At 43.1% G+C, this 72089-nt stretch overlaps 1 protein-coding gene across 1 annotated transcript; it reads left to right on the top strand.

Moving 5' to 3' along the window:
- Nucleotides 1-23839: 23839 nt before the first annotated feature.
- Nucleotides 23840-45355, top strand: LOC102284069 (aldo-keto reductase family 1 member B10). The gene is made up of 10 exons (XM_005902901.2): nt 23840-23905; nt 25486-25653; nt 29378-29494; nt 30492-30569; nt 38232-38354; nt 38628-38734; nt 39108-39189; nt 39992-40075; nt 41258-41322; nt 45313-45355. The coding sequence occupies exons 1-10, from the start codon at nt 23840-23842 to the stop codon at nt 45353-45355; spliced, it is 933 nt and encodes a 310-aa protein (XP_005902963.1).
- The last annotated feature ends 26734 nt before the right edge of the window (nt 45356-72089 follow it).

Genomic DNA, 72089 nt, shown 5'->3' on the forward strand with positions numbered 1-72089 from the left:
AAAACAAATCAAGTGCCTATGTCCTGTGTTGACTAAAAGCAAAATGCAGCATGTATAAGTAGTGAGTTAAACTTTATCCACAGGCCTTACTGAAGACTGTGGCCTGGGAAACAATGTCAGATACCTCTGAGAAACTGCTCCAAGAGGTAAAAGAGGAGCCAGGATGTCTCTGAACTTTTTTTGCTTGGAAAAAAATGTAGTCAAGCATCAAGAGATTACTGCTAATCATAAGGAACAAACATGTCAAGTTAATGATTTTAGTGCCTTTCTCTGCGTGGGGAAATGCAAGACTCTGGGGTCATTTGACATTTCTCCTTAGATATGTATCTTAACTATCTAGGAGCCATCCTGAATTCCCCGAAGGTGACTGTAGGGGCTAATGGTTTCATCTTTAAAGCACTGGAATGGCAGGCAACATTTTTTTCTTTACCCCTGGGACAGGAAAGAACTTAGAATCTTTGAGGAATGGCAAGGAACTCCAGTATTCTTGTCTGGAAAATCCCATGGACAGAGGAGCCTGGTGGGCTACAGTCCACAGGGTAGCAAAGAGTCAGAGAGGACTGAGCGACTTCACTTTCACTTTGACTTTCACTTTGAAGGAAGGCTGCAAGTGTGACACATGATAAGCCAAGGGAGTCACAAAATGAAGGGAAAAAAAGGTAGAAAAAGGACAAAGTGCAGAGGCCTTGAAGGTTCTAATGCAAGCCTGTGTTTCCCTGTGAGTGCAGTGGGAACTCCATGATATGATCCATTTTCATTGTTAAAAAGGTACAGTGAAGAGAGTGGTTTGCAGCAGCGGTTCTCATACTTGAGCACGCATCAGTACCACCTAGGTAAAATATAAATCGCTGGGCCCCACCTCCAGGGTGTCTGAATCAGTAGGTTTGGGGCAAGGCTTGAGACTGTGCCTTAAAACAAGTTCTAGGTGCTGAAATGGAGCAGGACTCTATGTCCTTGCCCCCGCATATCCTCGGCCTTCCGTTTGTCTATGGAAAACTTCAGCCAAAGAATAAGTTTAATCAGAGAAGTGAGAACGTGAAGAAACAAAGGAAAATAGTCAAAGGAGACTAAATAATGACAGTCCAGTCATTAAGCATAATCAAGGACCTTTTGTTCCTTTTTCAAGGGCTAGAGATAATATTCTGAGCCATATCCTGTGAGCTGTGTTATAGAGACTGAAACCCCTACCAGGATGAGAAGTTAATTACATGATGACCAGACTAAAGCCAAGACATAAGCTGCCACAATTCTGAGAACTGGCTTCAAGAAATGAAAACAAACCGACCCTGGAACTGAAGATTAACTGTTGTTGTTCAGTCACTCAGTCGTGTCCAACTCTTTGCAACCCCATGGACTGCAGCATGCTAGGCTTCCCTTTCCTTCACTATCTCCTAGAGTTTGCTCAAACTCAAGTCCATTGAGTTGGTGATGCCATCCAACTATCTCGTCCTCTGTTGTCCCCTTCTGAAGATTAACTGTGCTTAAAACAATCAAGATGACCTGATGCTGGTTAGACCACTGATGACCAGTTTCAAAATGATTGTCAGAGCTGATTATGTTGTTTCTGCATGTAGTTCCTCCTTCAGCCTATAAAAGCTCTTACCCAACTGATTGTCACTGGGAGAGTCAGCCTTTGGACAGACACCTGGCCCCCTCACACTCCCCACTGCGGTTGCTGTCGTTCAAAATAAAGCAAACTTTTCTTTCCACCAACATGGCCTCTGTATCGGCTTTTGAATGGTGAGCATCCAGATGTGGGTTGGATAAGAGGGATATTGTTGCAGTGAAATAAGAAAAAATTTTATTTTTCTCTTTTGCCTTTTGAGTCCTTCTGTACTTTAATTGTTCCTAATCTGTAGTCTGCATTGGTAACTAAGTTTTCTTCTTTTCTGTTAGTCTTCTGAAAGACTAGAGAAATTCCAGATGTTCAAGCTGCATTTAGAAAAGGGAAAGGAACCAGAGACCAAATTGCCAACATCCGTTTGATCATCAAAAAAAGCGAGTTCCAGAAAAACAACTGCTTCTGCTTTATTGGCTATGCCAAAGTCTTTGTGTGGATCACAATAAACTGTGGAAAATTCTTCAAGAGATGGGAAATACTGGACCACCTGACCTGCCTCCTGAGAAATCTGTATGCAGGTCAAGAAGCAATAGTTAGAACTGGACATGGAACAACAGACTGGTTCCAAATAGGAAAAGGAGTACATCAAAGCTGTATATTATCACCCTGCTTATTTAACTTTTATGCAGAATACATCATGTGAAATGGTGGGCTGGGTGAAGCAATAAGATGGAATCAAGATTGCTGGGAGAAATATCAATAAATTCAGATACGCAGATGACACCACCTTTATGGTAGAAAGCAAAGAACTAAAGAGCCTCTTGATGAAAGTGAAAGAGGAGAGTGAAAAAGTTGGCTTAAAACTCAACATTCAGAAAACTAGGATCATGGCATCTGGTCCCATCACTTCATGGCAAATAGATGGAAAAACAGTGGAAACAGTGACAGACTTTATTTTTGGGGGCTCCAAAAATCACTGAAGATGGTGATTGCAGCCATGAAATTAAAAGATGCTTGCTCCTTGGAAGAAAAGTTATGACCAACTAGAGAGCATATTAAAAAGCAGAGACATTATTTTGTCAACGAAGGTCTGTCTAGTCAAAGCTATGTTTTTTTCTAGTAGTCATGTATAGATGTGAAAGTTGGACTATAATGAAAGCTGAGCACTGAAGAATCGATGCTTTTGAACTGTGATGTTGGAGAAGACTCTTGAAAGTCCCTTGGACTGCAAGGACATCCAACCAGTTCATCCTAAAGGAAATCAGTCCTGAATATTCATTGGAAGGACTGATGCTGAAGCTGAAACTCCAATATTTTGGCCACCTGAAGTGAAGAACTAACTCATTGGAAAAGACTCTTATGCTGGGGAAGACTGAAGGCAGGAGGAAAGGGGGATGACAGAGGATGAGATGGTTGAATGGCATCACTGACTCAATGGACAGGAGTCTGAGCAAGCTCTGGGAGTTTGGTGATGGACAGGGAAGCCTGGCATGCTGCAGTCCATGGGGTTGCAAAGCGACGGACATGACTGAGTGACTGAACTGACTAACTGAACTTGTTATGTAAACTATATCCTGCACCTATGCATCTGTCACCCTCTAACTCTGCATGAGCCACACTCTGCATCTATTATCTTCTAACTGTATGCAAGTCACATCCTGATGCTTAACTTTACAGAGCTCTTTCCTCAAACCACCATTTGTAGTTTGTTTTTCCTTTTTTTTGCATTACAGAAAGAAAGTTGCAATGCAACCACAAAGGACAATGGATCCAACTACCAGACTGCCAGACACAAATTACTGGGCTAACTGACGCCAGTCTATTGAATGTTTTGAAACAATGCAAAAAGAAAGAAGAATACAGGATCCTTACACCTTGGCTCTTTATCTCCAACCCCTGAGTGTGAGCCCTAACTATATGATCCCCTTGATTCCCCAAGGAGGGGAGATAAAATGCTTGAGGCAGGAGGCTACTGCGCTCTCTCTGCTGGCTTGAGGATTAAGGCTATCTTCCTACTTCCTCCAAACTCTTATCTCTGTATTCTCTTATTCAATGCTGGTAGGCAGAGAAAGCCAAAATTTTGGTAGCAGCACCATGGGCTGAATTGTGTCCCTGGCAAATTCACCTGTTGAAGTCGTAACCCTCAATGTGGTGATATCTGGATGAGGAGTTTTATGGAGGTAATTAGGTTTCAGTGAGGTTGTGAAGGTGGGGGTCCCCATGAGGGGATTAGTCTCCAAACTACAGCACAATTGCACTCATCTCACACGCTACTAAAGTAATGCTCAAAATTCTCCAAGCCAGGCTTCAGCAATATGTGAACCATGAACTTCCTGATGTTCAAGCTGGTTTTAGAAAAGGCAGAGGAACCAGAGATCAAATTGCCAATATCTGCTGGATCATCAAAAAAGCAAGAGTTCCAGAAAAACATCTATTTCTGCTTTCTTGACTATGCAAAAGCCTTTGACTGTGTGGATCACAATAAACTGTGGAAAATTCTGAAAGAGATGGGAATACCAGACCACCTGATCTGCCTCTTGAGAAATCTGTATGCAGGTCAGGAAGCAACAGTTAGAACTGGACATGGAACAACAGACTGGTTCCAAATAGGAAAAGGAGTATGTCAAGGCTGTATATTGTCACCCTGTTTATTTAACTTCTATGCATCATACGAAACGCTGGGCTGGAAGAAACACAAGCTGGAATCAAGATTGTCGGGAGAAATATCAATAACCTCAGATATGCAGATGACACCACCCTTATGGCAGAAAGTGAAGAGGAACTCAAAAGCCTCTTGATGAAAGTGAAAGTGGAGAGTGAAAAAGTTGGCTTAAAGCTCAACATTCAGAAAACGAAGATCATGGCATCCGGTCCCATCACTTCATGGGAAATAGATGGGGAAACAGTGGAAACGGTGTCAGCCTTTTTTTTTCTGGGCTCCAAAATCACTGCAGATGGTGATTGCAGCCATGAAATGAAAAGAGGCTTACTCCTTGGAAGGAAAGTTATGACCAACCTAGATAGCATATTCAAAAGCAGAGACATTACTTTGCCAACAAAGGTCCGTCTAGTCAAGGCTATGGTTTTTCCTGTGGTCATGTATGGATGTGAGAGTTGGACTGTGAAGAAGGCTGAGCACTGAAGAATTGATGCTTTTGAACTGTGGTGTTGGAGAAGACTCTTGAGAGTCCCTTGGACTGCAAGGAGATCCAACCAGTCCATCCTAAAGGAGATCAGTCCTGGGTGTTCATTGGAAGGACTGATGCTAAAGCTGAAACTCCAGTACTTTGGCCACCTCACGCGAAGAGTTGACTCATTGGAAAAGACTCTGATGCTGGGAGGGATTGGGGGCAGGAGGAGAAGGGGACGCCAGAGGATGAGATGGCTGGATGGCATCACTGACTCGATGGACGTGAGCCTGGGTTAACTCCAGGAGTTGGTGATGAACAGGGAGGCCTGGCGTGCTGCGATTCATGGGGTCGCAAAGAGTCAAACACGACTGAGCAACTGATCTGATCTGATCTGAAGGAGAGACTTCACTTTCTGTGCTATGTAAGGACACAGGTAGGATGCAGCTGTCTACAATCCAGGAAGCAAGCTCTTATCAGAACCCAACCATGTGGGCACCTTGATCTTGCGCTTCCAATCTCTTGAATTATGAGAAGTAAATTTCTGTTGTTTGAGCCACCCAGGCTGTGGTACTTTGTTATGGCAGCCAAGTTAAGATATTAGGTGATGCTGATACCGGGCTGGGGTCACTTGGCAGGGAACCGCTGCTCAGAGAGAGACAAGAATAGGTCTATGGAGACAAGTTAGAAGTTATTTCAGGGATCTGGGTGAACATGGACACCAAGGTACGGCTTCAGTGGAAAGGAAAGTGAGAGGGAATCAGTCAACTGATCTGTGAAAAGCATTTACCGTCATATAAGCAAGAAGAGTTAATGTAGTTCTCCACTAAATTTTTTCTAAAGATTGCAAAGAAGTTATCTCAAATTTGTTTCAACATTATTCTATTTTTCTTTTAAGTATTTTAAAGTCACAAATAAAAATGTTCAGCAGAGAGTCAGACGTGAATGAGTGACTGAGCATACCCACACAAAGTGGTGAAACTGAGAACTGAATGTTTTCTCTGACTTAGGTCATACATGGGCATCATTAGGGCTTCCCAGGTGGTGCTGGTGGTAAAGAACCTACCTGCCAATGCATAAGTCATAAGAAAGGTAGGTTTGATCCCTGGGTCAAGAAGATCCCCTGGAGGATGGCCTGGCAATCCACTCCAGTATTCTTGCTTGGAGAATCCCATGGGCAGAGGAGCTTGGCAGGCTATGGTCCATAGTGTTGCAAAGAGTTGCAGACGACTGAAGTGACAGCACACACATGCACACACACACACACACACACACACATACAGGAAACCTTAGAAAAATGTACAATCCCACTGTGGTGTTGGAGAAGACTCTTGAGAGCCCCTTGGACTGCAAAGAGATCCAACCAGTCCATCCTAAAAGAAATCAGTCTTGAATATTCATTGGAAGGACTGATGCTGAATCTGAAACTCCAATACTTTGGCCACCTCATGTGAAGAACTGACTCATTGGAAAAGACCCTGATGCTGGGAAAGATTGAAGGCGGGAGGAGAAGGGGACAACAGAGGATGGGATGGTTGGATGGCATCACCAGCTCAATGGACATGAGTTTGAGTAAACTCTGGGAGTTGGTGATGGATAGGGATGCCTGGTGTGCTGTAGTCCATGGGGTCACAAAGAGTCAGATACGACCGAGCAAGTGAACTGAACTGATAATCCTCATGTCAGCATAGGATGTCCCTTCTTTTTGTCCATGTTAAAAACACCTAATTAGGCCTTCATCCATGAATAAAAACACCTTGTGGACCTTGTGGGATCCAGGACTATACACCAAGGGACCCAAGAGGACTCTTGCCTACCTGTGCATCTATTAATAGGCAGACAGACTTCAGAAAAGGCTGTGGGACCAGAAGAGCCAGCAAACCTGCCCCAAACCCTCTTGGCTGTGGCCAGGGAAGATGTGGAGAGTGTTAACTTGGGCAAATAGCCAGTGTTGGAAGAGAATTCTGGCCTTCTGAAAAAAAAGATTCAGAAAGCTGTTAGAAAAAAAAAAAAAAAACACAAACACATGAGTTTGCACACAGTGGAGAAAATAAGAGGAACTCTGCCAGTGCTGCCCCTTCTTCACACTGACACAGAGGGGCTGAGCTGTTCCACGGACACCTTGCCCAAGGGGAAAGGGAAGTGAGTCTCTGGCTGAGTACAGAACACAGCTGGAGAAACCCATTTCTCTCCAGCAGTGTCCCTAGCACTGAGACAGGACTTTCGTGATGGGTGGGTGGGAGGAGATCAGGAAAGAGGCAGATTAAAAATACCAAAGGACAGTAAAGGGATGCAGTTCCTGCGGACTGAGCTCAGGACTCCCAACAGGAAGCTCGCCCACAAGCCACTGGGAGGACCTCACCTGAGGGTCTCCCCACCAGCCTGCAGGCACCCCAAGTGCCCCAGGACTAAAGGCACATCACCCCGCTCTCTTTAGCTGGCTTGCCTCTGAGGGCAGTGGCAAGAGAGTCTGGTAAAATCAGTGCAATCAGAAAAACAGACCAGGATCTGTGGATGAGGGAGAAGCCACAAACTTGAGCTATAGCTCCACCTTCTGGAAAACAAGAGATTCCAGCAGTCAGCCGAAGGAGTTGAAAGAACTAGAGACAACCTAAAAGCTTGAGAATTCGGCAATAAAAGAAAGACGTGTGGAGCAGGTAGACCTATACAAAGGCAGAGGGGAAAGCCCAGATATAATAGGACCAATAAAAAAATACACCCCGTCAGAAGGCAACTAGTAATCTTTTGAGAAGACTGCTACTTCAAATGCAAAAGCATCAATGCAAAGCTATAAGGAACACAGAGAATCAAGGAAATGGCACCAAAAATTAACAATAATCCTCCAATAACTGAGCTCAGAGGCATAAGCCCTTCTGATCTAGCTGCTGAAGAATTAAAAATGGCTGTTCTGACAAAGTCAATGAGCTACAAGAAACAGACAACTCAAAGATATCAGGGAAAAAAGTAAACAAAGTGAGAAATTTAACTAAGAAATATAAAGCATAAAAAAGAACCAAGCAGAATTTCTGGAGCTGAAGAATTCAAGAATGAAATGAAAAATGCAATAGAGAAAATCTGTACCAGAGTAGATCAAAGGGAAAACAGAACAAGTTACCTAGAGGACAGGAACTTTGAAATAACCCAATCAGAGGGAAACAAAGAAGGGTGGAAGAAAAAGAGCAAAGAAGTCATACATGATCTATGGGATGCAAGGAAACATACAGATATTAGAATAAACAGGTTTCCAGGAGAAGAAGAGAAAGAGGAGGCAGGAAGATTGTATCAAGAAATAAGAACTCAGGTGATGAAAATGCTCTGGAATTAGTGGTGATGTTGTGGCTCAGATGGTAAAGCATCTGTCTACAATGTGGGAGACCTGGGTTCCAGCCCTGGGTTGGGAAGATCCCCTGGAGAAGGAAATGGCAATCCACTCCAGTACTATTGCCTGGAAAATCCCATGGACAGAGAAGCCTGGTAGGCTACAGTCTATGGGGTCGAAAAGAGTCGGATACGACTGAGCGACTTCACTTCACTTTCACTTTTGCAATTACTTAGTCATTAAACACTGTGCACTTTAAAAGGGAGGAAAAAAAAGAAATAATAGCTGAGAACTTCCTGACCCTGAGGAGAGATTTGGACATCTGTATTCATAATGCTATTATACCTTATCTCAATGCAAAATGACCTTCTCTCAGACATATCCTAGTGGTCAACAGTAAAGAATCTGCCTGCAGTGCAGGAGACACAGAAGACTCAAGTTCAATCCCTGGGTCGGGAAGATCCCCTGGAGAAGGAAATGGCAACCCACTCCATTATTCCTGCAGGGAAAAATCCCATGGACAAAGGAGCTTCGTGGGCTGCAGTCCATGAGGTTGCAGAGAGTCGGACATGACTGAGCAACTGAGCATTCACTCACGCAAGATATATTATAATGAATCTATCAAAAATAAAAGATAAAGACACCATGGCTGCCATCAGGAAGACAGGACACAAGGCAAGGATGTGGAAGGAAGAGAACTCTGACACATTGTTGATGGGAATGTAAACTGGTTATCCAAATAGAAAATGGTCTGAAGGTGTCTCAAAAATTAAAAATAGAACTATCGTATGATTCAGGAATCTCACTTCTAGGCATATAGCCAAAGAAAATGGAAACAGGATCTCAAGAATATATCTGTACTTGCATGTTTATTGCAGCAGTATTCATAATAGCCAACATATATAAATAACCGAAATATATGTCAACAGATGGATGGATAAAGATGTGCTATGTACATGCAATGGAGTAGTATTCAGCTTTTAAAAGAAGGAAATCCTGCCATTTGTGACAACATGGATGGATCTTTAGGGCATTAGGCTAAGTGAAAAGACAGAGAAAGACAAATACTTCATGGCATCACTTACACATGGAATCTACAAGAAAAGTCAGACTCATAGAAACAGAAGAGAATGATGGTTGCCAGGGAAATAGGGAGAAGTTATTAAAAGGGTACAAAATTTCAGTTATAAGGTGCATAAGTCTGAAGATCATTGTGTAATATGGCAGCAATAGTTAACTGTATTGTATGCTTAAAATTTTCCGAGAGAATAGAACCTAAATGTTCTTTCTTTCTCATACACACACACATGTACACATACAAAGGGCAAATATGTGAAATGAGGAATGTGTTCACTAACTCAAAGTGGGGGGGACCACTTTCACAATGTGTACATATATCAAATCATGTTGTGCACTTTAAATATCTTAGAATTGTGTTTGTCCATTATACCTCAATAAAGCTGAAATATAATAAGTAAAAACCTATTGGGCTGTGTTGTGCTTAGTAGCTCAGTCTTGTCCGACTCTTTGTAACCCCATGGACTGTACCATCAGGCTCCTCTGTCCATGGAGATTCTCCAGGCAAGAAAACTGGAGTGCACTGCTGTGCCCTCCTCCAGGGGATCTTCCCAACCCAGGGATCGAACCCAGGTTTCCTGCATTGCAGGCAGATTCTTTACCGTCTGAGCCACTGGGGAAGCCTTCTACTGAGAAAAAAGATTAGGGCAACTGAAACTTAAGTTTCATGACAAATCTACCTTTGTGGGCATGGCTCTGTAGCTCTGCACCATCTGGTTTCCATATACTTCTCTGGCTTCATCCTTAGCTCTGTTCTTGGATCATCCACTCTGTTCTGTGTCTCACCATTTTGGGAATTGTTCTTTTCCTCCTTGTTCCCATCAGATACATGAGTTGCTGCTTCCTCTCCCTCTTGGATATATTGATGTGGGAATATTGGACAGGTGAAAAATGATCGCTGCCTGTCACTTATTCTTCTGTAAAGTATTGGATTGGCCAAAAAGTTCATTTGGGATTTTCACGTTACTGAAAACTCAAATGAAATTTTTTGGCTAACCCGATCATTTTCTCTTAACTTTTATCTTACACAAAGTAAAACATTGTACATACATATTCCTCAGACCAAATGAAAGAGAAATTCAGCTTCTTAAAGTATAAAACCAAGAAGCGGGAAGGTACCTAATCAAAGCTCTTACTAAACCTCCTGGGGTTGATTAAACGCAGCCACAAATTCTTCGTAACAACTCTCATCAAGAAGTAGAGTTTGTTTTCCCACATCTTGACTCAGTGTTGGCCCTGTGACTTGCTTTGACTAATAGAATGTGGTGGAATTAATACTGCAGACGTTCTAAGAATAGGTCGTAAAATGCCTCGGTCTGGAAACCTGGCGAGGATGACGGACAGGCATGTGGAGAGGGGTCTCGGCTGTCATAGCTGGCAGCCACCTCAGTCAAATGAAGCTGGAGGTGTGAGCCCAGCTGACACCATGTGGAGCAGAAACAAGTTCGCTGAGGAATTGCAGCCCGAGTTGCCAACCCATAGACTCATGAGCAAATAAATGGTGGTTGTTATGACAAGCTCATTCACACAGAAACAGCTGATACACCTTTCTAATCCCAGTTATCCAATAAAGATCTTTTTCCTTCTCATTGGATCATCGGTTAAGTGGTTCTAGAAGAAACATTGTGAAGGCTAAGTGAGACACATTTCAGTATTCTGTGAGTCACAAAGAACTTACTAATTCAACAATACTTGCACTGCCATGGCATCAGTATGTGCTGGGACAATAAGATGGCCCTGTGCGATTCATGAGACTTTCTACTATGACCTAGTGGCCACAGTTATGAGACAGGCGTATGTTACCTGTTATTGAAGTAGACCATTTAACAAACATTATTGGAGTCTGAAGATTTTCTATTCATAGGTGCAAATGCCATGTCAGTTGGCCTCAATAAGTTATATCATAATCCACAGTCTAGAGGTTAATGTTCACTTCAAGAGTCAATCAGAGGATTTCCCTGGGAGCGGCTAAGACTTTGCACTCCCAATGCAGCGGGCTCAGCTTCAATGGGAACTAGATCCCCCATGCTGCAAGTGAAGATTCTGCACGCCACAACGAGGATCAAGGATCCCTCATGCGGCAACTACAACCTGGCACAGCCAAATAAAAATAAATAATTAAAAAAAAAAAGTCAATCAAAGCCAACTCACAAACAAGTGAGACCACAAAGACAGAAACCCCACTACCTGCAGGCTGAAATCTATGCTGTGCCATGCCACGAGACTCTGTCATGTCCTCTGTATTGCAGACTACCCAGCTAGTCACAACCGACTTGAACAAGATCAGGATCTGGCCATCTTGCAACTAAACCTAGAATTGCAACCCTCATTACTGAGTCACTGCTGCTCCCCTCTCCTTTTCTAGACCCCATTCACAGTGGAAACAATTACGAGGTAAGAGAGTCCCTTTATCCTCTTCCTTTCTTTCTTTTCCTCTCTCCCTCCCACCTCGCCGTTCCTCCCCATGTCTCTCCTCTAGCTGAGATCCTTTTACACAAAAGAAGTGCACCTTTCCAACTTTCACATGTGCTGACTTTGTTACCTCACCGTGAACAAACAGAAACTTCTATTGCACTTGTGATCTAGGGCTCTGAAACTTAATTCGGGGCTATTAGCAGGCACTTGATCAAATAGTTTAGTTTCTGCTAATAGACCTAAAGCTACCCTCAAAATGAACCCTATTAACGAAAAAAAAAAGTCACACAAAAAAGGATGAGGCTGTCCCATCTCAAAATGAGCTATGTGCAGGGCCCAGAGGTCCATGAAACCCAGTAGGCATGGGGTCTAGGGTCTATGATATTTTTTACGGACCTGCAAGGATGTTTTAATTTTCGTATCTTTAAAACTCAGAAGAAAAATATGTAATATAATAATGTGCATGTGTGCTCATTCAGTCCTGTTGGACTCTTTAGCGACGCCACGGACTGTAGCCCACAAGACTCCTCTGTCCATGGAATTTTCCAGGCAAGAATACTGGAGTGGACTTCCATTTCCTCCTCCAGGGGTTCTTCCTGACAGGGATGGAACCTGCATCTCCTGCATTGGCAGGCAGATTCTTTACCACTGTGCCACCTGCTGTTGCTGCTGCTGCTGCTAAGTTGCTTCAGTCGTGTCCAACTCTGTATGACCCCATAGACGGCAGCCCACCAGGCTCCCCCCATCCCTGGGATTCTCCAGGCAAGAACACTGGCGTGGGCTGCCATTTCCTTCTCCAATGCATGAAAGTGAAAAGTGAAAGTGAAGTCGCTCAGTCGTGTCGAACTCTTCATGACCCCATGGACTGCAGCCTACTAGGCTCCTCCGCCCATGGGATTTTCTGGTAAGCCCCTAATACAATAAACTGCGTAAAATAATACATCAGTTCAGTTCAGTTCAATCACTTAGTTGTGTCCGACTCTTTGCGATTCCATGGACTGCAGCATGCCAGTCCTCCCTGTCCATCACCAACTCCTGGAGTTTACTCAAACTCATATCCATTGAGTCAGTGATGCTATCCAACTATATCAGCCATCCCCTTCTCCTCCTGCCCTCAATCTTTCCTAGCATCAGGGTCTTTTCAAATGAGTCAGTTCTCCGCATAGGTGGCCAAAGTATTGGAGTTTCAGCTTCAACATCAATCTTTCCAATGAACACCCAGGACTGATTTCCTTTAGGATGGACTGGTTGGATCTCCTTGCAGTCCAAGGGACTCTCAAGAGTCTTCTCCAACACCACAGTTCAAAAGCATCAATTCTTTGGTGCTCAGCTTTCTTTATAGTTCAACTCTCACATCCATATATGACTACTAGAAAAAAACATAGCTTTGACTAGACAGACTTTCATTGACAAAATAATGTCTCTGCTTTTTAATATGCTCTCTAGTTGGTCATAACTTTTCTTCCAAGGAGCAAGCATCTTTTAATTTCATGACTGCAGTCACCATCTGCAGTGATTTTGGAGCCCCCAAATAAAGTCTGTCAGTGTTTCCACTGTTTTCCCATCTATTTGCCATGAAGTGATGGGACCAGATGCCATGATCCTAGTTTTCTGAATGTTGAGTTTTAAGCCAACTTTTTCACTCTCCTCTTTCACTTTCATCAAGAGGCTCTTTAGTTCTTTGCTTTCTGCCATAAAGGTGGTGTCATCTGCATATCTGAATTATTGATATTTCTCCCAGCAATCTTGATTCCATCTTATTGCTTCACCCAGCCCACCATTTCACATGATGTACTCTTCATAAAAGTTAAATAAGCAGGGTGATAATATACAGCTTTGATGTACTCCTTTTCCTATTTGGAACCAGTCTGTTGTTCCATGTCCAGTTCTAACTATTGCTTCTTGACCTGCATACAGATTTCTCAGGAGGCAGGTCAGGTGGTCCAGTATTTCCCATCTCTTGAAGAATTTTCCAGTTTGTTGTGATCCACCCAGTCAAAGGCTTTTGACATACTCAATAAAGCAGAAGTAGATGTTTTTCTGGAACTCTCTTGGTTTTTCGATGATCCTATGGGTGTTGGCAATTTGATCTCTGGTTCCTCTGCCTTTTCTAAATCCAGCTTGAACATCTGGAAGTTCACAGTTCACGTATTGCTGAAGCCTGGCTTGGAGAATTTTGAGCATTACTTTACTAGCGTGTGAGATGAGTGCAATTGTGCGGCAGTTTGAGCATTTTTTGGCATTGCCTTTCTTTGGGATTGGAATGAAAACTGACCTTTTCCAGTCATGTGGCCACTGCTGAGTTTTCCAAATTTGCTGTCATATGGAGTGCAGCACTTTCACGGCATCATCTTTCAGGATTTGAAATAGCTCAACTGGAATTCCATCACCTCCACTAGCTTTGTTTGTAGTGATACATCCTAAGGCCCGCTTGACTTCGAATTCCAGGATGTCTGGCTCTAGGTGAGTGATCACACCATCGTGATTATCTGAGTCATGAAGAGCTTTTTTCTATAGTTCTTCTGTGTATTCTTGTGGACTTCCCAGGTGGTACTAGTGGTAAAGAACCTATCTGCCAATGCAGGAGATGAAAGAGATGCAGGTTTAATCCATGGATTGGGAAGATCCCCTGGGGGAGGAAATGGTAACCCATTCAAGTATTATTGTCTGGGGAATCCAATGGACAGAGGAACCTGCCAGGCTACAGTCCATAGGTTCAAAAAGAGTCAGATATCACTGTCGTGACTTAACAACCAGGCACAATATGTATAATATAATGCAATATATATAATCATAAATTCATCCTTTATACCAGCTTACTCATAAAATATACTTTAAAATATTTTTATGGGTTCACAAATGTCATAACAAGGCCCTTGCTGTGTGGGGGTGAAATATAACACCCAGTGAACTTGGCTGTGAGCCTGTTCCATGGCTGGGGCTCAGCTGGAAATGAGCTAAGAGCTTTAAACCGAGCTGGGATGTTAAGAAACGAAGGGGCCTAGGGCCTAGTTTCAGAAGAAGCTTGGGCAACCAGCCTACTGGAAAAAAAAGTAAAAAGCAAGTTAGAAGCAGCGTGAACAGGAGCAGAATGAGGCTGGTGGTGGGGTATGGGGTGGGAAGCTAGAGTATTTTGTGTTTGGGATAAGAAACTGGGCCCTGAGGAACAAAGGCATATGTGTGTACTAAGTCACTTCAGTCATGTCTGACTCTTTGCGACCCTATGGACTGTAGCTCGTCAGGCTCCTCTCTCCATGGGATTCTCCAGGCAAGAATACTGGAGTGGGTTGGAACTATGGCATTAGGTACCAATTACATGGGGAACTGCCTATGGATGCTGTGTTCCTGGAGACAGGGCCCAGGTAAGACAGAAGAGTCCTGTTCTCAGGGTGTGGGGACACCAGAGCGGGGACCCCACTCTGGCTGGGCAGAGACTAAACAGGCCTGGAAAGCACTTCTGTTACTTGTGTTTAACAAAAAAAAGAAAAAGAAAAGAAAAGAAACTAAACAAAACAGGAAATCATTCCTGTTCTCCTGGTGGAAAACTGGTGTGTCTTTATCTGTCACAGATAAGAATGCTATGGCCTTGACTTAGATCCATCTCATGAATCCCATTTGATGTGAATAAAGGAAACATATTCTATCACCCCCAGGGATAAGCAATCTAACCAAAGAGTGCTTTCACGAGTTACAGAAGTATATAAATGTCTTTAAACTATCCCTATGGAATGAGGTTCGTGACATTGTACAGGAGACAGGGATCAAGACCATTCCCATAGAAAAGAAATGTAAAAAAGCAAAATGGCTGTCTGGGGAGGCCTTACAAATAGCTGTGAAAAGAAGAGAAGTGAAAAGCAAAGGAGAAAAGGAAAGATATAAACATCTGAATGCAGAGTTCCAAAGAATAGCAAGAAGAGATAAGAAAGCCTTCTTCAGCGATCAATGCAAAGAAATAGAGGAAAACAACAGAATGGGAAAGACCAGGGATCTCTTCAAGAAAATCAGAGATACCAAAGGAACATTTAATGCAAAGATGGGCTCGATAAAGGACAGAAATGGTATGGACCTAACAGAAGCAGAAGATATTAAGAAGAGGTGGCAAGAATACACAGAAGAACTATAGAAAAAAGCTCTTCATGACTCAGATAATCACGATGGTGTGATCACTCACCTAGAGCCAGACATCCTGGAATTCGAAGTCAAGCGGGCCTTAGGAAATATCACTACAAACAAAGCTAGTGGAGGTGATGGAATTCCAGTTGAGCTATTTCAAATCCTGAAAGATGATGCCGTGAAAGTGCTGCACTCCATATGACAGCAAATTTGGAAGACTCAGCAGTGGCCACATGACTGGAAAAGGTCAGTTTTCATTCCGATCCCCAAAAAAGGCAATGCCAAAGAAAGCTCAAACTGCCACACAATTGCACTCATCTCACACGCTAGTAAAGTAATGCTCAAAATTTTCCAAGCCAGGCTTCAGCAATACGTGAACTGTGAACTTCCAGATGTTCAAGCTGGATTTAGAAAAGGCAGAGGAACCAGAGATCAAATGGCCAACATCTGCTGGATCATAGAAAAAGCAAGAGAGTTCCAGAAAAACATCTATTTCTGCTTTATTGACTATGCCAAAGCCTTTGATTGTGTGGATCACAATAAACTGTGGAAAATTCTGAAAAAGACGGGAATACCAGACCACCTGATCTGCCTCTTGAGAAATTTGTATGCAGGTCAGGAAGCAACAGTTAGAACTGGACATGGAACAACAGACTGGTTCCAAATAGGAAAAGGAGTACGTCAAGGCTGTATATTATCACCCTGTTTATTTAACTTATATGCAGAGTACATCATGAGAAACGCTGGACTGGAAGAAACACAAGCTGGAACCAAGATTGCCGGGAGAAATATCAATAACCTCAGATATGCAGATGACACCACCCTTATGGCAGAAAGTGAAGAGGAACTCAAAAGCCTCTTGATGAAAGTGAAAGTGGAGAGTGAAAAAGTTGGCTTAAAGCTCAACATTCAGAAAACTAAGCTCATGGCATCCGGTCCCACCACTTCATGGGAAATATATGGGGAAACAGTGGAAACAGTGTCAGACTTTATTTTTGGGGGCTCCAAAATCACTGCAGATGGTGATTGCAGCCATGAAATGAAAAGACGCTTACTCCTTGGAAGGAAAGTTATGATCAACCTAGATAGCATATTCAAAAGCAGAGACATTACTTTGCCAGCAAAGGTTTGTCTAGTCAAGGCTATGGTTTTTCCTGTGGTCATGTATGGATGTGAGAGTTGGACTGTGAAGAAGGCTGAGCCCCGAAGAATTGATGCTTTTGAATTGTGGTGTTGGAGAAGACTCTTGAGAGTCCCTTGGACTGCAAGGAGATCCAACCAGTCCATTCTGAAGGAGATCAGCCCTGGGATTTCTTTGAAAGGAATGATGCTAAAGCTGAAACTCCAGTAATTTGGCCACCTCATTCGAAGAGTTGACTCATTGGAATAAACTCTGATGCTGGGAGGGATTGGGGGCAGGAGGAGAAGGGGACGCCAGAGGATGAAATGGCTGGATGGCATCACTGACTCGATGGATGTGAGTCTGAGTGAACTCCAGGAGTTGGTGATGGACAGGGAGGCCTGGCGTGCTGCGATTCATGGGGTTGCAAAGAGTCAGACATGACTGAGCGACTGATCTGATCTGATCTGACCTGATTCTTGTAGCAAGCTTTCAAAATTAACGATGCCTGAGAGAAGTAGTACTTATCTATAAATCCTCCCTGAAGGCAATTAAAGTCATCATTCCCTTTAGTTGTTGTATGTTCATCAGTTTCAAAAGATCTTGGATGGAGAAATATATTACCGAGTCTGGATTGACTTCTTTGCAGCATGGCATAATGCATTGGTTCTTCAACTTAGGTGTATGTAAGAACCACTTGGATGGTGGTTGTTAAAATAGTAGACTCCCAAGGACCACATCCCCGCTCCCCATTTTAGTTCACTGGATGCTGTTATCTGCATTTTTAACAAAGAAATCTGAGTTGGTTTAGGTGCCAGTGATGGTATTATGAGAAACATCTTCATAGTGCTGCAGGTATACTCTCTAATGGAAAGAAGAGTGTCTCCGCCTTGGGAACACCTTGAGGACCTCCCTAGGGAACTTTTTACAATGCCACTGTTTTACCCTCAGGCTTAGCAGTTCAACTCCCATGTAAATACCCACCAAAAATGTGAACATATAATCACCAGTACATACATACAAGACTGTTAATATCATCATTAGTTCATAATATCCCCAAACTGGAAAGATCCTAATGTTTATCAATAGTTGAACAAAATGTCATAGAGTGGAATACTACACCACAATAGGAATAAACAGACCACAGCTTCATTCAGCAACACAGATGAACTTTACAAGCATACTTTTCAGTGAAAGGGACGAGGCACAAAAGAATATGCAATGTATGAAAAAAGTAAAGTCGCTCAGGTGTGTCTGACTCTTTGTGACCCCATGGGCTTTTAGCCTGCAATGTATGCATGCTTGCTAAGTTGCTTCAGTCATGTCCGACTCTTTGTGACCCCATGGAGTGTAGCCCACCAGGCTCCTCTGTCCGTGGGATTCTCCAGGCAAGAATACTGGAGTGGGTAGCCATTCTCTTATCCAGGGGATCTTCCTAACCCAGGGACGAAACACGGGTCTCCTGTATCGCAGGTGGCTTCTTTACCATCTGAGCCACCAGGGAAGCCCACACAATTAGTTCAGAACCAGGCACAACTGCTCCGTGGTGTCAGAAGTCAGGAGAAAGGTCATCCTTGAGGATCTGGAGAGTGACTGCAAGAAGGTGTGAGGGAGTTTCTGTGTCTGTAGTGTTGTTTCTTGTTCTGGTGTGTTTACATGGGTGTGTTCACTGTGTGAAACTCACCAGCCTCTGCTCAGGTTCAGAGCACTTGTCTTGAGGGGCATGTTAAACTGTGACCAAATAACTGCGTGCTAAGTCTCTTCAGTCGTGTCCAACTCTGGACGACCCTATGGACCTGAGCCCACCAGGCTCCCCTGTCCATGAGATTCTCCAGGTGAGAATACTGGAGTGGGTCGTCATTTCCTCCTCCAGGGGATCTTCCTGACCCCAGTGATCGAACCCCATTTTCTTACATCTCCTGCATTGGCAGGCAGGTTCTTTCCCACTAGCCCCACCTGGGAAGCCCCACACTTAAGACTAAAAATTAAGTTCAGTTGGTGTCTGGGTTCTCCTGGAGCCAAGCTAAATCTGAACTTGAGTGAGTGTGGGTGTGTATAGGTGGGTGGTTCTGAGTGTCAGTGGTTATAAGTTCCCCAGGTGATGCTAGTGTACAGGCAAGGTTAAGAACCACTGCTCAAGGAAAAGCCTAATCTGGGTCTATGTGTGACCTTTAAGGTGACCAATGTTCCTGCAGATAATTTGACCTGAATAATTTACCTAATCTCCTTGAAGCTCTTTCTCTACCATAGGAGGATGATAATGATGTCCACTCAGTAAAGTTACCTGGGATGAGAAATGGGAAAATAGCCCACAAGTGCTTGGCCTCGTGGCAACAGCATCCTTCCTTTCCCTCTCTCCTTTTCCAGGGTGTTTCCTCTTCTACCTGATCTCTCCCTTGCCTGACAGACTGTCTCAGGGAATCCTATACTCCTGAGCTGTCCTTCTCCTTGAGAAGGAAGGGTCTCTTTACCTGGATAAAGATGGAGATTGTAAGCAGAATGCACAGCGCAGAGCACTGTGTGGAGACTATGGACTAAATGCTCATAACACAACACTGTTTGTATAAACTCCAAACGCAGGCAGATTTCACATCAGTATCATGAAAGCAATTCACCAAAATGTTAGCATATGGCCTCAGCATGAGGAACAGAAATAAAACAGGGTGAAGACATAAATCCATGGGCTTCCCAGGTGGCTCAGATGGTAAATTATCTGCCTGCAATGTGGGAGACCTGGGTTCGATCCCTGGGTCAGGAAGATCCCCTGAAGAAGTGAATAGCAACCCACTCCAGTATTCTTGCCTGGGGAATCCCATGGACAGAGGAGCCTGGTGGGCTACAGTCCCTGGGGTTGCAAAGAGTCAGATACAATTAAGCGACTAACACTTGGCATTTTATCAATACTCAAACATTGGGTGAAGCAATGATGTTCATATGCCATGGATGGAGTCAGTTCATGTGTCTGACCACTCCCCAAGTACATGAATGAAAAACATAGACATTGATATCTAGAAACATGTATTTTTATGGAAACAAAGACAAAACCCCATCTGACTTCCTTCTACACTCCAGGGACCCCTGAACCTGAGGACCCTTTCTCGTGATAACATGGTTTTATGGGTAGCAGAAATGAAACTTGAGAGCTTTTGCCTGTTTTGGCAATCTTGCCTCAAAATATGTTTTCTTTTATGCCCTAGATGACTCATATTTCCTTAATTTACATAGCTGAATACATGCTTGATCAGTCTGGACGTCTGGGTTTGCTGGTCATGGATCACTGTGACTCATCAATCCACACAAACTATGAGAAAATAAATGTTTGTTGTTTTAAACTGTTATTTTGGGAATAACTTATCATGCCGCAGTAGGTAACCACTGCACCAGAGAACGGCCTTCTCATGCTCATGGACGCACCCTGTTGGCCATTGTCTGCCATGTGCTGGCACCACCACCCCTTCCAATGAGTGTGTAAGACCTACAGATACTGGCATCATATGTCAGCCACCTCCACTGGTTGTCAGTGTCCCCAAGAATCCCCACTGCCATCCCCTACCAGATGCTACAGCCTCTCTCCTGCTCTGGTGTTTGCTTATGTTTAGTTGCTAAGTCATATTCGACTCTTTTGCGACCCCGTGGACTGTAGCCTGCCAGGCTCCTCTGTCACACTGGCTTTGGCTTTAGAGCCCAATAACCAGTATTCATATCCTAGCTCTACCATTTACCTTGAACAAACTACTGAACATCTCAATGTGTCAGTTCCTCTGTTATGAAATGGATAGTAATAGTATCTACCTCATGAGGCTACTTGAAGAATAAATGAGAAAATGTGTTAACACATGCACTATTATGTATTGCACATGGCTACTAGTAGTAATAATAATAATAGTAAATCAGAATCAGAATTACCTCTCTTCTCATCTGACAGTGAAGGTTTTTTGTTTGTTTTAAGCTGAGTAAGACTTGTGGCTGGATCATTCTTCCTGTGAGATAAATTCTGAACCAGATATTCCTCAGTTCATCATGGGACTAAAGCTTGCTTTTATTTGTAAGTGAGACTGAAATTAATTTTTGATGGCATGAATGAAAAAATGGACTGCAAGCAACTGCTTCTGGCTGATGATATCCACTTCTGAAAATGTTCTGTGTTACACTTTCAGCTTACACGGCCTTTCTTTTTTGCCGGTCTTTACTTTTAGTTTCTTGTATTTCAGGATTAAAATCCACTAATTTAGGATTCCTTCTCTGTAGGTATCAGCAGGGTTTAGAACAGACTTGCAAAATCCAGCAGTGTGGGAAAAGTACCTGGTGTGAATCACCATCTATACATTGACTTTCCCTGAAATGGGATTCGTATATCTGGTCCTTAGGTGTGATCATCCATCCTTTTGTATAGTTATCTGAGATAGCCTTATTCCCATCGAATCCTTAGTTATACAGCCCACTCTACAACCTCCATCCAGCTCTCCTGAATATCATATGCATGACGAACTTGTGTTCATCACAACTTTCACAGTCTCTGACTTGAGACGTTCAGGGGCTCACTGATTCCTTCTGAAACCTTACCCTGTAATGTACACACTCAAGGATCATAAGGTAGAAGCAAGACAATTAACAGAGACCTCCCCCTAAGCTTGTCTCACAGAGCACCAGGGAAATGAGGTACGGAAACACTTACTAACTAACAGCACTTTCCACTGGCACATTGAGGGACTAAAATGCTCGATCGTGAACTTTGTACATCGTTCGCCAAAAATCTACCATGTATAACATGTGGAACTATCCTGATACTGCACATGCCACCTGTGAAGAGACGTGAAGGACAGTCATCCCGTGCACGAAATTCCTGAAACTTCTCCTTCATTTCCACCAAATATTTAAGAGCCGCCTCCCCATCTTGCTCCCTACTTCCACAATAAATACCCAACACAAAAGCCCATCAGGGAGACAGATCTGAGCTTTGCTTCCTGTCTCCTTGCTTGGCTGCCCTGCAGTAAAGCCTTTCTCCTTCTGCAAAAGACCTTTGCCTCTTTTGGTCTTGTGCAGGGCAATGGTCTCACTTGTTTGGTTTCACTTCCTTTCAGCCAGCTTTGCCAGTGGACGTGAGTAATCAGGCTGCTCTCCCAGCCCCTGGGGCTCATGGGACACTCTGAGACTACATTTAGCCACTCATCCGGACACCTCCTGTGGTCATGAAGACCCTACAGTTTTGGGAACCAAGAGATCCCATCCTAGACTTGATGCCTTCTCCACAGCCTCACCCTGGGAAATGAGGCACAGTTCTCCTCCACTTTGGGGCATCCAAACTCAACTGGGTATCCATAGATATGCTCCAAAATATTAACAATAATCATTTCTAAATGTGGGACTATGTGTGGGTTTTATTTTCTTAATCTATCCTGTGTTCTCTACTGATTTTTCTTTTTATATTTTATAAAGAATATAATATTAAAAAAAAACGAAAGTTGCAAATAATTACTGAAACATCACAAACGGTGGAGTGTGTTATTGTATAAATGGTGTTGCAAAAATACCCGTCAATTTTGGGACTTTCCTGGCGGTCCAGTGGTTAAGAACCTGCCTGCCGGTGCAGGGGGACACAAATTCAATCCCGGGTCCAGGAAGATCCCGCATGCGGCAGAACAACTAAGCCCTTGACCCACAACTACTGAAGCCCGAGTGCTCTAGAGTCCATGTGCCACAGCTACTGAAGCCTGAGTGCCTAGAGCTCATGCTCCCCAGCAAGAGGAGTCCCTGCTCACCGCAACTAGACTAAGCCTACCCACAGCAATGAAGACCCAGCGTAGTCAAAAATTAATTAATTAATTTAAAAAATCACTATTAAAAAAATTCGATTTTGAACCACATTTCACATGGTAAACAAAAACAGATTTCCTTTGACTACATACTCCCCTTTCTGGAGAAAAGCACAGAGACCTCAGATTAGTTGGAACCAGAAGGCTGGGGATGTTGACTTCTGATTACCTCACCACCAACCAATCAGAAGACTGTCCATGAGCTGAGCCCACACACCCCATAACCCTCTCCTAAGCATGTGGTCTCTTCCTCTTTTCCCTCTGTTATCTCAGAGCAAAACCTGGGGAGTCATGAGTTGGTTTTTTGGGACATGAGTCCACCTTCTCCCCAGAACTGTGGGCTTCTGCAATAAAGCTATCTTTCCTTTCCACCAAACCAATACTACTCAGTATTGGTTACTTAAGTGACTAGCAGTTAAACCTGAGTTCGGTAACATATGCAATGTATTAACTATATATTTTGAATGTGTATACACACACGTGAACACACATTTACATATATACAAAAGTCTGGAGGAAACAGTATTTACTCTTGTAATGGTATCATGAGTGGTGAGAATATAGGTGATTAATATTTCCTTATTTATAACCTATATTTTTCAGTTTTACTATAATGAGTATAAATCATTTTTTCTTGATAAGAAATTACTTTAACAATTTCACTAACCCAAATTAATTTCTTGATCAGTTTTCTATATAGCACACTTACATTATTTCCAATTTTTTCAGGTGAATAAAAATATTGAAATTAAAAGAAAAAGAGGAATCTCACATGAACATTGTCTTAAGGGAAAAGAAGCCTAAAAGTTTAGGGCTTCTTAGGACTTGAGTACATAGCATTTTTTTTCAATCACAAAGTTTGTTTTTTAAGAAAGTGACAAGAATCACTAATATATGATGAATATTAGCATACAAGGATCCTGTCCAGGTGGTTAACAGACAAACATATTCTTATACTTCGATAGTTTCCATGCTCTGAGGGGAAAAAAAAATTTTACAACAGTTGAGTAATAAGATAAGAACAATTAAAATAGATGCACATTTTAATTTTCCATGTGCATTATTTTAATTTGTTGATAAAATTTCACTCTTATAAAATAATTCATGCATTTTTTTTATCAGGGAGAACTTTCTCGAGGTAACAGTGTTTGATGTTCATTAACTTGAATCTTATGAAAGGATGAAAGGACTTTCCTGCTTGTGCCAGGGCAGGGTGCTTCCTCTGCAGCCAGCACATTTCAGTGGGGCAGAAGACCTCTAACTGGCTCCCTCGGGGCTGTTTCTGCACGCACCATGGTCTCCTTTGTGGAGCTCAGTACCAAGGCTAAGGTGCCCATCTTGGGCCTGGGCACCTGGAAAGTAAGTGTGCACATATTTGGACACCTTCTTCCCTTGAGGGCCTTTGGGCATTTCCTCCTGTCCTGAGGGAAAGCCCAGAAACAAGGGTTTTGGGGAAGTAAATATTGGGCGCTGGAGGCAGGACTGAGTTGCTTTCTCAGGGCTGATTCAGCGGTAGTGCTCCAAGACTGACTTTTTCCAGCAGTGGTGAGAGCTTTCTTAGCAAGTATCAAGTTTTAAGCGGTTTAAGTGGAAGTGTTAGTTGCTCAGTTGTGTCTGACTCTTTGTGACCCCATGGACTGTAGCCCACCAGAAGAAAGGATAGGTTGATCAGTCGTAAATGTTTCTTTTTCTTTCATTCTTTGGCTTGGCTAGATTAGACAGAATGTGGTATTTTTAATGCCCTTCCTTCCTTCCTTCTCGCTTTTTTCTTCCTCCCTTCCTTCCCCACTCCCTCTCTCTCTTTCCTTCTCTCTTTTCTTCGAAGAAAGAAAAACTTTCTGCCTTCGAGTGAGGGGAGACATTCCATTTTTACAAGGTTTTCTATTTCTCCTTTTCTGAAACAATAATTATATAATGTCTTTTATCTACTGACTCTTAGGTGTATGCCTGGTGCTGTACTTCAAATTTGACACTCACTATGGCACTTACCACAATCACCTCATGTATATTCGTGCAAGTGCGTGCTAAATCACTTCAGTCTTGTCCAACTCTTTGTGACCCTATGGACTATAGCCCACCAGGCTCCTCTGTCCATGGGGTTCTCCAGGCAAGAACACTGGAGTGGGTTTCCATGCCCTTCTCCAGGGGATCTTCTTGATCCAGAAATCAAACTCTCATCTCTTACATCCCCTGCATTGGCAGGCGGATTCTTTACCATTAGCATCACCTGGGAAGCAGCAATAGCTTCACGAGGCAGATTCTCTTGTCATTATTCCCATTTTGCAGACAAGATTTAGAGAAATTAAGCAATCTTCTCAGATCACACACCTAGCATGAGATAAGCCTGAATTTATCAGGTAATAAGTACTTTCTCTCTGGAAATTCCTTTAGTTTATTTCAAAATCCAGTGTGTAGCCTGGTCATTAGAAAAAGTTTTCAGTCTCTTTTACGTACCTTGACTTCCCTGGTGGCTCAGATGGTAAAGTGTCTGACTGCAATGCGGGAGACCTGGGTTTGATCCCTGGGTTGGGAAGATCCCCTGGAGAAGGAAATGGCAACCCACTCAAGTACTCTTGCCTGGAAAATCCCATGGATGGAGGAGCCTGGTAGGCTACAGTCCATAGGGTCGCAGAGAGTCGGACATGATTGAGTGACTTCACTTCACTTCACTTCTGTATACCCGGAGACATTTCTGGGCTGGAGCATGAACCTGAATCAGAAGGGAATAGGCTTGAGCTAGGATGGGACATGATGCTCTAATCATAAAGTTAATTCACTTTTCTTCCTTCTCTTTTGAAAAGTTTTCCAAAGCATGCTTTCTTCCTAGGTATCCCCTAGAAAAAGGGATCTCAGGGAAATCTTGGTTTGGAGAAGCTGGGCTGAGTAAGACAGCCTGTTGAAGGTGGTCTGGGGAGATGGTTTTTTCTTTTTCCTTCCAGTCTGGCCTAGGAGAAGTCAGAGAGGCTGTGAAGGGGGCCATTGACATAGGATATCGCCACTTGGACTGTGCTTATGCCTACGAGAATGAGCATGAGGTGGGGGAAGCCATCCAAGAGAAGATCCAAGAGAAGGCTGTGAAGCGGGAAGAACTCTTCATAGTGAGCAAGGTACCCAGGGCTCACCTGGTGGGAAGACTGCACTTCAAAGCAGGCAGAAGTGTTGGATCTAGTCAGCACCCAGAATTCTGTCTTTCCGTACTGTTCGAGGGGTTCTGGAGGCAAGAATACTGAAGTGGTTTGCCATTCCCTGCTCTAGTGGATCACATTTACTATCTAGAGTCTCAGTGACCCTAGCACAAATATATATAATTCATCTCACTATATGGCGCATCCCTGTTGGCTCAGAACTCTCCACTATGACCCATCCATCTTGGGTGGCCCTGCACAGCATGGCTTTGTTACACAAGGCTGTGATCCATGTGATCACTTTGGTTAGCTTTCTGTGATTGTGGTTTTCATTCTGGAGGCTTTGGGATTATAGTTTTTGCTTCTGGATGAGGTTAAGAGGCAAGCTTCATTATGGGAGGGACTGGCTGTGGGGAAATCTGGGTCTTGTTCAGGTGGGCAGGGACATGCTCAGTTAATCTTTAATCCAGTTATCTGCTGTGGGTGGACTGTGCTCCCTTCCTATTAGTTGTTTGGCCTGGGGCAACCCAGTCCTGGAGTTTACATGCTCTATGGTAGGGCTACTCAGCTCAGTTTAGCTTAGTTGTGTCCAACTCTTTGCGACCCCAGGGACTACAGCACGCCAGGCTTCCCTGTCCTTCACCAACTCCCAGAGCTTGCTCAGACTTCTGTCTATTGAGTCACTGATGCCATCCAACCATCTCATCCTCTGTCATCCCCTTCTCCTCCCTCCTTCAATCTTTCCTAGCATCAGGGTTTTTTCCAAGGAGTCAGTTCTTCGCATCAGGTGGCCAAAGTTTCAGCTTCAGTATCAGTCCTTCCAATGAATATTCAGGACTGATATCCTTTAGGAGGGACTGGTTGGATCTCCTTGCAGTCCAAGAGACTCTCAAGAGCCTTCTCCAACACCACAGTTCAAAAGCATCAATTCTTCGGTGCTCAGCTTTCTTCATAGTCCAACTCTCACATCCATACATGACCACTGGAAAAACCACAGCTTTGACTAGACGAACCTTTGTAGGTAGGGCTACTGGAGACCTTCAAAAAGGAGGAGATACCAAGGGAACATTTCAAGCAAAGATGGGCACAATAAAGAACAGAAATGGCAAGGAACTAACAGAAGCAGGAGCAATTAAGAAGAAATGGCAAGAATACACAGAACTATACAAAAATGATCTTAATGACCCAGATAACCATGATGGTGTGATCACTCACCTAGAGCCAGGCAGGCATCCTGGAATGCAAAGTCAAGCGGACCTTATGAAGAATTACTACAAACAAGCTAGTGGGGGTGATGGAATTGCAGCTTAGCTATTTCAAATCCTAGAAGATGATACTGTTAAAGTGCTGCACTCAATATGCCAGCAAATTTGGAAAAGTCAGCAGTGGCCACAAAACTGGCAAAGGTCAGTTTTCATTCCAATCCCAAAGAAAGGCAATGCCAAAGATTGCTCAAGCTACTATATAATTGTGCTCATTTCACATGCTAGCAGGACAATGCTCAAAATCCTTCAAGCTAGTCTTCAACAGTATGTGACCTGAGAACTTCTAGATGTGCAAGCTAGATTTAGAAAAGGCAGAGGAACCAGAGATCAAATTGCCAACAACTGTTGGGTCATAGAAAAAGCAAGGGGATTCCAAAAATATATATATACTTCTGCTTTATTGACTACACTGAAGCCTTTGACTGTGTGGACCACAACAAACAGTGGAAAATTATTAAAGAGATGGGAATGCCAGACCACCTTACCTGCCTCCTGAGAAAACTGTATGCAGGTCAAGAAGCAACAGTTAAAACCAGACATGGAACAAAGGACTGTTTCAAAATTGGGAGAGGAGTATGATAAGTTTGTATATTGTCACCCTGCTTGTTTAACTTATATGCAGAGTACATCATGTGAAATGCCAGACTGGATGAATCACAAGCTGGAATCAAAATTGCCAAGAGAAATACCAACAGCCTCAGATATGTAGATGATACAGCCCTAATGGCAGAAAGAGAAGAGAAACTAAAAAGCCTCTTGATGAAAGTGAAAGAGGAGAGTGAAAAAGCTTGCTTAAAACTCAACATTTAAAAAACAAAGATCATGGCATCTAGTCCCATCACTTCATGACAAGTAGATGAAGAAAAAAATGGAAACAGTGGCAGACTTTATTTTCTTGAGCTCCAAAATCACTATGGACAGTGACTGCAGCCATGAAATTAAAAGACACTTGCTCTTTGGAAGGAAAGCTATGACAACCCTAGGCGGAATATTAAAAAGCAGAGATATCACTTTGCCAACAAAGGTTCATATAATCAAAGCCATGGTTTTTTCAGTAGTCATGTACGGATGTGACAGTTGGACTATAAAGAAGGTTGAGGACTGAAGAATTGATGCTTTAAATTGTGATGCTGGAGAAGACTTTTTAGTGTCCCTTGGACAGCAAGGAGATCGAACTATTCAATGCTAAAGGAATTCAACCCTGAATATTCGTTGGAAGGACTGAGGCTGAAGCTGAAACTCCAATACTTTGGCCATGATGCAAAGATCTGACCCATTGGAAAAGACCCTAATGCTGGGAAAGATTGAGGGCAGGAGGAGAAAGGGTTACAGAGGACGAGATGGTTGAATGGCATCCCTGACTCAATGGAGCAAACTCAGGGAGACAGTGAAGGACAGGGAAGCCTGGCATTCTGGGTCCATGGGGTCACAAAGAGTTGGACATGACCGAGTGACTGAACAACAAGAACAATTCAGGTCATTTCCCCCAGCTGTCTTCATCACTGCCTTTATAACATCCCTGGACGCAAACATCCACATTATCATCCAGTGTCGTGCACTGATGCTGATGCTACCCACCCTTCTCGAGTGGGTTCCCCCCAGAGGAGTAGTCTCCATTGAGCCAGGGTGGTGTCTTTAGCATCCCTGTTCCCTATTGGTGGGCTCCATCTTCCCCCTGGCAGCCAAGAGCTAAGGCTACAATTGGATCCTGAAGCTCCACCTTTCAGCACTGTGGTCTCAGTGGTTGTAGCCCAGAGGTTCTCAGCTGGCAGGTACTTTGGAAAATGGTGGGACATACTTATTGTCATATATGAATTTCACTTCAGTTCAGGCTAGTAAAAGGCAAGTTACAGAATGTTATAAAAAGAGGGAGGGGTGGGGTGAGAGAGGGTTGAGAATCACTGAATATGCATTATACCCAATTTACTAAAAGGGACTAGTTACAGGTACTTGGAAAGTGCATGTATCTAGTGGGACAAATAGACCCCACTGGTTGCGCCTGGATAAATTCCTTATAGAGTTATTATTGGTGGCCCATGGGCTCAGAGACATAGGAGAGCAGTAGAGGACCACCTGTTCCCAAAGGCTTAGGAACTTAAATCCTGGCCACAATCCATGACTTCAGAAACCCTACTGCTGAGGAAGAGAATAGTGCCTGTAAACAAACACTGAGTCTGTGCCCAAATATGGTACCTGATGTAACAAATACATAGAATACCAGGTGAGTCAAAAAGATAACTTGCCCTTGACACTTGAGATGTCAGTGACTTTCAGAGCGACCTGGTAACCTTGCATCCCTGGATGATACATCTTAACCAGCTGTGCTGTAAATGGCCTGCCCCTGGGGTTAGCTCAAGCTGAGGGTCAAAAAGCAGGGAAAGCAGAGAAAGGTAGCCCCTTCTCTGTCCATTGCTGATTTCTCCCTGCTCTGCTCTCTGCAGTTGTGGCCCACCTTCATGGAGAAGCATCTAGTGAGGGAATCCTGTCAGAAGACCCTCAAGGATCTGAGACTGGACTATCTGGACCTCTACCTCATTCACTTTCCACAGGCTTTACAGGTTGAAGTTCCTCCCCGTCCCAATCTCTGGTTCCTGGGCACGTGTTGGAAGATAGCAGCTGTGTCAGGAGTGGGGAGGGGAGGGTTGGGGGCTGGAGGCTGGGGACCAAGGGGAGCTGAAGCAAGAGGCCTTGCACTTCAGGACTCCACAGGAAAGTTTTCAGGATGAGACGGTGGAGCAGAAAGACACTGGCCTGAAAAGGAGTCCAAGTCCATGGACCAGTGTGGAGGTGACCCCACACCTTGGCTTTCTCTGTTACATTTGAGAAAACCATGATTTCTAGCAGCCCAGGCAAGCTGCAACTGCCACTCTGCTTTGGTCCTGATTCCATGCCAAGGGCTCTCTTCCCAGGGCAGCTCTTACTTAATGCTGTTTCAGGGTTCAATCCTCTCATTAACTGATGCACTGGGAATGCCGTTTTGGAGAAGAGCCCAAGTATGATCGTGCTGAAAGGTAGCCAGTGCTCAGTGAGGAAATAGGACTCTGCTCCTGCCAGAGAGCCTGAGGGACATGAATTCCCAGCTCTCTCACCTCATGAAATTGAACTTTGTCCCCAACTGTTTGTGAGAAGTCCATGTCCCCGGGGCTAATGGTGGCTTCTGGAATGAGTTTATGATAGATTTTAAAATCAGTCCAGCAATTTCTGGGAATTCTTTGAGGGTCCAATGGTCAGGACTCCATGCTTTCACTGCCAAGGGCATGGGTTCAATCCCTGATTAGGAAACTAAGATCTCAGAAGCCGTGTGGCATGGCCAAAAGAAGAAGAAAAAAAAGTCCAGTAATTTCTAAAATATAAGAACTTATGTTTTATACTCTAGCAGATTGATCTAGAGATTTTATTTCAATTCAGCTTCTTGAAATTTATACTGTGGAGCTTGGAAAAAAAAATGGTATGCAGATGTGGGTGTTTAGGATGAGTCAGGATCCTGAAACCTCACTTGACAGAATCAAGTGTTCAGATGCACACTGCACTAAGCTTCTTGTTTCGCATTTACAGCCTGGGGAGGACCTTGTTCCCAAAGATGATAAAGGCAATACCATCATCAGTAAAGCAACATTCTTAGACACTTGGGAGGTAGGTTCTGTCTTATTCTCAGTGGGCTGGAGTGAAAACTTGCCTTCAGTCATCTACAAGGGTCTACACCAGTGTGAAGGAGCCCAGGTGCTCAATGAGGTTTTACCTCATCATGATTTTCTCCTTCCTAATCACCTTAGACTTTTGGGGTTCACCTGACACTTCTTATATTTTTGAAAACTAAGACCAAATCCTCAAAGGAGACTACAACATGCCTGACTTCAGAGGATACCCAGTTTATTCTTAAACCAGGGTTTGAAACAGTGTTGCCCTGGGATTGCAGGTATTGATTAAAATAACTTCAGTCAGTTCAGTTCAGTTCAGTCGCTCAGTCATGTCCAACTCTTTGCGACCCCATGAATCACAGCACGCCAGGCCTCCCTGTCCATCACCAACTCCTGGAGTTCACTCAAACTCATGTCCATCGAGTCAGTGATGCCATCTCATCCTCTGTCATGCCCTTCTCCTCCTGCCCCCAATCCCTCCCAGCATCAGAGTCTTTTCAAATGAGTCAACTCTTTGCATGAGGTGGCCAAAGTATTGGAGTATCAGTTTCACCATCAGTCCTTCCAATTAATACCTAGGACTGATCTCCTTTAGAACGGACTGGTTGGATCTCCTTGCAGTCCAAGGGACTCTCAAGAGTCTTCTCCAACACCACAGTTCACAAGCATCAATTCTTCGGTGCTCAGCTTTCTTCACAGTCCAACTCTCACATCCATACATGACCACAGGAAAAACAATAGCCTTGACTAGACGGACCTTTGTTGGCAAAGTAATGTCTCTGCTTTTGAATATGCTATCTAGGTTGGTCATAACTTTCCTTCCAAGGAGTAAGCATCTTTTAATTTCATGGCTGCAATCACCATCTGCAGTGATTTTGGAGCCCCCAAAAATAAAGTCTGACACTGTTTCCCCTGTTTCCCCATCTATTTGCCATGAAGTGATGGGACCATATGCCATGAGCTTAGTTTTCTGAATGTTGAGCTTTAAGCTAACTTTTTCACTCTCCTCTTCTTTCACTTTCATCAAGAGGCTTTTGAGTTCCTCTTCACTTTCTGCCATAAGGGTGGTATCATCTGCATATCTGAGGTTATTGATATTTTTCCCAGCAATCTTGATTCCAGCCTGTGCTTTTTCCAGCCCAGCGTTTCTCATGATGTACTCTGCATAGAAATTAAATAAGCAGGGTGACAATATACAGCCTTGACGAACTCCTTTTCCTATTTGGAACTAGTCTGTTGTTCCATGTCCAGTTCTAACTGTTGCTTTCTGACCTGCATATAGGTTTCTCAGGAGGCAGGTCAGGTGGTCTGGTATTCCCATCTCTTTCAGAATTTTCCACAGTTTATTGTGATCCACACAGTCAAAGGCTTTGGCATAGTCAAGAAAGCAGAAATAGATGTTTTTCTGGAACTCTCTTGCTTTTTTTGATGACCCAGCGGATGTTGGCAATTTGATCTCTGGTTCCTCTGCCTTTTCTAAAACCAGCTTGAACATCTGGAAGTTTACGGTTCACATATTGCTGAAGCCTGGCTTGGAGAATTTTGAGCACTACTTTACTAGCGTGTGAGATGAGTGCAATTGTGCGGTAGTCTGAGCATTCTTTGTCATTGCCTTTCTTTGGGATTGGAATGAAAACTGACCTTTTCCAGTCCTGTGGCCACTGCTGAGTTTTCCAAATTTAGTGCAGGTTATTTAACTCCTCCAAACCTCAGTTTCTTGTGCTTTTTAAAAGAAAGATCTTCCAATAGATACTAATAATATAAAGCTTCCTGGGTGACTCAGTGGTAAAGAATCTGCCTGCCAATGCAGGGGACATGGATTTCATCCCTGATCTAGGAAGATTCCCTGTGCCTGGGAGGAACTAAGCCGGTGCACCGCAATAATGAGACTGTACTCTAGACTGTACTCAGCAGCAACTACTGAAGCCCATGCGACCCTAGAGCCCGTGCTCTGCAAAAAAGAGCAGCCCCTGCTCACCACAACTGGAGCAAGCCCTCGTGCAGCAATGAAGACCCAGTGTGACCAAAAATAAAAATAAATTCATCAAAAAACAACAGAAAGACATTTAAAAGTTAGCAATAATAAAAGAGCAGTGATTATGTGATTAAAAGCCATTCTAAATAATAAGCCATTGGCAATATCTCATGAGCAAGAGCGTACACACACACACACACACACACACAGTTGCTTCGGTTGTGTCTGACTCTTTTCGACCCTATGGTCTGCAGCCCACCAGGCTCCTCTGTCCATGAGATTCTCCAGGCAAGGATACTGAAGTGGGTTGCCATGCCCTCCTCCAGGGATATATGTGTGTGTATGTATGTGTGTATATATATATATATATATACACACACACGTAAATCAAGTTCTCTTGGGAAAATCTTATGAAGGCATCATTCTGTCAAACATTCTGCTATCTTGAGCATATAATTAAGTATAAACACATAGTAAATGTGACAGAACATCACTGCTGTACTAGCCAAAAGCTGGTTGAGCCCACATACATGAAGGTGGGTTCAAACTTCAAGTTTAAAAATGCTGTTTTTCTTAGATTTACATATTCTGTTTAACCTAACGACCACACAAGTCTTTATCCAACTACATAATCTTAAACACTTGTTTGATATACTCAATAAAACAAATTTATGAAGCCTGAATTTTCAAGAAAATATACTACTTTCTTTCTGCTAGTGCCAAAAGAGTACCCATAAAGAGAAAGGTGAATTCTGGTACTTAGCTAGTTTTTAAAAAAGTCAACATGTTTATTTTCCTACCACAAACAACCTCCTGTGAGAGAAATATTTCAGGAGGAAGATTTCATGAACCATCTAATGGTGGGAAATCAATCCTGAATATTCACTGGAAGGACTGATGCTGAAGCTGATGCTTCAATACTTTGGCCACCTATTGCAAAGAACTGACTCATTAGAAAAGACCCTGATGCTGGGAAAGATTGAAGGCAGGAGGAGAAGGGGACAACAGAGGATGAGATGGTTGGATGGCATCACCAACTTGATGTACATGAGTTTGAGCAAGCTCGGGAGTTGGTTATGGACAGGGAAGCCTGGTGTGCTACAGTCCATTGGGTTGCAAAGAGTTGGACGTGACTGAGCGACTGAACTGAATTGAATGTTTTATGTGCATGGACTCAATTCAGTGAATGTTTTATTCCTGAGAATGGAAGTTATGATAAGACCTACCACAGAGCCTACGATTTCAATAGACTAAGCTTTTGCATTAAATTTGACAAGAGGGCTCTGTCATATACATTACCTTGGTAAAACAAGACCTCTGAAATATCTTAGGGATTATTCTTTGTGAGATATGTGTTGTTTCCACAAAAGTTTTGACCTTATTCTTATTTTCTATTTCTTTTTTTTTAAGTTATGAAATTATGAGAACACATTTACATGAGACTTGGAAAACACAAGACAAAGTTACATATAGTTCCACTAAATGTTATGATGTTTTCAAGTAGATAAATTGAGATTTTTAGTTGGAGTTTCAATATCAAACTCTCAAAAATTAATAGAATGAATAGACAGAAAAGTAGAAGGAAATAGTAGACCTGAAAAGTACCATGAACCAATTCAACATAATTAAGATTTACAGAATTTTCACACAACAATACGATACGAATTCAAGTTCTCATAGACTATCAACTGGGAGACACTGGAACACATCCAGGGATATAAAACAAGTTGCAAAAGTTTTATGGTCTAAATGTATTGAAATCATACAGAGTCTGTTCTCTTCATCACTGTGGATTTATGTTAGAAATCAAGATATGTGAATATAACCCACATATTTTCAAGTGCAGTGTGACATTTACCAGGAGAGAGCTCTTTGACTTATCCATTGAAAGCCTCAATAAGGTTAGAAGACAGAAAGAACACAGAGGGCGAGTGCAGGGAAGAAAGCATTTAAACGAGAAAGTAGTATCAAAGGTACTTTTAAAACTCCATGTATTTGGAAATTAAATGTCCACTTTTAAATGATGTTGCCCTCATTCTTAACGAATACTTAATATATTGTTTTCATTGTGACAACTATATCATTGTTCTCTGCAAAAAGTACCCTGATTTTCACATTGCTGTATCCTTAGAATGGATTTGAGAATGATTACTAAATGAAAGATTTTGATGATCAGGTTCAAAGCATCTAGGAAGAAAAGGCAGGACTGAAGCAATCAACGTTTATGTGGACCCATAACCAGTTCAACAGAAACCTTCTTGAACACCCTGAAGCAGATGGGAGAAAAAGAGTGGAACAACGTCAAGATGTATCATGCACCCACCTGTACCTGCCCCACGGTACACAGAAACAGTTACACTGCTTCATGGCCCAACTCAGGCGGCTTGGGGACTTTGCAATCTCATCAGTTCTAAATTTTATTTGTCCAATTTAAAGACTACATCAGCTACCCTAGTGGTTCTCTCTATGCATTAAAATCACCTGGGGAGTTTTAACGATCCCAGTGCTGAGGCCACATGTTACACAAATTTGGTAAGAAACTCTAAGGGTAGAATCTGGGCATCAGTGTATATATATATATATATATATATATACACACATGTATTTTTAACTATTTATTTTTGGCTGCCCTGGGTCTTCATAGTTGCCCTTGGGCTTCCCCTAGTTATGGAGAGCACGGGCTACTCTCCAGTTGCAGTGCACCAGCTTCTCGCTGCTTCTCTCCTGGGACATGGGCTCCAGGTGCACGGGCTCAGTAGTTGTGGTGCACGGGCTCAGTTGCTCCACATGCAGCATGTGATATCTTCCTGGACCAGGGATCCAACCCGTGCTCCCTGCACTGGGAGGCGGATTCTCAACCATTGGACCACCAGAGAAGAGTCTAGGCATCAGTTCAGTTTAGTTCAGTCGCTCAGTCATGTCCAACTCCTTACAACTCCATGAATCGCAGCACGCCAGGCCTCCCTGTCCATCACCAACACCCGGAGTTCACCCAGACTCACGTCCATTGAGTCAGTGATGCCATCCAGCCATCTCATCCTCTGTCATGCCCTTCTCCTCCTGCCCCCAATCCCTCCCAGCATCAGAGTCTTTTCCAATGAGTCAATTCTTCGCATGAGGCGGCCAAAGTACTGGAGTTTCAGCTTTACCATCAGTCCTTCCAAAGAAATCCCAGGGCCGATATCCTTCAGAATGGACTGGTTGGATGTCCTTGCAGTCCAAGGGACTCTCAAGAGTCTTCTCCAACACCACAGGTCAAAGGCATCAATTCTCCGGCGCTCAGCCTTCTTCACAGTCCAACTCTCACATCCATACGTGACCACAGGAAAAACCATAGCCCTGACTAGACGAACCCTTGTTGGCAAAGTAATGTCTCTGCTTTTGAATATGCTATCTAGGTTGGTCATAACTTTCCTTTCAAGGAGTAAGCGTCTTTTCATTTCATGGCTGCAATCACCATCTGCAGTGATTTCGGAGCCCCCCAAAATAAAGTCTGACACTGTTTCCACTGTTTCCCCATCTATTTCCCATCAAGTGACGGGACCGGATGCCATGATCTTCGTTTTCTGAATGTTGAGCTTTAAGCCAACTTTTTCACTCTCCTCTTTCACTTTCAGCAAGAGGCTTTTGAGTTCCTCTTCACTTTCTGCCATAAGGGTGGTGTCATCTGCATATCTGAGGTTACTGATATTTCTCCCGGCAATCTTGATTCCAGCTTGTGTTTCTTCCAGCCCAGCGTTTCTCATGATGTACTCTGCATATAAGTTAAATAAACAGGGTGACAATATATAGCCTTGATGTACTCCTTTTCCAATTTGGAACCAGTCTGTTGTTCCATGTCCAGTTCTAACTGTTGCTTCCTGATCTGCATATAGATTTCTCAAAAGGCAGATCAGTTGGTCTGGTATTCCCACCTCTTTCAGAATTTTCCACAGTTTATTGTGATCCACACAGTCAAAGGCTTTGGCATAGTCAAGAAAGCAAAAATAGATGTTTTTCTGGAACTCTCTTGCTTTTTCCATGATCCAGCGGATGTTGGCAAATTGATCTCTGGTTCCTCTGCCTTTTCTAAGACCAGCTTGAACATCAGGAAGTTCACGGTTCACGTATTGCTGAAGCCTGGCTTGGAGAATTTTGAGCATTACTTTACTAGCGTGTGAGATGAGTGCAATTGTGCGGTAGTTTGAGCATTTTTTGGCATTGCCTTTCTTTGGGATTGGAATGAAAACTGACCTTTTCCAGTCCTGTGGCCACTGCTGAGTTTTCCAAATTTGCTGGCATATTGAGTGCAGCACTTTCACAGCATCATCTTTCAGGATTTGAAAGAGCTCAACTGGAATTCCATCACCTCCACTAGGTTTGTTCGTAGTGATGCTTTCTAAGGCCCACTTGACTTCACATTCCAGGATGTCTGGCTCTAGGTCAGTGATCACACCATCGTGATTATCTGGGTCATGAAGATCTTTTTTGTACAGTTCTTCTGTGTATTCTTGCCACCTCTTCTTAATATCTTCTGCTTCTGTTAGGTCCATACCATTTCTGTCCTTTATCGAGCCCATCTTTGCATTAAATGTCCCCTTGATATCTCTGATTTTGTTGAAGAGATCTCTAGTCTTTCCCTTTCTGTTGTTTTCCTCTATTTCTTTGCATTGATCACTGAGGAAGGCTTTCTTATCTCTCCTTGCTATTCTTTGGAACTCTGCATTCAGATGCTTTTATCTTTCCTTTGCTCCTTTGCTTTTCACTTCTCTTCTTTTCACAGCTATTTGTAAGGCCTCCCAGACAGCCATTTTGCTTTTTTGCATTTCTTTTCCATGGGGATGGTCTTGATCCCTGTCTCCTGTACAATGTCACGAACCTCATTCCATAGTTCATCAGGCACTCTATCTATCCGATCTAGGCCCTTAAATCTATTTCTCACTTCGCCTGTATAATCATAAGGGATTTGATTTAGGTCATACCTGTATGGTCTAGTGGTTTTCCGTCTAGGCATCAGTATGTTTTAAAGCTGTCAGGTGATTCCAAATTGCAGCCACGTTTGAGAACCACTGGCTCGACTGTCCCCCGGACACCTCATGCTTGTCCTCGCCTCAGAGGCTTTGCTCCTACTTTCCTCTCTACTCATGGGCTGGATGGAAAATTCCTTTTCCCCTCTTCTTTCTTATTTTTTAAATTATGGACGTATGATAACACATTTACAGGAGAGTTGGAAAATACAGAACAAGATTACATATAGCTCCACCATATATTACAATTATCTTTTTAGTAGATAAATTAAGATTTTTAGTTGGAATGTCAATTACAAGCTCTCAAAAATTAATAGAATGAATAGTCAGAAAAGTAGAAGGCTATAGTAGATCTGAAAAGCACTATCAACCAATTCGATGTAATTAAGATTTATGCAATTTTCACACAACAGCAGGATACAGATTCTATTTAAGTTCCCACGGACTATAAACCAGGAGACACTGGAACATATCCAGAAGCATAAAACTGGGTACAAAAATGTCATGGCCTTTTGTAATCATGCAGAATCTGTTCTCTTATCTCTGTGGGTTTATGTTAGAAGTCAAATTCTTTTTATTAGTTCTGCTAATCCACACACATATTCCTGTCCCAGAGAGGACTAAGCCAAACTAGGGTCCCTCTGGCAGTGGCCAAAGTTGTCCCTTTCTATGACAGGCCATGGAGGAGCTGGTGGATGAGGGGCTGGTGAAAAACATTGGGATCTCCAACTTCAACCACTTTCAGATCGAGAGACTCTTGAACAAACCTGGACTGAAATACAAACCAGTGATTAACCAGGTAAATTGTTTAGTAAAGGGTAAGGGTTCTGCTCTATTATTTCTTAGATGTCTGGAGGCAAGTTCAATGATTTGCACTAAGTCTCATCTTGAAGGTCAGGCATCACATACTTTGTGGGTCATGGGAGAAGGGTCTTGGGGTCTGGTTTAGCCAGCCTAGCAGGGGCCAGGATTTGGCCTTTGCTGATAGACCTTTTTCTCTGTGTAGAACTCCCTATGAGCAGCTCAAAGAGCAGGTGGATTTTCCCAGTGATGAGAATTCTTGCTTTTACAGATTGAGTGTCACCCATATCTCACGCAGGAGAAATTGATCCAGTACTGTCAGTCCAAGGGCATCAGTGTCATGGCTTACAGCCCGCTAGGCTGTCCAAATAGATCTGGGTAAGGCATCTGATCTTTCTCTCGACATTGTTTTAAGAAAGCCATCAGAAAGAAAAATGCATGTAAGGCAATGTGCCTGGCATACTCAAACAGCGGGGAAAATATGGGAACTTAAAAAAAAAAAAAAAAACCGGCAACCCTTTGGGAATACTCCAGTTTAGCCACCCAGCACTGGACCAGCCTTTGCAAAAATTCCTGAGGCTTCAGAACCCATGGGTGGACCCATGGGTAAGACATGAAGCTTTCAAATCCTTTTGCCTTATCTACCGCATGAGGAAGACTGAGATCAGCCTTGGGCCCATCACTGGAGTAATATTCATCTATATATGGTAGCCATGGTGATTATGCACACCAACCATCTTTCTCTCCCTAGGGCTAAACCAGAGGACCCTTCTCTACTGGACGATCCCAAGATTAATGAGATTGCTGCAAAGCACAAAAAATCCACAGCCCAAGTATAATGTGTAGTTTCTTAACCTGCCACAAACTAGTCTTGTGTGATTCTTAATATTGTCTTCATTTAACTCCTGTATTTATTTTATTTTGGGGGCTATGCCGGGTTTCCATTGCTGCGAGAGGGATTTCTCTAGTTGGGGTGAGTGGGGGCCACTCTCTGTTGCCATGCATGGGCTTCTCACTGCAGTGGCTTCTCTTGCTGCAGGCTTCAGTAGTTGTGGTGCATGGGCTTAGTTGCTCTGAGGCATGTGGGATCTTCCCAGATCAGGGATCGAACCAGTATTCCTGGCAAGGCAAGGAGGATTCCTAACCACTGGACCATTGGGAAAGCACCCATTTTACTCCTTGAAGGGAAAGCGAACAAGAGAGGAAGCCCTCTAAGGCCTTTCCTTGAAAGTCTGTTTGTTTGGACCTCCAGGAAATAGCATGGTTATCACTGAAACAGGGATGGCCTCTAACAAGTTCTGTTGAGACTGGAGGACCAAGAATAAGAACATGGCTTTGCAGCCAAAACTCTTGGGTTCAGATCCCAGGTCCGCTACTTATCAGCCTCACGATCCCAAACACTATCCCAGGTCACTTTATTTTTTAAAAAGGAAGAAGACAGGGTTGTTGTGAGGATTAAGGGAGAGATTGAGCAGAGGACTGAGAAGTTATCTGATAGCTATAAAGTGCTCAGTGTATATTAGCTATTGTAACTTAATAAAGACATAGTGAATGGCAGAGATGTTTCATTTTCTGAAAAAGTAGAGGGAGTGGTCGTTGCAGATGAGTGTAAATGAGAAGTCCCCTTCTGCACAGGTTCTGATCCGGTTCCATATCCAGAGGCACGTGATTGTAATTCCCAAGTCTGTGACGCTCGCACGCATTGCTGAGAACTTTCAGGTAAGGTTCTGGCTGGTTCAGTTCAGTTCAGTGGCTCCGTCGTGTCTGACTGTTTGCAACCCCATGGACTGCAGCACACCAGGCTTCCCTGTCCTTCACCAACTCCCGGAGCTTGCTCAGACTCCTGTCCATCGAGTCAGTGATGCCATCCAACCATCTCATCCTCTGTCATTCCCTTCTTCTCCTGCCTTCAATTTTTCCCAGTATCAGGGTCTTTTCAAATGAGTCAGTTCTTCACATTAGGTGGCCAAAGTATTGGAGTTTCAGTTTCAGCATCAGTCCTTCCAGTAAATATTCAGGACTGATTTCCTTTAGGATTGACTGGTTTGATTTCCTTGCAGTCCAAGAGACTCTCAAGAGTCTTCTCCAACACCACAGTTCAAAAGCATCAGTTCTTCGGTGCTCAGCTTTGTTTATAGTCCAACTCTCACATCCATACATGACTACTGGAAAAACCATAGCTTTGACTAGATGGACCTTTGTCAGAAAAGTAGTGTCTCTGCTTTTTAATATGCTGTCTATGTTGATCATAGCTTTTCTTCCAAGGAGCAAACTGGTTTTCTCAGTGGAGGAGGGGATGGGAGAGACTCCGTCACCAGGTCTCTCATGCTGTCCCTGTGTTTTCTGTGGGCTTCCACCACCTTCTCACCACCTTGCCATCTCTCAGGCCAGGGAGCTGACCTCAGGGCTGAGATGAATGACCCATGACCAAGGGTGGGCTAGGGGAGCAGCCGGTGATGTCCTGTCAGGTCTGAGCACAGCTGTACCTCTCACCACTGACCGAGAAGGTCTTGGCTGTCCCTAAGCAGTTATGTTGTGGGCCACACACAACAGCAGACTGTCCTGCCTAAGCCTCTGCCTCCCAGCAGCAGGAGAGGTATAGATCGTACTAGAAGACCTGCCTTCCTGGAGGAACCCACATGTCCATCGGGGGCATGTGCACTGTGCAGTTCAGAGCCTGTAAGGCAAGGAGGCTTACAGGCTTTGGAACACAAAACCTCAGAAACACGGCAGTCTCTGTGTAGCACCCAATTTAGAGCCATTCGTGTCTGGTGGACATAAGGGGAGAAACTCCCTTGGCTAGTTACTGCTGTGGATGTGAGCTTGCTCCCTGCTAGTGTGGCTGGAGATCTCAAATTGCACTGGCTTGCTGATGATGTTCTGGAACTCTCACTTTTCCAGGTCTTTGACTTTAAACTGAGCAAGGAGGAGATGGCGACCCTACTCAGCCTCGACAGAAACTGGCGGTACTACACCTTTAACTCGTGAGTGGCGCCGGGCTGAGTTAATTAGGAGGATTGCCAGGAGTCTGTCTCAACTGGTAGAAGTTTAGCTAGAAGGATTGAAAGACAACTGGAACTACTTTTATTTCAAATGTCATTTTCTGGCGGTGTTGAAAATCAAAACTGGAATACCTAGACTCATTGGGAGAAAAGAGTGGGCGTGTGTGCTCAGTCACTCAGTTGCATCTGACCCTTTGCGACCCCACAGGCTGCAGCCCACCAGGCTCCTCTGCCCATGGGGATCCTCCAGGCAAGAATACTGGAGTGGGTTGCCATGCCTTCCTGCTGGGGATCTTTCCGACCTAGGGACTGAGCCCAGGTCTCCTGCATTGCAGGCAGATTCTTTACTATCTGAGGCACCAGGGTAGACATATCCTTAACTGCTGCATATTGTTGGAACTCCTGGATGTCGAAGTGGAATCTTAAGAGAGAACATGTTGTCAATAGGTAGAAGGCAGAGGCAGTCATTCACCCTTTCATCCACTAAGTATTTATTGAGCATTTACTATGTGCCAGGCACTCTCTAGTGCTTGGGATATCATCTAGACAAAGTTCCTGCCTTCACAGTCTTACATTCTAGTAAGGGCGTGCAGAAACAAACTCACAAATGAATATGTTGAGTAAGTGTGAATCCTACAACTGACAAAGAAAGTGAATTGTAGGAAGGCATTGTCTACCTTCTCTACTCCATTCCATTCCCTGTTCTATCTAACTTCTCTATTTTCTATTGAGAGAATACAGAAATAAGCTCTCTCTTTATATGTATGTATACACACACACATATATATATATCAGACTGCAATAAAGGCTATGCAGAAAAATCAAGTAGGGTAGTAAGGGAATAGGGACTGGAGAGTGGTGGGGGAGTGATCCCTTACAATAGGGGGAGTCAGAGGAAGCTTTGCTGATTGGTGACAGTTGAGCAGAAACCTGAAGGAAGTGAGGGATGAGCTGTGTGGATACCTGGGGAAGAGCATTCTAGGCAGTGAGGAGAGCATGTGCAAAGGCCCTGAGGTGGAATTGTGTTTAGAGCACTTGAGTAAGATGGCGAGTGGGGCTGGAGCAGAGAGAGTGAGCAGCAGAGGGAGAAGAGGCAAGGTCAGCAGTGTCAGGGGCTCAGAGCAAGCAGAGCCAGGTAGACACTGTGAGGAAGGCCTTTGGTTTGGGCTCTGAGGGTGCTGAGAAGCCAGTTGAGGATTCTGAGCCAGGGAGTGGCATGATGGGGCTTGTGCTTTAAAAGCCCCACTCTGACTTCTGAATTGAGAGACTACAGGGAGACTGTTGTGATAACCCAGGGGAAAAGACGACAGTGGCTGGACCTGGGTAATGGTAAGTAGAGAGAACCATCTTATTCTAAATACATTGGGAAAGCAGAGCCAATCGGATCTGAGCCATTAGGATTCAAAGGAGGCTCCAGATCTTTGGTTCTGGTGTTGCCTGAATCACACACAAGATGGAATTGCCATTTGGGGGAAAGAAATCAGGAGTTTGCCTTGGGAAATGTTTACAATACCCAGTAAAGTTCTAAGTGTGTGAAAAGTGAAAGTGTTAGTCACTCAGTCGTGTCTGACTCTTTGCAACCCCATGGACTGTAGCCCGCCAGGCTCCTTTGTCCATGGAATTCTCCAGGCAAGAATACTGGAGTGAGTCGCCGTTTCCTACTCCAGGGGATCTTCTTGACCCAAGCATTGGACCCGAGTCTCTTGAGTCTCCTGCATTGGCAGGTGGATTTTTTACCACTGCGCCACCTGGGAAGCCCTTACTTCTGTTGGAGAACAACAAGCAGCAGCTACTTAGAATGAAAAGGAGTGTCAAAAGTAAAATGAGGGAGGTGGGAGGGAGGCTCAAGAGGAAGGGGATATATGTATACTTATGACTGATTCACCTTGTTGTATGGCAGAAACCAACACAACATGGTAAAGCAATCATCCTCCAATTAAAAAAAAAAAGTAAAAACAGCAAAAAAAAAAAAAAAGTAAAATGAGGGACTTCCCTGGTAGTTCAGTGGCTAGGACTCCATGTTCCCAATGCAGGAAGCCTGGGTTCTATCCATGGTTGGGCAACTATTAATAAATCCCACATGCCACAATTAAAGATTCCACATCCCCAAATGAAGTTTGAAGATCCTATGTGTCGCAACGAAGACCAGAACAACTAAATAAAATAAAATTTTAAAAGTAAAGTAATATCTTCCTGGAGAGGGAACTGCTTTTCCCCCAGAGGCATTAGAGGGGTGGGACTCAGGAATGAATCCAGATCAGATCAGATCAGATCAATCACTCAGTCGTGTCCGACTCTTTGTGACCGCATGAATCGCAGCACGCCAGGCCTCCCTGTCCATCACCAACTCCCGGAGTTCACTGAGACTCACATCCATCGAGTCAGTGATTTTATCCAGTCATCTCATCCTCTGTCGTCCCCTTCTCCTCTTGCGCCCAATCCCTCCAGCATCAGAGTCTTTTCCAATGAGTCAGCTCTTTGCATGAGGTGGCCAAAAGTACTGGAGTTTAGCATCATTCCTTCCAAAGAAATCCCAGGGCTGATCTCCTTCAGAATGGACTGGTTGGATCTCCTTGCAGTCCAAGGGACTCTCAAGAGTCTTCTCCAACAGCACAGTTCAAAAACACCAATTCTTCGGCGCTCAGCCTTTTTCACAGTCCAACTCTCACATCCATACATGACCACAGGAAAAACCATAGCCTTGACTAGACGGACCTTTGTTGGCAAAGTAATGTCTCTGCTTTTGAATATGCTATCTAGGTTGGTCATAACTTTCCTTCCAAGGAGTAAGCGTCTTTTAATTTCATGGCTGCAGTCACCATCTGCAGTGATTTTGGAGCCCCCCAAAATAAAGTGTGACACTGTTTCCACTGTTTCCCCATCTATTTTCCATGCAGTGATGGGACCGGATGCCATGATTTTAGTTTTCTGAATGTTGAGCTTTAAGCCAACTTTTTCACTCTCCTCTTTCACTTTCATCAAGAGGCTGTTGAGTTCCTCTTCACTTTCTGCCGTAAGGGTGGTGTCATCTGCATATTTGAGGTTATTGATATTTCTCCCGGCAATCTTGATTCCAGCTTGTGTTTCTTCCAGTCCAGCGTTTCTCATGATGTACTCTGCATAGAAGTTAAATAAACAGGGTGACAATATACAGCCTTGATGAACTCCTTTTCCTATTCATTCCTTTTCCTATTCCTTCTAAATAGGAAAAGGAATGAATCCACCCAGTTCAAATCCCAGCTCTAACACTTAATGTTATTAGACTTGTGACCTTGGGTAAATTTCCCAGGCTGGTTTCTTTATTTACAAAATTGGAATGATAGGATTAAATACAGCTCAGATCTCTTGAGTGTTAGCTTAGAATGTGCCAGGCACCCTAAGCCCAGTGCATGTATCATTAACTCATTCAGTGATCATAACAAGCCCAAGTTATTCTATGAAGCTTTCTCAGAGAAGGCAATGGCACCCCACTCCAGTACTCTTTCGCTTGGAAAACCCCATGGACGGAGGAGCCTGGTGGGCTGCCGTCCATGGGGTCGCTAAGAGTCGGACATGATTGAGCGACTGCACTTTCACTTTTCACTTTCATGCATCGGAGAAGGAAATGGCAACCCACTCCAGGGTTCTTGCCTGGAGAATCCCAGGGACGGGGGAAGCCTGGTGGGCTGCCATCTATGGGGTCGCACAGAGTTGGACAAGACTAAAAAGACTTAGCAGCAGCAGCAGCAGCAGCATGAAGCTTTCTGGTATCCTGGTCACCGTCCCCCCACCCTCCCTCCTAGCACACCCTTCAGATCTGTTTGATGGAAGGTGGAGGAAGACTTGGGTTCTTATAAAATCTTGGGGGAAGGGGAGAAGCTGAGAGGGCACAAAGCTCATAGGATCCATGAGGAAGAATGCTGTTTAACCCAGAGTTTAACATTGGCATATCCTTTACGACTGTTTTCTCTGCAGGCTGAAAAGTCTGGAGGAGTATCCCTTCTATGCAGAATATTGAAGCTGAATCTCTTAATGCACATTCTCCTTCTTCATCTTACTGAAGTGTAATTCTCTCCACCAGTGTCCTGTTGTAGCCAAGCTTGTCTGAAATCACACCGAGCCTGCCCTGCTGAAGTCCAGGGGTTAGGCAGTTGCTGTATCTGGACTGATTTGTTCAACCAAAGGAACAGAGTACAAAGGGGAGATTCGACTTAGATAAGCCACTTACACGTTTTTTTCTGCTTCTTAGATCTGATCACGGAGACTCCACTAAACTTGAGGATACTATGACTGAAAATAATAAAGAATAATAATAACCAACAGGTATTGAGAGTTTACTATGCGCCAGCACTATTTGGGTGATTTTTGTATGTGTGATTCACTGAATCCTGCCCCTTAGAGGGAGATATGCTTACATTTCTCAGAAGATGAAATGCAGGAATGGGGAGGCCAAGGCACTTCGTCAGGGCCACTCAGGTTATAAGTGGATGAGCCAGGTTTCAAAGGCTCTGGGAGATCTTCGGTTTCACTGGCAATCAAAATGTCATCTACATACTGAAGAAAGGCTCCCTCATATAACTGTAGGTCCTTTAGATCTTTGGCTAGGGCTTCCCTAAAACTGGGAGAAGCATTCTTGAATCTCTGGGGAGGCACAGTCCACCAGAACTGCTGTTTCAATTTGGTCTCTGGGTCATCTTATTCAAAAGCAAAAAATCCCTGTGATTCAGGACTTTAGGATGTGCAATAAAAGGTCTCTTTGTGACCCCATGGACTGTAGCCCACCAGGCTCCTCTTCCATGGGATTCTCCAGGCAAGAATACTGGAGTGCGTAGCCACTGTCTTCTCCAGGGGATCTTTCTGACCTAGGGATGGAACCCAGGTCTCCTCCCTTGCAGGTGGATTCTACCATCTGAGCCACCAGGGAAGCTATGTAGGCCCAAAACTGTAAGCCAGCAGAAATCTCCAAAGAAAGTAAGGTATAGGGGTTGGGTGCCACCAGATGAATGTCCTCAGCTACCTGATTTATTGCTCTCAGGTCCTGTATAAAGTGATATTCTTGGGTCTCTGGCTTTTGGACTGGAAAGATGGGAGTGCTGTGTGGTGACTGGCAAGGACAGATGAGGTTATATCCATGAAGGCGCATATTACTGGCTGGATTCCCTCTTTGACATGTTCCCTTAAGGTCTATTGTTTTAAGTTCAGAATGTTAGACCTTGGATGGAGTTCTGCCTATGCAGGGTGTTGCTAACTTTTCTCTTTGTGGGTTCCCATCTGCCCAAACATCCCATCTTACCTTCTGCAGGCTCTCTTCAGGTAATTTCAGGCACTCAGCATTTCCTACCTATAGTAATGCTGCTTGAAGCAAGTAAGATTATCCTGGCAGCACCTTCATGTCCATCCTTTCTTGGGAAAAAGTTCCTCTTGCATTTAGTTTACTCAAGAGGTCTCTCGTCCCAGCAGACGTACTGGACACTCTGGCATGTACAGGAAACTGCTTCAGATAAGTCTCTCTCATCTGACATTCCTATGGTTTCCAAAAGGGCTTTTGGAGAGGTTTAGGAGACAGTCTTACTTGGGCTTCTCTTACCTTGGATGTGGGATATCTCTTCATGGCTGCTCCAGCAAAGTGCAGCCGCTTGCTCCTTACCTTGCATGTGGGGTAGCTCCTCTCGGCCACTGCCCCTGACCTTCGACATGGGGTAGCTCCTCTCGGGCGGTGCTGTGCTCCTGTGCCATTGCAGCCGCCACATCCGGTCCCATCACTTCATGGCAAATAGATGGGGAAACAGTGCAAACAATGGCTGACTTTATTTTTCTGGGCTCCAAAATCACTGCAGATGGTGACTGCAGCCATGAAATTAAAAGACGCTTACTCCTTGGAAGGAAAGTTATGACCAACCTAGACAGCATATTCAAAAGCAGACACATTACTTTGCCAACAAAGGTCTGTCTAGTCAAGGCTATGGTTTTTCCTGTGGTCATGTATGGATGTGAGAGTTGGACTGTGAAGAAGGCTGAGCGCCAAAGAATTGATGCTTTTGAACTGTGGTGTTGGAGAAGACTCTTGAGAGTCCCTTGGACTGCAAGGAGATCCAACCAGTCCATTCTAAAGGATATCAGTCCTGGGTGTTCATTGGAAGGACTGATGTTGAAGCTGAAACTCCAGTACTTTGGCCACCTCATGCAAAGAGCTGACTCATTTGAAAAGACCCTGACGCTGGGAAAGATTGAGAGCAGGAGGAGAAGGGGACAACAGAGGATGAGATGGTTGGATGGCATCACTGACTCAATGGACATGGGTTTGGGTGGACTCCGGGAGTTGGTGATGGACAGGGAGGCCTGGTGTGCTGTGGTTCATGGGGTCGCAAAGAGTTGGACACGACTGAGCAACTGAACTGAACTGAAGGAGACAGTCATTAACACTGAGGAGGTGTGGCCAGTTTAGACTTAACACAGAGAAGTTAGCTCTGATATCAATCAAAATATCAACAGCTTATTTCCCCCAGTAATTTTTACCCAGGGCTCCAGGTGGAAAATATCAGAGGAGCCAGTGGTTCCTAGGGGAGCCCCCAGGCCCTGTCATTCTTGGCCACAGTCTGGGGCATCCGTGGAAGGAGGAATGAGCCTACTGTTTCTGTATCTATGGTTTCCCTGGCACTCTGCTAGAGAGTTTGGGGGTCTGTTTTTACCTCATGAAGCTTGTAAGTTACAGAGTATGGTATTACACTTTACATCCATATTTTTACATTCTTGCTATTATACATTCATAATCTATGAGATTGTTTTGAGCGCTTTTAAAAATTAAAAATTTTTTCCTTCATGTGATTATGATTTCCTTAATTTAAAATCTTAGGTATAGGATAAAAAGATTATATTCCTATTAGCAAGTTATATGACATTTTTTGTTTCACTTGATTTTAACCAGAGGTGAATTAAAATGTGGATATGGAGAAATATTTTAAAAAGCAACTTCCTCGTTTTTTCTGATTTTATTTTTCACATTTATATCTCAAATAATGAGAACTTTTCAGACCTTAGATTCTTCAATTTCATAATTCTAACCAATACAATGATTCCATTTTAATATTTTTTCATTGATTTTGGATTGCTGGGAATAAAGCCACACTAGGCAATGGCAACCCACTCCAGTACTCTTGCCTGGAGAATCCCATGGACAGAGGGGCCTGGTGGGCTGCAGTCCATGGGGTCTCGAAGAGTCGGACATGACTGAAGCGACTTAGCAGCAGCAGCAGCAGCAGCCATCAACTAGGTGGCTCAGTGGTAAAGAGTCTGCCTACCAAGGCAGGAGACTCATGTTTGATCCTTGGGTCGGGAAGATTGCCCAGAGGAGGAAATGGCAACTCACTTCAGTATTCTTGCCTGGAAAATTCCACGGAGGACTACAGTCCATGGGGTTGCAAAGAGTCAGACACAACTGAGCATGCGGCATCCAGTCCAATGTATACACTACAGGTGTGTTAACTCTGTCTACTCTATGATTATGTCATTATGTAGTGAATTTTCCTTTTCTTACGGGGAGAGAGGATGAGGAGTAATGGAAGGGGAGGATGCTGAGGCAGGATATGGAAAAGGAAGGAAGCTTGTCACAGGAAGTAGGTGAACAAGAAGTGGTCCTCATGTCCCAAGTATGTCTCTCCAGCCATATTTTTCTCATTGAGCTGGGAAGATGGGTACCAGCCAATATGGAGATCTGCAGACAAGTCCCAGGGACTCTCAGGACCAGACTGAACCCGTTAGTATTTAAGCATGGTCTGATAAGGGCTTCCCAGGTGGCTCAGTGGTAAAGAATTTGCCAGCCAATGCAGGAGCTGCAGAAGATGTGAGTTCAATCCGTGGGTCAGGAAGATCCCCTGCAGAGGGGGATGGCAACCCACTCCTGTGTTCTGACACAGGAGTCTGGTGGTCTACAGTCCATGGGGTCTCGAGGAGTTGAACATAACTCAGAGACTAACACTTTCACCTCACTTTCAAAGTAAAGTCTATCTATAAAAATATATATACAAGATTTTTTCCTAGGTGGTAACCAGTGAATTTCATTTTTTGTTATTCTCTTGCATAATTTTCACATTTTCTAAAGTAAAAAATTCATGTTTATAATCAGAAATGTATTAAGTATTAAAAAAATAACAAACATCCAACTCAGTTATTTCACACACTTATTGGGAAAGTCAAATCATAGAAACACTTACACTTTAAATTATTTTCATTCAATTGGCCTTTCAACTTCAGAAAACAAACACACTTAATATACTACAGGTGGAGTTTGATTGTTGTCGTTCATTCACTCAGTCTTGTCCAATTCTTTGCGATGCCATGGACTGCAGCAGGCCAGGCCTCCCTGTCCCTCACCATCTCCCGGAGTTTGCCCAAGTTCATGTTCATTGCATTGGTGACACCATCCAGCCATCTCACCCTCTGTTGTCCCCTTCTCCTTCTGCCCTCAATCTTTCCAACATCAGGGACTTTTCCAATCAGTCATCTGTGCACATCAGATGACCAAAATACTGGAGCTTCAGCTGAATATTCAGGGCTGATCACCCTTAAGACTGACTGGTTTGAGGTCCTTGCTGTCCAAGGGACTTTCAGGAGCCTTCTCCAGCACCACAGTCCAAAGGCATCAGTGCTTTGGTGTTCTGCTTTCTTTGTGGTCCAGCTCTCACAACTGTAGTGACCACTAGGAAGACCACAGCCTTGACTATACGGACCTTTGTCAGCAGAGCAATGTCTCTGGTTTTCAACACACAGTCTGGGTTTGTCATCGCTTTCCTGCCAAGAAGCAATCATCTTCTGATTTTATGGCTGCAATCACCATCTGCATTGATTTTGGAGCCCAGGAAGAGGAAATCTGTCACTACTTCCACGTTTTCCCCTTCTATTTGCCATGCAGTAATTGGGCCATGATCTTAATTTTTTTAATATTTAGTCTTAAGCCAACTCTTTCACTCAACTCTTCACTCTCATTAAGAGGCTCTTTAATCCTCTTCACTTTCTGCTGTTAGAGTGGTATCATCTCCATGTCTGAGGTTGTTGATGTTTCTCCTGCCTATCTTGATTCCAGCTTGTAACTCATCTAGCCCAGCATTTCTCAGGACGTGCCCAATGTATTGGTTAAACAGGGTGACAGAAGATAGCCCTGTCATACTCCTTTCTCAATCGTTGAATCAACCGGTTGTTCCATACAGGGTTCTAAGTGTTGCTTCTTGACCCGCATACAGGTTTCTCGGGAGACAGGTAAGATGGTCTGGTGTTCCCATCTCTCTAAGAGTTTTCCACAGTTTGTCATGATCCACACAGTCATAGTCGATGAAACAGAGAGCCGTTTTTCTGGAATTCCCTTGCTTTCTCTATAATCCAGCAAGTGTTGGCAATTTGATCTCTAGTTCCTCTTCCTTTGCTAAACCCAGCTTGGACATCTGGAAGTTCTTGGTTCTCATAATGCTGAAGCCTAGCATTCAAGATTTTAAGCATGACCTTACTAACATGGGAAATGAGTGCAACTGTCCAATGGTTAGCATTCTTTGGTACTCCCCTTCTTGGGAATTGGGATGAGGATTGACCTTTTCCAGTCCTGAGGCCACTGCTGGGTCTTCCAGATTTGCTGACATATTGAATGCAAACGCTTTATAAATTTGATTACATCGTGTTTAAAATTCTATCCAGTTTGTATTTTCTCTTCTGTTGTCATCAGGGTAAATGTTTTCCCAGCAACTCTGGGGAAGGTTTTCACCTTTCACCTTTCAGGGCTGGCTTTCAGCACTTTTGTTGGTTCAGAACGGTCAGGGCCCACACAGGCAGAAAGGACCAAGAAGAAGACTTTGACCATTGTTTAAAAATTACACAAGAGGGGTGGTTTGAGATTACCACTGAGTGTGCGCTCCAGGGCCTCAGTCCTGGTGGTTCTCACTGCCCGGGATGTTCTATCTACCCTCAGACAGTGCGAGCCATTGTGTGTCTCAGATTCTTTGGGTCTTTGCTTGTTTGTCATCTTCTTTGAAGGCCTTCCTTCACCACACTATTTAAAATTAATCCATCTTCTCTGGTGTTCCCTCTTTCTCTTCTCTGTTTTCTTTTTTTCCCTATGGCGTTTATTTATCTAACATATTACATATTTTATTTATTTGTTGTTTGTTTGAGGAAACATCAGACAATCCCATCATAAGAGCTGTTTGACAGAATTAGTGGTCATGTATCAAAATGGTAAGGCTGAAGCTCAAAAGGACAGAAAGAGTGTTCCTTTTGATAGTGTATTAAGAATGTAATTAATGTTTTTTAAAGCACACAGAAATGCCAAGGGTTTTGTCAAGGTCCCAGGCCACTCCTTTATATAGCAAGAAGCAGGGGTTTTAATAGTTTGCTTTTAATTTTAAAAGGAATTAATATTTGCTGATTATTTTTACATATTTCTCCTAGAATTCAGCAAGCAGTAAATACAGAGGGCCTACATTTTGGTTTCTGGTTTTTAAAAAAAAATCACCCTGGACTTTTTTTCTTTTTTAATTAGTTGTCTTAACAAACTTACAAACATCAGTCTCTGGACATAACCAGAAACAAGGTCAGCAGTTTCCACTTTCTGAGCAGCCCCACTGCCTTCTGTGTGTTTGTTTCTCTGCACTTGGCACTACCACGTCCAAATACAATCTTATCAATTGTTACATGGTTGGCCAAGTTCCCTGCACCATGACTTTGCATATGCATCCTCCTCATCCTGTCTTTGAATCTGGGCTTTGGCCTTTTGTTGACAAAAGACATATCACTGTCTCTTTCTCTCCCACCAAGGCAAGGGCAGTGGAGTTAGAGGGGGCAGGCTTCTGAAAATCAAAAATATCCACAAACCCCAGCTCATTTATTTCTCTTTACAACCTTTCTTTTTCCTGGTGTTAGTTATCATAATAAAGTGACACACACATCACCTAAATATATTCTGCAGAATAAATCAAACACCAAGTATTTTTGTAAGTCCAGAAACAGGTTAGTAGAATGAAGTTAGAACCTACAGCTCTTCTGAAAGTATTAATAATCGCGCAAGTGACAAAATAAAGCTCCTTCCCTTCTGCCTGCCTCTCAGAAGACATGGCTTTTCCTAGACCCACTCTTTCCACTTCCTGGCAACAATTTGAAAACCAGCTAGTCCTGAGGGCTCTTGAACTCTTGAACAAATTCCTTAATTTCTGCTTGAGAGTGCAGAGGGAAAACATTATGTCAGGAAAATACATGTCTCTACGCCTTTCTTCTCTGATTCCAGAACTTTAAATGTGCCTCTTCTTTCAGATTTGGTTGACTTATTTCTGAACCAACTGGTGATATTCAAAAGTGGAAAATACTGCTGCAATTGCTGTTTTCTAATTTTTTGTAATTTATTACTTTTCTGCCTATAAGCTAGAAGCCAAGCACCCAGACAGGAACTTAAATATTTGCTTTCTGTGCTGTATGCCAAGTCACTTCAGTCATGTCCAACTCTTTGCCACCCTATGCACAGTAGCCCGCCAGGCTCCTCTGTCCATGGGATTCTCCAGGCAAGAATACTTGCCATGGCAAGTGGGTTGCCATGCCTTTTTCTAGGGGATCTTTCCAACCCAGGGATCAAACTCAAGTCTCCCATGTCTCTTGCATGAGTAGGCAGGTTCTTTACCACTAGCGCCGCCTGGAAAGCCCACATATTTGCTTTGTGTGCACACTCAGGTTTGTCTAGCTCTTTATGACATCCTGGACTGTAGCCAGCCAAGCTTCTCTGTCCATGGGATTCTCCAGGCAAAGATACTAGAGTGGGTTGCCATTTCCTTCTCCAAGGGATCTTCCCAACCCAGGGGTCCAACTGGTATCTCCTGGGACTCCTGCATTGGCAGGCAAATTCTTTTACCACTGAACCACCTTTGCTTCATTCTAATTATCAACCTTGCAAATCTATCAACTGAAAGATAACTGCGCAACATGAGGGTTGTGAGTTAAGTTATATTCAGCGTCTTACTGAGGACTATAGCCCAGAAGACTATGGCCTCTTCATAGCTCTGAGAAACTACTTCTAAGAAGTAGGAGGGATGATAGTTCATATATGTTTGTTTTTTTTTTGACTGGGGAATCCATGCAGTCAAGTACATCTTGGTAAAAGATTGCTGCTAGTGTTGCAGTGAAATAAGAAAACAATTTTCTTTCTCTCTTTTGCCTTTTGAGTCCTTCTCTACTTTAACTGTTCCTGATCTACTGTCTGCATTGATAACAAAGTTTCCTTCTTTTCAGAAGACGAATCTGTTGTGTAAACTACATCCTGCACTTACACATCTGTCACCCTCTAACTCTGCATGAGCTGCACTCTGCATCTATTATCTTCTAACTTTATGCTAGTCAAATCCTGATGCTCGACTTTACAGCACTCTCTCTGCAACCCCCCAGCTTGTAGTTTGTTTTTCCCTCTTTTGGCATTACAGAAAGAAAGTTGCTGTGCAAGCCACAAAGCACAATGGACTTACTACCAGACCAACTGCCAGAGCCAAATTACCAGGCTAACTGGTGCCAGCCTATTGACCATTTTGATACGATTCAAAAATAAAGAAGAATACAGGATCCTTACAACTTGGCTCTTTATTGCCAACCCCTGACTGTGAGCCCCAACTATATGATCCCCTCGATTCCCCAAGGAGGGGAGACACAGTTCTTGAGGCAGAAGGCTACTGTGTTCTCTCCTCTGCTGGCTTGAGGATTAAGGCTATCTTCCTACTTCCTTCAGACTCTGTCTCCATATTTTCTTATTCTGCTCTGGTGGGCAGAGAAAGCCAAGATTTTGGCAGCAACACTAGTCCAAACAACAGATATCTCAAGTCAGTGATTTTAGTGCTTTACTATGTACGGGAACATGCAAGACGCCGGATTCATCAAAGTTCTCCCTGAGATATACATCTAACTCTCTAAGGGGCCCGTTTGTTGCAGGCACAGGACATCCTATTATGGTCTTTGTTTCCTCCGTCTGGAGCACAGAGTGCGTCCTCCTGCTGTCGTCTTGATCTCTTCTATCTGAAGTATAGGATGCACTGTTGGTCAGCCACTGCAGTGGGTTAATCTTTGTAGAACTGGCTGGTGACCTGGTGACCCAAATGCTCTTTGCTCTTCCTCTGTTTGCAAATCTACCAGACGTTAAGCAGTCTATTCACAGCTGTACGCTCTACAAGTTCTGCTGAATAAATAGGTTTGTCTCCCTGGAGTTATGCCCTGCTTCTTTGTATGAGGTAGGCCAGAGCCAGCAGCCGAGGGAGCCCCAAGGCTAACATGCATCTGTGTGTTTTGGGCTGTGGCGGAAACGATAGGACTGATTTAAGAGATTCACCTGGTGCCAGCCAGACTAGACTTACAGGCTATCGAGGCTGGTGGGGCTTTAGAAGCACTGAACATCTTCCAGGTCTTCAACATCACAGTCTGGCTAATGCCCAGCCTCCTCTGGTGGCCAGGAATTCACTTTTGACAACTAGTATTCAGGAAAATCTTGTGTTAAGAGAAGTCTTTCTTATGTTGAGGCGTAATATGCCTTCCTATATCTTCTGAGGGCTTCCCTGGTGGTTCAGATGGTAAAGAATCTGCCTGCAATGCAGGAGACCCAGGTTCTATCCCTGGGTCAAGAAGATCCCATGGAGAAGGGAATGGCTACCCACTGCAGTATTCTTGCCTGGAGAATTCCACGGTCAGTGGGCTACAGTCCGTGGGGTCACAAAGACTGGACACGACTAACGGTATATATCTTCTACTTTCAGGTCTCAGTTTGGTATACTGTGATCACATGCCATTCTGATCCTTTTGTAATAGGGAAAAACAAATCTGACTCCATATTGAATCTGTTTCTTTTACTTTAACCTTTGTATTCTATTGCTTTTTCTGCAAGGTTATCACAGAGGAATGTTGCCTATAGCTTATAGTATACACAATGGCTCATCTCTGGGACACCTGCCTCCCAGGCCTGAGCATTAAGCTAAAATACCATTGTTTAGCTCACGGGAAACATCCTGACCAGGCCCACTTATGAATGGCTGCAAAGAAATTAATGCAATGCCTCTGCAGTCTGGCCAGAACCAGGAAATATTTGTAAATAGTTTTTGCCTCTTTTTTTTTTACTTTACTTTCTTCACCTTCCCCTCTTTAATCTATAAAAGAAACTAGTATCCAAACCTGGGTAAGGGGCTTCCCTGGTGGTCCAGTGGTTAAGAATCCACTTGCCAATGCAGGGGACACAGGTTCGATCCCTGACCCAGGAAGATCCCACATGCTGCGTGGCAGCTAAGCCCATGAGCCACAGCTACTTAGTCAGCGACTGAGCCCCAAGCTGAGCATACTGACCTATGCCTGCTGGCCATTGGGTGGATCCTCTTTCCATAATGCTGGACGGAGAGTCTGGCAAATTCTGGATGACTCTTCCTTTTAAATATTCTTTATCTGCTTCAAATGTGCTCCATCATCATGTCTGTACTTGGCAGTATGAAGCAGATAGGAGTCTTGGCTAAGTCAATACTTGTCAATTGAATGATTGAATAAATGAATAAAAAATCATTGAATAAGAAGAATGATGTAAATTAAAGTTGGAGAGAATAGAATATATTTTATGTTGGTTTGTGAATTTTTTAATGAATATTGTTAAAAACACTGTCTTTGAAGATGAGATTTGTAAGAGCTACCACCCCAGCAGATTAGATTATGCCATTGAAGCAATAATGGGATTGGTGGCTTTATAAGAAGAAAGGGATCCCTTTTGTGTTCTGTATGCATTCAGGGAAAGACCATGGGACTTCACTGGTAGTCAGTGGTTAAGAATCTGCCTGCCAATGTGAGGGACACAGGTTCGATCCCTGGTCTGGGAAGAGTCTACATGCTGTGGGGCAACTAAGCTCATGAGCTGCAACTACTGAGCCAGTGCTCTAGAGCCGGTGCTCTGCAACAAGAGAAGCCACTACAATGAGAAGCCTATGGACACAGAGTAGCCCCAAGCTCACTGCAACTAGAGGAAGCCCAAGCACAGCAACGAAGACCAAAAATAAATAAATGAAAGACCACATAAGGATGTAGGGAGGAGGTGGCGCTCTGCAAGCCAGGAAGAAAGTGCTCACCGAGAATCAAACGTGCCCACATCTTGGAATTCCCAGCCTCCAAAACTGTGAGAATAACTCTGTTGATTCAGCCACCCGGATGTGTTGTTCTGTCGGCCTGAGCTGACTAAGAGAGTAACATACCATTCAGAGGAGTAAGTTAATTCTGAGATGAGATGTAGGTGGTCTGTTTTCTTACTTTGCCTTGAAGAAGATGGGATTTCTGACATCTTTCCCATTCAACTCAAGAAATGTAACACAGAGAACTCTGTTGGTCCTGTGCTCAGTCTGCTGTGGAGAGGACCTGCACAAGAGGATGGGATGGATGGTCTCAGTTCTCCAGACAAGGGAGGATGTGAGATCACCTGCTGTGGTTGAGGAGCCGAAACGCAGAACAGGATTTCTGGGAGTGGCGAAGGCTTGTAATTGCTCCTATGGGCAATGCCCCAAGCAGTTAACAAAGGATGAAAGAAGCAAACTTGAGCAGCCTTGAGGTTGCCACCGAAGTTACATATCATGGATTTAGTGTTGATTCAATGTGTAGACTTTTGTAACTTTCTGCAGGAGCACCTGGCTGTCCAAAAGGAGAGAGACAAGAGGGTTGATTCCACCTAGCAATAGGAATTGGAAAGGCAGTTAAGAACAAAGAATTCTGGAGGCTTGTTGGCATTAAGTAACTAACTCTTAACTAGAAGCAGCTTCAGAGCCATTGGGCAGGGGATGTCTCAAAGCAGGAGGAGACTACCCATGTAAACAGGTATGAAATGATTACAGACAATGAACCTGGGAGAACCCTGCCATCTCCATCATAGCTCAGGTCTGGCCACTTCGCTGGTTTAGTTATATGAAGCTCAAGTTCTTCTTGTCCCCGCTGACTGACCTTCGGCATGATCTATTCTTTGTTTAATTCCACTGCCCCATCAAACTTGAGGGTCCCAATATAAGCAACAGTTACCATACCCTACTTGGTGTCCAATTTGGTGGACAGTTGAGACTCTACTGCCACCTGGTGGCCATTGGTCACTTCAGATGTCCATGGGATCCAAGCTAGGAAAGAGGCCAAGTGAAAAACCAAGACAGAGCTGAATACTTGGATATGAGCATTCAAGAGGTCTGGAGTTCATGATGAGGGTAAGGAAAATATTAATAGGTATAAGAAAGACAGAAGAATAAGAGTTTGTGGTTTAAGAGAATTTCAGAGTTTTAAATTTTGAGTATTAAATGAGGTCCCCTTCATGGATCAGAGCCTTGTTCTGGTGAAGGGGCTTGCATAACTCAGTGAAGCTATGAGCCATGCCATGAAAGACCACCCAAGATCAATGGGTCATGGTGGAGAGTTCTGAACAAAACATGGTTCACTGAAGGAGGGAATGGCAAACCACTCCAACATTCTTGCATTGAGAACTCCATGAACAGTATAAAAAGGCAAAAAGATATGACACCAGAAGAAGAGTTCCCCAGGTCGGAAGGTGTCCAATATGCTACTGGAGAATAGTGGAAGGCAATTACTAATAGCTCCAGAAAGAAAGAAGTGGCAAGTCCAAAGCAGAAAAAATGCTGAGTTGTGATTGTGTCTAGTGGTGAAAGTAAAGTCTGGTGCTATAAAAAACAATATTGCATAGGAACCTGCAATGTTAGGTCCATCAGTTCAGTTCAGTTCAGTCGGTCAGTCGTGTCCGACTCTTTGCGACCCCATGAATCGCAGCACGGCAGGCCTCCCTGTCCATCACCAATTCCTGGAGTTCACTCAGACTCACGTCCATCGAGTCGGTGATGCCATCCAGCCATTTCATCCTCTGTCGTCCCCTTCTCCTCCTGCCTCCAATCCCTCCCAGCATCAGAGTCTTTTCAAATGAGTCAACTCTTCCTCTTCGCATGAGGTGGCCAAAGTACTGGAGTTTCAGCTTTAGCATCATTTCTTCCAAAGAACACCCAGGACTGATTTCCTTCAGAATGGACTGGTTGGATCTCCTTGCAGTCCAAGGGACTCTCAAGAGTCTTCTCCAACACCACAGTTCAAAAGCATCAATTCTTCGGCACTCAGCTTTCTTCACAGTCCAACTCTCACATCCATACATGACCACAGGAAAAACCATAGCCTTGACTAGACGGATTTGTTGGCCAAGTAATGTCTCTGCTTTTGAATATGCTATCTAGGTTGGTCATAACTTTCCTTCCAAGGAGTAATCATCTTTTAATTTCATGGCTGCACTCACCATCTGCAGTGATTTTGGAGCCCCCCAAAATAAAGTCTGACACTGTTTCCACTGTTTCCCCATCTATTTGCCATGAAGTGATGGGACCAGATGTCATGATCTTAGTTTTCTGAATGTTGAGCTTTAAGCCAACTTTTTCACTCTCCTCTTTCCATAATTCAAGGTAAACTGGACATGGTCAAGCAAGAGATGGCAGGAACATCAACATCTTAGGAATCAGTGGACTAAAGTGGATGGGAATAGGCAAATTTAATTCAGATGATCGTTGTGTATACTACGGTGGGCAAGAATCCCTTAGAAGAAATGGAGTAGTCCTCATAGTCAACAGAAGAGTCTGAAATGCAGTACACAAAAATGACAGAATTATTTCGGTCCATTTCCCAGGCAAAGCATTCAACATCACAGTAATTCACAGTTTTTGCCCCAAACACTAATGCTGAAGAAACTGAAGTTGAACAGCTCTATGATGACTTACAAGATGTTCTAGAACTAACACCAAAGAAAGATGTCCTTTTCATCATAGTGGACTGGAATGCAAAAGTAGGAAGTTAAGAGATACCTGGAGTAACAGGCAAGTTTGACCTTGGAGTACAAAATGAAGCAGGCACGGCAAAAGCTAACAGTTTTGTCAAGAGAACACACCTATTCATAGCAAACACCATTTTCCAAAAACACAAGAGGAAACTCTACACATGGATATCACCAAATCAGTTCAGTTCAGTTCAGTCACTCAGTCATGTCCAACTCTTTGCGACCCCATGAACAACAGCACACCAGGCCTCCCTGTCCATCACCAATTCCCGGAGTCCACTCAAACCCATGTCTATTGTGTCAGTGATGCCATTCAACCATCTCATCCTCTGTCATCCCCTTCTCTTCCCACCTTCAATCTTTCCCAGCATCAGGGTCTTTTCAAATGAGTCAGCTCTTCACATCAGGTGGCCAAAGTATTGGAGTTTCAGCTTCAACATCAGTCCCTCCAATGAACACCCAGGACTGATCTCCTTTAGGATGGACTGGTTGGATCTCCTTGCAGTCCAAGGGACTCTCAAGAGTCTTCTCCAACACCACAGTTCAAAAGCATCAATTCTTCGGCACTCAGCTTTCTTCACAGTCCAACTTTCACATCCATACATGACCACTGGAAAAACCATAGCCTTGACTAGACGGACCTTTGTTGGCAAAGTAATGTGTCTGCTTTTTAATATGCTGTCTAGGTTGATCATAACTTTCCTTCCAAGGAGTAAGCGTCTTTTAATTTCATGGCTGCAATCACAATTTGCAGTGATTTTGGAGCCCAGAAAAATAAAGTCAGCCACTGTTTCCACTGTTTCCCCATCTATCACCAAATGGTCAATACTAAAATCAGATTGGGAGAAGGCAATGGCACCCCACTCCAGTACTGTTGCCTGGAAAATCCCATGGATGGAGGAGCCTGGTAGGCTTCAGTCCATGGGGTCACTAAGAGTCGGACACCAATGAGCGACTTCACTTTCACTTTCCACTTATACGCATTGGAGAAGGAAATGGCAACCCACTCCAGTGTTCTTACCTGGAGAATCCCATGGACAGAGAAGCCTGGTAGGCTGCAGTCCATTGGGTCGCACAGAGTCGGACACGACTGAAGTGACTTAGCAGCAGCAGCAGCAAAATCAGATTGATTATACTCTTTGCAGTCAAAGATGAAGAAGCTCTATACAGTCAGAGAAAAAAAGACCTGAAGTTGTCTGTGGCTCAGTTCATCAGCTCCTTATTGCAAAATTCAGGCTTAAATGGAAGAAAGTAGACAAAACCAATAGGCTATTCAGGTATGACCTAAATCAAATCCCTATGATTATACAGTGGAGGCGATGATTCAAGGGATTAGATCTGGTAAACAGAATGCCTGAAGAACTGTGGACAGAGGTTTGTAACATTGTACAGGAGTCAGTGACCAAAATCATTCCCAAGAAAAAGAAATGCAAGAAGGCAAAGTGGTTGCTGAGGAGACTTTACAAATATCTGAGGAAAGAAGAGAAGCAAAAAGCAAAAGAAAGGGAAAGATATACCCAACTGAGTGCAGAGTTCCAGGAAATAGCAAGGAGAGGTAAGAAGGCCTTCTTAAATGAACAATGCAACGAAATAGAAAATATTTCTTTATTGGAAATATTGGAATAGAATATTTCAACTACCATAAAATTGGATTCATTTCACATGTTAGCAAGGTTATACTCAAAATCCTTCAAGCTAGGCTTCAGCAGTACATAAACTGAGAACTTTCAGATGTACAAGCTGGATTTAGAAATGGCAAAGGAACCAGAGATCAAATTATCAATATTTGTTGGATCATAGAGAAAACAAGGGAGTTTCAGAAAAACATCTACTTCTGCTTCATTGAGTAAAGGCTAAAGCTTTTGTGTGGATCACAACAAACTGTGGAAAATTCTTAAAGAGATGAGAATACCAGACCATCTGACCTGCCTCCTGAGAAATCTGTATGCAGGTCAAGAAGCAACAGAACTGGACATGGAACAACAGATTGGTTCCAAACTGGGAAAGGAGTACATCAAGGCTGTATATTTTCACCCTATTTATTTAATTTATATGCACAGTACATCATAAAAAATGCTGGACTGGATAATCACAACCTGGAATCAAGATTTCCAGAAGAAACATCAACAAACTCAGATATGTAGATGATACCACTCTAGTGGCAGAAAGTGAAGAGGAACTAAAAAGGCTTTTGGTGAAGGTGAAAGAGAGTGAAATAACTGGTTTAAAACTCAACATTCAAAAAATGAAGATCGTGGCCTCCAGGCCTATAACTTCATGGCAAACAGAAGGGGAAAAAGTGGAAGGAGCGACAGACTATTTCCTTGGTGTTAAAATCACCGCAGATGGTGACTGCAGCCAATAAATCAAAAGACGCTTGCTCCTTGGAAGCAAAGCTATGGCAAACCTAGACAGCACATTAAAAGAGCAGAAACATCACTTTGCTGACAAAGGTCCATCTAGTCAAAGCTACGGTTTTTCCAGGAGTCTTGTACGGATGTGAGAATTGGACCATAAAGAAGGCTGAGCGCTGAAGAATTGATGCTTTCAAATTGTGGTGCTGGGGAAGACTCTTGAGAGTCCCTTGAACTGTAAGGAGATCAATCCAGTCAATCCTAAAGGAAATTAACCCTGACTCTTTATTGGAAGGACTGATGCTGAAGCTGAAGTTTCAATACTTGGGCCACCTGATGTGAACAGCTGAATCATTGAAAATACACTGATGCTAGAAAAGATTGAGGGTAAAAGGAAAAGAGGGCATCAGCTGATGAGATGGTTAGATAGCATCACCAGCTCAATGGACATGAGTTTAAGCAAACTCCAGAGATAAGGAAGAACAGGGAAGCCTGGGGTGCTGCAGTCCAGGGGGTCAAAAAGAGTTGGACCTCACTTAGCAACTGAAGAGCAACAACAGTTAAGTGAGGATCAATACAAAGGAGTGGCCGTAGTTGTGTACGGCTAAAAATGTTCTGAAGAAAGACAATAAAATTGAGAGTCAGAGAATCCAGGGCCAGGTTTTTGCAAGCATCATTCACATTCCCCACTTGAAGTGATTATTCCTGTGATAGAGTCCATATTTTAGTAATATATTCATCTACTGCAGTTCAGTTCAGTGGCTCAGTTGTGTCCGACTCTTTTGCAACCCCATTGGCTGCAGCACGCCAGGCTTCCCTGTCCATCATCAACTCCCAAAGCTTGCTCAAACTCATGTCCATCGAGTCAGTGATGCCATCCAACCATCTCATCCTCTCTCGTCCCTTTCTCCTTCTGTCTTCAATCTTACCCAGCCTCATGGTCTTTTCCAATGAGTAAGTTCTTTGCATCAAATGGCCAAAATATTGGAGCTTCAACTTCAGCATCAGTCCTTCCATTGAATATTCAGGACTGATTTCCTGATCGACTGGTTTTAGAATCGACTGGTTTGATCTCCTTGCAGTCCAAGGGACTCTCAAGCGTCTTCTCTGACACCACAGTTCAAAAGCATCAATTTTTTGGCACTCAGCTTTCTTTATGGTTCAACTCTCAAATCCATACATGACTACTGGAAAAATCATAACTGACTAGATGGACCTTTGGTGGCAAAATAATGTCTCTGCTTTTTAATATTCTGTCTAGATTTGTCATAGCTTTTCTTCCAAGGAGCAAGTGTCTTTTAATTTCATGGCTGCAGTCACCATCTGCAGTGATTTTGGAGCCCAAGAAAATAAAGTCTGTCACTATTTCCATTGTTTCTCCATCTATTTGCCATGAAGTGATGGGACTGGATGCCATGATCTTTGTTTTTTGAATGTTGAGTTTTAAGTCAGCTTTTTCACTCCTCTTTCACTTTCATTAAGAGGCTCTTCAGTTCCTCTTTGCTTTCTGCCATAAGGGTGGTGTCATCTGCATATCTGAAGTTACTGATATTTCTCCCAGCAATCTTGATTCCAGCTTGTGCTTCATCCAGTTCAGCGTTTCTCATGATGTACTCTGCATAGAAGTTAAATAAGCAGGGTAACAATTTACAGCCTTGACATACTCCTTTCCCAGTTTGGAATCAGTCTGTTGTTCCGTGTCCAGTTCTGTTGCTTCTTGACCTGCATACAGATTTCTCAGGAGGCAGGTCAGGTGGTCTGGTATTCCCATCTCTTTCAGAATTTTCCAGTTTGTTGTGACCCACACAGCCAAAGGCTTTGGCATAGTCAATAAAACAGAAGTAGATGTTTTTCTGGAACTCTCTTGGTTTTTCGATGATCCTATGGATGTTGGCAATTTGATCTCTGGTTCCTCTGTCTTTTCTAAATCCATCTTGGACATCTGGAAGTTCTTGGTTCATGTACTGCTGAAGCCTGGGTTGGAGAATTGTAAGCATTATTTTGCCAGCGTGTGAGATGAGTGCAATTGTGCAGTAGTTTGAACATTCTTTGGCTTTGCCTTTCTTAGAGATTGGAATGAAAACTGACCTTTTCCAGTCCTGTGGCCACTGCTGAGTTTTCCAAATTTTCTGACATATTGAGTGCAGCACTTTCATACCATAATCTTTTAGGACTTGAAATATTTCAACTGGAATTACATCACCTCCACTAGCTTTGTTCATAGTGATGCTTCCTAAGGCCCACTTGACTTCACATTCCAGGATATCTGGCTTTCTATGTTAGTGATCACACCTTCATGGTTATCTGGGTCATTAAGGTCTTTTTTTGTATAGTTCTTCTGTGTATTCTTACCACCTTTTTTTTTTTTTTTTCCACCTCTTCTTAATATGTTCTGCTTCTGTTAGGTCCATACCATTTCTGTCCTTTATTGTGCCCATGTTTGCATGAAAGATTCACTTGGTATCTCTAATTTTCTTGAAGAGATCTCTAGTCTTTCCCATTCTACTGTTTTCCTCTATTTCTTTGCATTGATCACTGAGGAAGGCTTTCTTATCTCTTTTTGCTATTCTTTGGAACTCTGCATTCAGATGCTTATATCTTTTCTTTTCTCCTTTGCTTTTTGCTTCTCTTCTTTTCACAGCTATTTGTAAGGCCTCCCCAGACAGCCATTTTGCTTTTTTGCATTTCTTTTCCATGGGGATGGTCTTGATTACTGCCTCCTGTACAGTGTCACGAACCTTCATCCATAGTTCTTCAGGCACTCTATCAGATCTAATCCCTTGAATCTATTTGTCACTTCCACTGTATAGTCATAAGGAGTTTGATTTAGGTCAAACCTGAATCGTCTAGTGGTTTTCCTTACTTTCTTCAATTTAAGTCTAAATTTTGCAATAAGGAGTTCATGATCTGAGCCGCAGTCAACTCCCAGTCTTGTTTTTGTTGATAGAGCTTCTCCATCTTTGAATGCAAAGAATATAATCAGTCTGATTTCAGTATTGACCATCTGGTGATGTCCATGTGTAGAGTTGTCTCTTGTGTTGTTGGAAGAGGGTGTTTGCTATAACCAATACATTCTCTTGGCAAAACTCTGTTGGCCTTTGCCCTGCTTCATTTTGTACTCCAAGGTCAAACTTGTCTGTTGCTCCAAGTATCTCTTGACTTCCTACTTTTGCATTCTAGTCTCCTATGGTGAAAAGGACATCCGTTTTTGGTTTTAATTCTAGAAGGTCTTGTAAGTCTTCATAGAACCATTCAATTTCAGCTTCTTTGGCTTTAGTGGTTGGGGCATAGACTTGGATCACTGTGATATTGAATGGTTTGCCTTGGAAACAAACAGAGATCATTCTGTCATTTTTGAGATTGCACCCAAGTACAGCATTTTGGACTCTTTTGTTGACTATGTGGCTACTCCATTTTTTCTAAGGATTCTCATATACCACAGTTGTCTACAAAATGTTGGCTGTATCAGTTTGGATGTTGGAAAATCAGAAATGGTGATAGTAGGAGATAAAAGTGGAGATGACAGGAGTGGTAGGAGGTAGGAGTGGAGATGACAGTTAGGAACTGGTTGAGCTATACTTTTAAAGAAGATATAGTTTCAAGTACTTGGTTTTCCCAAGCTAAATAGCTGTTTTCAACCTTTCAACCTTTAACACATGGCCATTGTGAAAATCTCCCCATTCCTGGTACTTCACAGTTTTATGCATGTCCTCCTAGGGTGGGAAAGCATCCGTGATGTTGTTACGTGTTCATTGCCTGAATTAGGCACACCACACTCAGAAATGCCCTGCATTATAGTAAGTGAAATGGAGAATGACAAATACTGTATGATCTCACTTTATGTGGCATCTAATTTAAAAATAACTCACAAAAAGAAGAGATCAATTTTGTAGTTACTGTAGGTGGTGTGTGGGGAAGGGGGAATTAAAAAAAGGAAGAAAGAAAGAAAGAAATGCTCTGGACAGCAGGTTCAGCTCAGTTCAGTTCAGTCGCTCAGTCGTGTCCAACTCTTTGCGACCCCATGAACCACAGCACGCCAGGCCTCCCTGTCCATCACCAACTCCTGGAGTCTACCCAAACCCATGTCCATCGAGTCGGTGATGCCATCCAACCATCTCATCCTCTGTTGTCCCCTTCTCCTCCTGCCCTCAATTTTTCCCAGCATCAGGATCTATTCAAATGAGTCAGTTCTTCACATTAGGTGGCCAAAGTATTGGAGTTTCAGCTTCAACATCAGTCCTTCCAATGAACCCCCAGGACTGATCTCCTTTAGGATGGACTGGTTAGATCTCCTTGCAGTCCAAGGGACTCTCAAGAGTCTTATATTTCACATGGAAGAATAGGAGTGGTTGACTGAAATTCACATACTTTCCCCAGTATTTTTCAAATAATTTCCTGAATATGACCTTCAACCTCTTATTTATAAGCTGAATCCTAAGATAAAGCAAGTGGGAGTAAGACTCTGCTAAGGAACCAATGAACGGGTAATTGCTGAAGAAGACAGTGAAGGGTAGGGTGACTAGCTGTATCATACACTTGGAGGGATCGACTTGGCAAACAAAGAGAACCTTAAAGATCTTACTCTGACTACCAGCCAGCAATAGCAGAAGTGGAAACAAACAGGTGCCTCTTACTCAAGCACTGTTTCTAGCTTTGGCAGCTTCTGATAAACCCTTTGTTCCTTGACATCCACTTACTGCCCTGCCCTAGTCTACTCCTGGTCTGAGTACAGAAAGTAAATGATACACCACTGTGTCAGACCCTGGGAGCAAAGGGCCTTCTTCTTCTGAAGTTGACTGCTTAAACTTCAAGTTGAATACTGGAGCCCAGTACCTAAAGACTATGCTTACGTTAGCAAACATATGCCTGATCTTCAAATGGAAGCAAGTTATTAGAATGCTGCTAGGAAAAGGAGTACGTCAAGGCTGTATATTGTCACCCTGCTTATTTAACTTACATGCAGAGTACATCATGAGAAATGCTGGACTGGAAGAAACACAAGCTGGAATCAAGATTGCCGGGAGAAATATCAATAACCTCAGATATGCAGATGACACCACCCTTATGGCAGAAAGTGAAGAGGAACTCAAAAGCCTCTTGATGAAAGTGAAAGTGGAGAGTGAATAAGTTGACTTAAAGCTCAACATTCAGAAAACGAAGATCATGGCATCCAGTCCCATCACTTCATGGGAAATAGATGGGGAAACAGTGCAAACAGTGTCAGACTTTATTTTTTTGGGCTCCAAAATCACTGCAGATGGTGATTGCAGCCATGAAATTAAAAGATGCTTACTCCTTGGAAGGAAAGTTATGACCAACCTAGATAGCATATTCAAAAGCAGAGACATTACTTTGCCAAAAAAGGTCCGTCTAGTCAAGGCTATGGTTTTTCCTGTGGTCATGTATGGATGTGAGAGTTGGACTGTGAAGAAGGCTGAGTGCCAAAGAATTGATGCTTTTGAACTGTGGTGTTGGAGAAGACTCTTGAGAGTCCCTTGGACTGCAGGGAGATCCAACCAGTCCATTCTGAAGGAAATCAGCCCTGGGTGTTCTTTGGAAGGAATGATGCTAAAGCTGAAACTCCAGTACTTTGGCCACCTCATGCAAAGAGTTGACTCATTGGAAAAGACTCTGATGCTGGGAGGGATTGGGGGCAGGAGGAGCAAGGGACGACAGAGGATAAGATGGCTGGACAGCATCACCGACTCGATGGACGTGAGTCTGGGTGAACTCCAGGTATTGGTGATGGACAGGGAGGCCTGGTGTGCTGCGATTCATGGGGTCACAGAGAGTCTGACACGACTGAGCAACTGAACTGAACTGAAGACATCAATAACTGTCTCAGAGAGTTGGTGAAAATGAAAGTATTAGTCAATTAGTTGTGTCCAACTCTTTGCAACCCCATGGATTGTAGCTCCCCAGGTTCCTCTGTCCGTGGGATTCTCTAGGCAAGAATACTAGAGTGCGTAGCCATTCCCTTCTCCTGGGGATCTTCCGAACCCAGGGATCAAACCCCGGGTCTCCTGCATTGCAGGCAGATTCTTTACCACCTCGGCCACTGGGGAAGCCCAGAGAGGTGGTGCAGGGAAGTAATGTGACAACACATGTAAAGTGGTTATCACTTACTGGCCCAGAGGAGACACTCAACAGTAAGTTCCCCTTTGGTCATTTCTATAGAAGGAGGTGGCACAGAGTAAGTAATTTATCTCTTCTAAACTCCCTGTGGAATCTCCCTGTCCAGCACAGATATACCCCTCACTATATTCCCCATTCTTGCAGGCACACTTCAAGCGGATGGTTTCAGCCTTGCACTTTCCCATCCCTTTCCTCTGGACACCTGTGGCCTGACGCTGTCCCCCCATGGTGCAATGCCTGGGGCAGTACTCAGATCCCCAGGTATGGGCTGATTAGTGCAGGAGAAACAAAATGATTTCTTCACTTTGGCCCAGGTACTACAATTCTGTTTTCCCAAGCTAAGATGTCTTTAAGGTTTTGTTTTGCTATGTTTTGTTTGGTTAAGAAGCCACAACTTGCTGTTGACTCATATTCAGCTCCTAGCCAACGGAAACCCCAGAGCCTTATTTTTCCCCGTGTGATACTGTTAAACCATTTTTCCCCAAGCCAGATCTTGGATGGCTGTTTGCTGTTCTAGATCTGAGGAAAGGACTTCTCATGTCTGCTAAGTTCCATCTTGCTAGATTAATTTTTTCCATTCTAGCCTATTGCAATAGAAAATTCTTCAGTAAGTGAACAAATAAATCCAGTGCATTGTCGTACAGTCGTCAGACCAAAACCCAAAACATCCAACTCTAGCAGCAGTGTATAGTAAAAACAAAACACCATAGCCAAGAGAGACACTCTAGTTTTAACATAAATGAGTCACAAGTCATATAACTTACCAGTGTTATTCTCTGTTAAATTTCCAACATGTTAGACTCAAAACCTTTTTTCTCAGGAGAATATACTGAATCCCTAGAACATATGATTTCTTATTACAGTCCAGTACTTAAATATTTCATTTATTTATTTTTTATTAAATTATTTTTAAAAAATTCTACAGTGTTTTATACTTTTCAAAAACTTCACACAGATGATTTCATATAATCACATAATAACCCTTTTTTTCTCCTACCCCTATATTATCCCTCATCCAACCCTCTTCCTATCTTATATTAACAAACATAAACTTTCCTCTTCCAAGAGAATAATTCAGTGACATTTAATACACTCATGCTGCGGTACAGTCATCACCTCTCTCTAGTTCCAGAACATTCTCCTCACCTCAAAAGGAAACTCCAACCCATTAAGCAGTTTCTCCCAACCCCCTCTCCTACCAGGCTTGGGCAACCGCCAATCTGCCTTTTGTCACTGTGGATGTCCCTGTCCTGGATATTTCATATAAATGGAATCACATAAGGTGTCCCTTTGTGTTTGGCTTCTTTTAGTTAGCATAGTGTTTTTGAGGTACATGCATGTTGTAACATGTATCAACTTCATTGTTTTTATGGCTGAATATTAGTCCATTATATGAATATGACACAATTTTTTTATCCACAATTTGTCATTCACTGACGGAAACCAGACTGTCCTACCTTTTGGCTCTTGTGAATGGTGCTGCTATGAACATGTATGCACATGCATCTGAGTACGTTTGGTTGTTTGGGGTATATACCTAGCAGTGGAATTGCAGCTTCATGTGGTAATTCTATGTTCGGTTTTTTGAGAAAGCACCAAACTGTTTTCCACAGTGGCTGCACCATTTCAAATTCCCACCAGCATGGTAAGAGGGTTTCAATTTCTCTACATCTTTGCCAACATCGATTATCAATATTTTAAAAGTTATAGCCATCCTAGGGGGTGTGAAGTGGTATCTTATTGCAGTTTTGATTTGCATTTCCCTAATGACTAATGATACCGAGCTTATTTTCATTTACTTGTTGTCCATTTGTATATCTTCTTTGGAGAAATGTCTACTCAAGTCCTTAACCTATTTTTAAATTAGGTTATCTTTTTTGTGTTGAGTTGTAAAGATTCTTTGTATATTCTGGATATTAGATTTTTATTATTTGTATCAGTAGCAAATAAATTATCCCAAATAAATTATGTTGTATCATTAGCAACATAAATTATAAATATGTTGCTCATTCACTTCTCAGTAATGTTTCTTGGTGCACAAAGGTTTTTTAATTCTATGAGGTCCAATTTATCTATATTTTTCTTTTATTATTTATGCCTTTGATGTCCTACCCCAGTCCCTAGCCAAATCTAAGTTCATGAAGGTTTATACCCATGTTTTCTTCTAATAGTTTAATGGATTTAACACTTATACTTAGATTGTTGATATATTTTTAGTTAATTTTTTTGTATATGGTGTGATGTATATGGTCCAATTTTGATCTTTTTGCATGTGGATATCAAATTACTTCCCTACCACTTGTTGAAGAGATTTCCCCACTGAATGATCTTGGGTACCTTTGTCTAAAATTGATTGGCCATAGATGTAAGGGTTTTATTACGGATTCTAAATTCTATTACATTGGTCTATCTGTCTATATTTATCCTAATAATACAGATTTGATTACTGGAGCTTTATAAAAGTCTCGAATTGGGAAATATGTGTCCTCCAGCTCTATCCTTCTCTTTCAATATTACTTTGGCTATTTGGGACCCCTTAAATTCCATTTAATTTGAGAATTAGATTTTCCTTTTTTGTGAAAATCATCTCTAAAATTTTTATAGAGATTGCATTGACTCTGTAGATTGCTTTGGGTAATTCTGCCATCTTAATATTGTCATTTATCAATGAACACAGAACATGTCTTTCCACTTATTTAAGTATTCTTTATTTTTTTCAACAATGTTTTATAGTTTTTGGTGTGCAAATTTTTAATTTCTCTGGTTAAATTTATTCCTAGGTACTTTATTCTTTTGGATGCTGTAGTAAGTGAAATTGTCTTTTAAATTTTTTTAAATAAATTGTTCATTGCTGGTGTATAGAAACACAACTAATTTTTTAGTGTTGATCTTGTACCTTGCAACTTTGCTTCATTTATTAGATTTGGTAGTTTGTGTGTGTGTATGGATTTTTTTGTAGATTCTGTGACTAGCCAGGAGTTTCTGTACACCCATTATTGTTTTTCTAAAACCAAACCAACACTTATGTGAAGAATCTTTTTATTAAAATCTCTTCAAATTACACATTTTCTTTTGGAACGAAAACTGATAAATTTTCAGTCAGGATTCAATGAGTAAAACAGAAATAGATCTGAGTATTTTAAAAGAGAGAAGTTTAATGAAAAGAACTGGTTATATGGATATTGAAGATCTGAGAAGCCAAATAAGTAACAGCAAAGGAACCCAGAAATCAGCAACTGCTGGAAGCCACTACCATCCTATGGTGGGGGCACAAGGATTCTGTGCTGTCATATCCTGAAGGCTGGAAGACCTCAGTTCAAAGGGAACAGGAGCCACAGAGAGACTTGCTGCTGCCTGGAAATGCAGCCTGAGGCTGGAGAAAATATCCCTCTCTCTCTTTTCCGATGGAGAAGGAATAGGTTACCCACTCCAGTATTCTTGGGCTTCCCTTGTGGCTCAGCTGGTAAATAATCCCCCTGCAATGTGGGAGACCTGGGTTTGATCCCAAGGTTGGAAAGATCCCCTAGAGAAAGGAAAGGCTACCCTCTCCAGTATTCTGGCCTGGAGAATTCCATGGACTCTATAGTCCATGGGATCACAAAGAGTCAGACACGACTTCACTTTCTCTTTTCCTTCTTCCAACTCTCTAGTCTCCTAAGTTGACTGAATCTAATCAGAAGCCAACTAATATTGGAGTGTGAGAAAAGCAGCATGCAGGAGAAAGCAGAGTTGGATAAGGGCATGATCAGATAACATGTACCTCATACCCTACAAAGAAGGCCCTTCTAAATAAGGTGACATTTCAGAAGGGACTTTAAAGAAGAAGCAAACTATGCAGTTATTTGGAATAAGAATGTTCCAGATTTCAGGGGAAAAAGTGCCAAGGTCCTCAGAAGGAGCATGTATAGGGGCACATGGAATCACTGACCCTAAAGCAGAAAGAGTGGGAGAGTGGCAGGAGATGAGATCAGAGGGAAAGACAGGCAGCAGACCACAGAGGGCTTTCTACGCCATATCATGGACTTTGGCTTTTGCCCTGAGATGAAGTCATTGGCAAGTTTTGATCGGAATGACATGATCTGACTCTGGCTTAAGAGGATCCTTGTGGCTACTGAGCAAAAGAAACCTTAATGGGGCAAGAGGCCAAGAGAGAAAACAGTTTGGACATTATCTCAATACACAGGGTAAGGCAGCTTGAATGGGGGCTTAATAGGTACAGGAAAGGTAGGATTTGAGCATAAGATGGAGCCAACAGACAACGTTGTTGGGTTGTATGTACACGTGAAAGGAGTGACCTCAACTTCAGCAGTGCAGGTTTGGAGGGGAAATCGGGAACTCACTTATAGACACATTAAGTGTGAAATGGATATTAGACACCCACACAGAGCTGCGAGGGAAGGCTACTGAATATAGTGATTTTGGAATCTGACAGATGT

This window comes from Bos mutus, chromosome 4 (assembly GCF_027580195.1).
Source record: "Bos mutus isolate GX-2022 chromosome 4, NWIPB_WYAK_1.1, whole genome shotgun sequence".
NCBI classification, from domain to species: Eukaryota; Metazoa; Chordata; class Mammalia; order Artiodactyla; family Bovidae; genus Bos; species Bos mutus.

Coding starts and splice junctions, on each gene's coding strand:
- LOC102284069 (XM_005902901.2), top strand. CDS start 23,840: ATGGTCTCCTTTGTGGAGCTCAGTACCAAGGCTAAGGTGCCCATCTTG. Junction 38,735..39,107: donor GGCTGTCCAAATAGATCTGG/GTAAGGCATCTG, acceptor TTCTCTCCCTAG/GGCTAAACCAGAGGACCCTT. Junction 40,076..41,257: donor GCATTGCTGAGAACTTTCAG/GTAAGGTTCTGG, acceptor TCACTTTTCCAG/GTCTTTGACTTTAAACTGAG.